The sequence below is a fragment of the Camellia sinensis genome, chromosome 12 (genome assembly GCF_055761805.1).
Source record: "Camellia sinensis isolate YWXY chromosome 12, ASM5576180v1, whole genome shotgun sequence".
NCBI classification, from domain to species: domain Eukaryota; kingdom Viridiplantae; phylum Streptophyta; class Magnoliopsida; order Ericales; family Theaceae; genus Camellia; species Camellia sinensis.
This window is the reverse complement of record NC_138972.1, coordinates 129,053,852-129,125,940: the sequence shown is the minus strand read 5'-3', so window position 1 is coordinate 129,125,940 and position 72,089 is coordinate 129,053,852. Positions and strand designations below refer to the sequence as shown.

The window sequence follows — 72,089 nt, the reverse complement described above, 5'->3', positions numbered from 1 at the left end:
CTTTCAACATTCTCACCGATTTCCAAACAAAATAAACGTTAACGTAATTACTTGTAAAGAGCAGAGCGTTAATAATAAGAATTATTAATGGTAGTAAACGTATAATTACAGTACTACTACTCACAGTGCTGTGGTGGAGTGGCAGACGCTCCCGGTATGTGCCCTACATACACACAACTCAAGTATTAGTTCATTTCCCTTTTTAACTCAGTTTTGGATTCGTTTCGTTCAAGTGAATTTATGAACACTTTAAAGGTATCAAATAATTATTTTAATAATATTCGAGGGTCGAACACGCAAAACAGAGCAGACAAACTTTTTCAGCTTGGGCCGCACGTGCGGCTGTGAGCCCCGCACGTGCGGCGGTTGGTCCCGCACGTGCGGCTGGGTAGCCCCGCACGTGCCTTGTTAGCAGTAGCTGAACCCCAAAATTTTTCCATTTCCCGCACGTGCGGCCATGACTCCCACACGTGCGGCAGCACCTCCTGCACGTGCGGCCATGACCCCTGTACATGCGGCGATTTCCCCTGTGAGAGCAGTCTGAATTTCAGGCAAAATCTCATTTTTGGTGAGTGTTTACAAGGCTCAAAACAAGTCTATAAATTGCTAAACCATGATCTAAAAATCATGTAAACAAACATTACCAACATACATCAATTTAACTACAAAATAGATCTTTAGTCCTTTGAGTTCACAACACAATTCAATTTACATATGTGACCAATTCCTTACAATTCAATTCAATTCATAGATTTCCACACACACACACACACACACATGATCCTCCAACATTTAGATGAGTTCAAAGATGCAAGGTAAGGAAATAAGATATAATTCCTCTCTACAAAGCTTAAACCTCCACACCACCACATTCTTGATTTCCAAGCATAACCCTAACTTCCATATTAATAAGAGAATTTCACAATCAATCCTCAAGAGGCTTAGCAAAAGTAAGGATTTCATACCTTGAGCTTAAAATCTCTATAGCTTCTTTAATTTACTCAATCTTCCTCTCTTGCTAGACTTCCCTTCTACCTCTCTAACTTTCCTCTTCCAATGCACTCAGGGGATATTTCTTGGGTTCTTTCATACCAATGATCAAAAGGCATATATATATACATAATATAAAACAAGTTGAATAGGACAAAACTCAATCAGTTTAGTCATCCCAAATCAAATTTTTACAAAAGTGCTCACTATGACGTAAAAATTATGCTGATCTCAAATATGAAATCAATTTCAAATTATCAAGCCTCTAAGGCTCTCAATTTCTAATTCAAACATTATGCTTGTGACTGATTTCTCTTATTAAACAGCTATGCATCCATAACCATAGGATTCGCGTATTTAAACTTAATTTCACATAGAATTTCACAGTGGCATTAAAATATACAGATTAAGGGACTGAAAGTGTACCAGAAACATATATGAGGGTCGGGTTATTACAATTGTTGTCTTATTCTCATTTCTATCCTTTGCTCTTTGTATTTGAGTCTTGGGTTATGTTGGGTAGATTTGAAATAGGTTGGTTGTGTTTAGAAACCTAGAGTTGATGCCCAGATTTTGGCATTCACGCTCGAGCGGGCCTTTTGACGCTCGAGCAGGCCCTTCGTTTTTGCTTCTCCGCTTGAGCGAGCGTTTTGACGCTCGAGCACGGTTTTTCATCTCTCAGCATTTTGCTCTGCAGATCAATCGATGCTCGAGCGGGAGTTTTGGCGCTCGAGCGGGCCCTTTTGAGAGATGAAAAACCGTGCTCGAGCGTTTTGGCGCTTGAGCGGGGATTCTAACGCTCGAGCGGGGACCATGGTCTGCAAAACTTCTGGAAGTGTGCAATCGACGCTCGAGCGGACCTGTTTTTATATTAATCCGTGAAATCACTTTTTGGATCAATTTTCAACCTCTTCTCTCTCTCTAACTTTTCAAAACCTCCAATGGAGAGCACCTCTCTCTAAAACTTCAACTTTTCTCTAGTCTTTGATCTAGTTTGAGTGATCTCCTACCTTTGAGCCTTTGTAAAAAGTGTTGAGCTTAGTGAGAGCTACATCTTGATCCGAAAATCTTGGGATTTGGAGCAACTTCGAAATTCTTCATCTCCTCCTTTGAGCTCCGAATTTGAGGTAGGGATAACTACTCATCTTTATGAGTTTTGACATAGATTTTGAACATTTTGTATAAATGGTTCGATTTGGATGTTAGGGTTTAAGATTTGGAATATTGAGAAAGAGGGGTTTTTTGTTATTTTAACCCATAAATGTGTATTTTGGGTCTTAAAATGAGATTAATGATGTTAGTTGTTAATATTTGGACCATGGGTCAATGTTAAGTAAAGAGGAAGGAAAGCCCTAATTTTGTTATAAATTAATTTATATAATTAATTTGGAAAAGTTATGAAAATAATGAAATTGGCTTATTATGAGATTTAATGGTGAAGTTGGGTTTATTAATCACTCACTTTTGAAATTGTTGATAAATTATCTGTCGATGCATTTATTATCTATTTAGAAATAATTGCTTTGGGCTATTGGTGGAGGATAATCTTGATTGTTGTAGACAATACATGATGATTAGGCAAATTGAAACTAATCACGTTGAATATGTCATTGAGTATGACGGTTGGAATAATACATCGAATCTGTGTATTGACTAATTGTGTATATGATAATTGTTTATATACATTGTATTGTGTGGGAGGAGATAGGGGATGTACTCCATGGTTTGGGAGGAGATAAGGAATGGACTCCTAAACCGGATATTGTTTGGGAGGAGATAGGGGATGGACTCCATTGACACAACAAATCTATGTATCTATTGTGAAGTATGGAAGTGTTTTAATATGTTAATGATACAGCAAATCTGTGTATCAATTGTGAAGTATAGAAGTGTCTAATATGAGTGTTATCTCATTTGAATTGTTGATAAATGGAAATATTGTTGATATGAGTTATAATCTCATTAAGTTGTTTGGCCAGGTTCTGAGCCATGTGTATGAATTGAAAATTGGTTAAGTAAAGGAAAATAAAATGGACATGGACATTTTGTCATGAAACTGGAATGTGATATATGTTGGTTTATATGAATTAAACATTTATCAAGTGCTAATATTTTAGTTATTGCTCATATTATGTTTAACATATCTCTACTGGGCGTTGGCTCACCCTATATGGGACATCATTTTCAGGTGCAGGTGACATGCCACCTCCAAGGACGTAGCTTGGGAGGCTTAGTGGCTGAGAGACCTTTTTGATTACTTTTTATATTACATGTATATCAAGCCAAGGGCTTATTTTGTGTAGAGTTAGTACTCTCCTTTTTGTAACCAAGTGTTGATTTGAAAAGTTGTAAACCCGTAGGGCATTTACTTTTGTTGTTAACATGTAATACATTCTGTAAGAATTCTCTGATTTATGAAATGTGATATCTCTTTTTTGTATCATGGATGTCTGTTTTTGGGTTTATTTTGAGGGCGTTACAACGGCTATAAGTTTCATTACATATACCAAAGCCTCTAATGTAAACAAGTTACAAAAAAGATAGGAAATATTCTTTGATCTATAATTACTCACATCTATTCTCTAGAAAATTCTCTGAGAAGTGTTCTTTAATTTTTGTTTACATCCTCTTTTATAAATTATATACTGAGACGTATAGTTTTAAGCCCATCTTTTTTGTGTGAGGTTTACAGAAAAACCAGAGTTTTATTTTTATATCTATCTTTGAGAGATAGTTCTTGTAGCTTTTTGTGAAAGCAAAAACACATTTTTTTCAACCTTGTAAGAATGTAGTACACTCAGTGTTCTTAACTTTAAAGTCTGTGTGAAATCTGTGGAGGATTGCTCCATCTGTGAAAAGGTTGCTAGCACCCTGTGAAGTTAGAGTATAGTGGAAAATCTCAAGTGAAGCTTGAGGAGTGGACATAGCCCGAGTTGAAACCGAACCACTATAAATTTGTTTGCCTCTCTCTCCCTTATCTCTTTATTTTATTTAAATTACCATAACTACATCTTACATTTTCACTGTGCTAAAATCATTAACTGACATAGTTATTAGAACACTTGTTTTAATTATTTTTATTTCATTAACTATATTTATCTATTGTGCTAATCATAATTTTTATTAGGGTATTATTATTTTTATTTGTAAAAACCTAATTTATCCCCACTCTTAGGTTGTCTTTTAGATAACGGTTTGATTTTTAAAAATTAAACTATTGCAAGGAAATTCCAATTTCTCTCAACACACATATACAGGGAGGGCAGCCTAAATGATGTATTCAATAATAAATTGTTATTTTTTATTGTCACATCAAAAGTACTATCATGTTTGTTTTATGTATATGTACATACTGTATATGTATTAAAAACAATTTGGTATGTACCATTTTATGGGTGCATACCTTAATATTAAATTTGTGATTTTATTATAAAATTTTGTGATATCAATCACAAAATACATAATTTAATTACAAATTGGCATAAAAAAATTTAAGTAACTAACTTACAAACTCTTGCAACATCAAATACAAAAGTATTTTTTAATTTTATTTTATTTTTAAATTTAAAATCCCTCCACATTGAATATTGAGTCAACTTAAAATTTAAAATACCGCTACATTGGACTTTCGATCAACTTGTTGGAACCATTCAACAACAAAAAAAAAACCAAAAACAAAAGAGAACAAGTCACATCAAAAAATTTGAAAGAAAACAAGAAAGAACAAGTCAAGTCTCTATTTCTGAAGCATGCATCTGAAAAAAAATAAAAATAAAAATTGGGCTGTGTTTGGATAGATTTCCAAGCTATAATTTCACCCCTACATTCTAATGCCATATTTGGATACATCTTTCAAATTATATTTTCACAACAAAAAGAAAACTCTATGTAAGGCGAGATTTTTTTTTTTTTGAAATTTGGCTTAACCTGTCGTCTGGTTGGTCAACCGGAACATGTCAATTTTTTTTTTTTTTTTTTTTTTTTTGTAATTGGCACTTGTTTTTTTAATTTTATTTTATGTTTTTAATAAAATAATATTTTCCGACTTTTTAAATTTTTTTTTTAGCTTTTAATAGATTTTTTAGTTGTGTGTTTGGTTATGAGTTGTAAGTTTTTGTATCAAATATCATATGTCATCTCAAAAATTCCCCACTAAATTCAAAACTCTTTTCAAAACTCATTCACAAAACAAAATTTTCATACTCAAATCATAATTCCAAAACTCACAAACTCAAAATACAGCTCTTTTCTCAAATCATATTTAGAAAACTCTACCAAACACTACCTTGGTTTTTTTTATATACTATTTTTGTCTCTGGACAAATGAGGCTTGAATAGCAACCTGAAATCCCCTCCCTGGAGGGATTTGTTAGTTCCGTGATATTTGTTTAAATTAAAATTAGCGGTAATTCATGGTATCCACGGAGAAATAGACTATATATATTTTGTGTGATAAATAAATTATTCTAGTTTTAAATTATGTTTTAATAGCGACAAGTCATGATATTAGGCCATACTGGTAGATATTAACCATAATTAATCCACAAAATTTCACAATAAAATTTGATATGCATAAAAAATTGTTAATTATATATATTGTTGGTGATAATAGTGTCACAATCACTTGATAACATAAATAACTTGTATCAAACTATAGTATCATGTAGGAGACAAAAAAAAACAAAAGCAAAAACAAAAACAAAAACAAAGTATTAAAAGAAATAAATTATATAAACTCAAAAAAGTTATCATAATTTAATTATAATTTCTAAGTAGTTTTTAAAAAAAATTAATTTAAGTTTGTTACCCTACTCATAAAAAAAAATCTCAAATAAATCATTAATTGATCCTGTTAAAAAAACAAAAAAACAAAAACAAAGTATTAAAATAGAGAAATTCTATAAATGCAGAAAAATTATCATAAATTTACTTAGACTTGTAAATCAGAGGTTTATATTATTATCATGGGAACAAATTATGAATAAATCTAAATTTTTAATTATAATTTATAAGTAGTTTTTAAAAAAATTTAATCTAACTTTGTTACCCTACTCATAAAAAAAAAAACTTCTCAAATAAATCATTAATTGATCATGTTAGCAACTCTCTATCTTTAATTTCCTCTATCAATGACACATGCTGTGATGACTCAAAAATATATATATATATATATATATATATAATAAAATAAATAAAAGAAGGGAATATATGCATGATGATGTTTGGATGGTGGAAATAAAATAAATTAAAGGAAGGGAATATATATTCTGATGATGGTTTTTGTGGTGGAAGATAGAATGATGATGTTTTTGTTTTTGTGTGGTGAAATACGAATATATGGGGAACATGCATGGTTAGCAGGGTAGTGGAGGTTTTCCTTTACAAAAAGAGAGAAGGGAGTGTTGTGTGTGGTTCAAACATAGGAGAAAATATATATATATATATATATATATATATGTGTGAGTGAATTTCTGACCACACTACCAAACTCAGTATTCAGCTGAAGAGTACTGACAAATAGATGGCACCTGACTGACCTGCAACAGAAAGAAGAGATTCTGGCGGTGGTTTATCCACCCGGGGGCACTCCGACGATCAAGTCAATTATCTCTCAAAGATAAATCAAGTGCTTAACTCACAGTTCAGAATATGAATTGCGTACCTTTGACCCATGGAGGTGCCTCTCTTTTATAGCCAACTCAATCCTAGTCCCAATAGAAGCATAGCTTCAATGGGCTTTAGCTCAGTGCCTATCTTGGACTCTCCAATAGATAAAGATAAACTCCTTAAGAGCTTTATCCTTATCCAGGCTGAAGTCCTTCCTTACTCTAGGACTCTTGTCAATTATCCGCTTATCCCGTATTCTGATATCTTCGGAGATAACCTCGGCCTAGCCGAGATCACATCGGCGTCATGACCAGGACGCGTGGCACCTCGGCTGACACGTCGGCGTCACCTTGGCCACGTGTTGGTACTTAGAAAATATATCCCACAACTGCCCCCTAGGTTCTATGACCTCGGCATTCTGAGGTGATGGAACCTATATCAGTACTTTCTTTCAGTACGTCGGCTTAAAATTTCTCAAACGAGATCGTCATACAAGCCGACATGTCTTTTTAAAGAACAAGAATTTCAAGAGCTCCTTCACGCGTATGAGCCGTCATGCACAATAACTCAACCGTTTAGGACACGCGTCTACTCTTTACTGGATCGTACCTGTTACGCGCTTGTGAGTCGAATTCTTCTCGCGTGCGCCGCCTAACGCATATGCTCTTTTAGGCACATTAATGGCCTATTTGCCGCCGTTTTTGCTTTTTAACAAAACTTCATTCCTCCCCCTGTCTTTTCATTTTTCACTTTTCACCATTGTTTCCGAAGGTTTTTTTCTCTCTAGTTTTTTTCCAAAGATCTGTCATTGTTCAAGCTTTCCTAGCTCTGTAACTTGTTGTATTCATCTTCTCCGGCGTGCTTTTCACCACTTTGTCGCTTCTACAACAGTTGTCTGACTTCTGCGATCCTCACACCGGTTTCACTTTGTCTGGTAAGCCACTGTTCCTCCTGGTTTTAGTTTCTGATAAAGCTTTTCCTTATTACCTGTTATTATTGTTGTTCTGCTCAAGTTTTTGATTCATAAATCACGTATTTGAGCACATTACGATTTTGCTTTTGCCCAATTTATGTCCTGAATTCACGCTGTTCATACATTTTGTTGATTTTTGCCACTATTCTTGGCCTGACATACCTGCGCGACCTTTTGTCTTGTGTTTCTTGATGATCCATCACTGTTCTTAACTCTGAATTACCACTTTTGTTTGTGTTTTCTGCATTTTCTCCAGATTTGTGCCTTTAATTTTCGTTCCCATAGATCTAGGTTTGGGATTTGTTTGTAGAACCCACAAATCCTTAGGAAAAACTAAAACGATTCCATAGATTTTGTGTATTTTTTAGCTTTAGCCAAGGTCCCTAAAACCCTCAAAAACACTTCCTTCTGAAACCTAACTCCTCCAGTTAAGTCGACATCATGGGTATGTGGAAGCATAGAGTAGATACCCCAACCAAACTAGAGTACTTTAGGCGAGAGTTTTCTATTCCTGCGGATGTCCACCTTAGGTTGGCAAGGAAGGAAGACTCTATTATGCCCGACGTAAACCTTATGCCTTTCCCAGTAGTGGCTTTTGTCGAATGTGGGCTTAGGTTTCCACTTGATCCCTTTTTCCGAGAAGTCCTTCACTACTACAAATTGAACCCAATGCAACTTGCCATCAACTCTTACCGAGTTATCAATGGCATAATTAGCTTAGCCAAAAATGAAAACGCTAGGGTCACCCTTGCCGATATTCAGTATTGTTATTCTATGTGTCGCCTGAAATCAGAAAAAGGCCATATCTACTACCTCAAGCCGAGGTCCACCGAGTACAAGCTCATTACTGACCTCCCAGACTCAAACAAGGGTACTGGAGACGATTACTTCATCGTCTCGGGCAACTGGGAGTTTCAGTCCAACGATGACCTCCACCTTTATCCCCTAAGTCGAACAGTTTTCGGGAAAGGAGATGGTAAGGGCCAAGTGTCATTTTTTACTCTTTTTTTCTAAAGTTCTCAATACTTTGTTCTAATGTCTGTGCTCTTCTTTTTGCAGTTCTTCCATAGCCACCAAAGGGTTTCCGCAAGTCTTTCTTCTCCAATAAGGATTTCAAAAGGCTACTTGACTTGCCTGTCCACAAACGGAAGGCCCCTTTGCTACTCAATTTTATTCCTACCTATAAGTCGACTCTTCCCGACGTCCCAAAGAGGAAGAAAAGCCTATCTCCCCCTTCTGCCACAATTCCACAAATCGCCTCCACATCTCGGCCAGATCAAGGATCGACCTCGGATCCAGTAGAGCAACCGTCAACCTCGGCTCCATATCTGATCCCTCCATCTCAACGCTATCGACAACGCCGAACTGCTTTTGCTGCTGAGATGGGCCGTCAGAAAGTAGTTGCTAAGGATCTTCTGGCCAATATTCCTGACTCAGTTGATGCTCAACCAACACCAACCCAGCTAAAGCCAAAACAAAAAAGGATAAAGAAGGCTCAGCCAAAGGTAACGGTGACTCAGGTTGATACTGAGGACACCTTGCCGATCTCCAAATTGGCTGAGAGTGACAAGTCCCATTCTACCGCCGAGAAGAGGCCCGCCGAGGCCCAACCATCCGAATCCACTAAGTCAAAGAAGCCGAGGTCCGAATCTGCAACAACTTTAGGCTCCATGAAGTTTGGTTCCCCTTGGGGCCCCCAAATTACACTGGAGGATAGGCCTGTCAGAGCTGGCGATAGTGCCGATTACGTTAATGTCGGCGTCGCTCTTAGTACCGCTTTGTGCCTCCCTGGAGATCTCGGCCGAAACACCAAGATGAGTGAGTGTGAAAACTTTGCTCTGATACTCCAGCGCTCTATTCAAGTAAGTCTTCACACTTGGTGTCTTTCTTTTCTTTTTTACACTTAGAAAATTTTTCTAATAACTTTTATTTTGTCTATTTTCTTCAGGCAATCCAGCACGCCCACTCTTTCTCAATGCAATCTTTTGAGACAAGGAAGGCGTTTGCTGACAAGACTAGGGAGGCTACTAGTCTGCAGAAGTCCAACAAAAACTTACAATAAAAAATGAAGACTCTGGCAGATCAGGCCGAGGCTGCTGTCAAAGCGAAAGACGTAGCGAGGAAAAGGCAGAGGCTGCTGATGCCATAAACAAGGTTCTTGAGGCCCAGAGAAAAGAGGCCGAGGAAAAGACGACTGAGGCCCAAAAGGAACTCCAAGACGCCTTGGCCACCAAAGATGCTGAGCTCAAGGCCGCCGATGAGAAGGGATACAATAAGGAGGTGGCCGATGTCATGGCGGATTATGAGAAACAGGTCAAGCAAGCATGCAACAAGGGGTTCACCCTTGGTTGGATGACTTTGCTGAAAAAGCTTGAAATCCCCGATGACTCCCCCCTCAGGAACACCGACATCCTTCCTCTGTCATTCCCCCCAACTCTACGCCAATCTGACGACGATTCTGAGTCTGAGGAGGAGGCTTTGGTGAGGAAGTCCAAGGAAGCTGCTGGGGCCAAGTCCCTACTCCAAATGAGCAAGTCTTGGACTTGACTTAGGATGAGGAGGGTGAAGAGGTTCCCAAAGATGCTACTCCTGAGAAGGCATCATCGGATGCGTTCATAGCCGACAAGACCCTCGCCAAGATGTCTTCTCAACAGTCTTCTGAACTCCAGGCCCAACCTCCTCAAGACGCAGAAGAGTCTTAGTTTCGATGTTTTTTCTTTTGCTCTTGTACATTGCACTTTGGTTTTCCTTTGAAATAATGTAAGCTCTTCACATAGCCGATGTGCCTTCTTATAAATACAACTTCTTTGTTTTGCTTGCATATTTGTCTTCCCTTTGCTGCTTTTGTATGATTCCATACTTTAGAATATTTTGCATATCTTCAATGCACACTCTAACTAGGTAATTTTCTCGAGGTGAGATACCTCGACTATACCCAACAACGGTTTACATCGGCAAGTACATAAGTACTCAGTTTAATACAACCTTGGCTTTAACTTGTAAATTTTTAACAAATTTCAACAAGTGTTAGACATGACCTTGGTTTAACTTTAACTTGTAAATTTTTCACAAATTTCGACAAGTGTTAAACATGATCTCGGTCTAACTTCAACTTGTAAATTTTTCACAAATTTCAACAAGTGTTAGACATAACCTTAGTTTAACTTCAACTTGTAAATTTTTCACAAATTTCAACAAGTGTTAGACATGACCTCGGTTTAACTTTAACTTGTAAATTTTTCACAAATTTCAACAAGTGTTAAACTTGATCTCGGTCTAACTTCAACTTGTAAATTTTTTAAAAATTTCAACAAGTGTTAAACTAATTTTAGCTTGTATATTCTATTTTTCCAGGAACTATTTTCCAACTCTTTGGCCCCCTAATGTGAACTTAAGTTCGCTTGGATTCTCATTATGCGTGTATTCCAGAAACCTTATCAAGTATAATCATAAGTGTAGAAAAATCAAGAAAAAACTTTATTTATTACTTTGGCAAACGACAAAAAACAGGAAAATCTAATGATAAAAAAATTTCAAATTGCAAGTATTCCAGAGTCCTGGTAATTCTTTGCCCTCATAATCTTCAAGCTGATATACCCCATTGCCCAACACCGAGATGATTCTATAGGGTCCCTCCCAATTTGGGCCAAGCTTGCCCTCTCTGGGATCCTTCTTGTTGCCGACGACCTTCCTCAAGACAAGGTCACCGATTTGAAACTCCCTTGGGTTGACCTTCTTATTATAGGCCCTGGCAAGCTGCTACTGGTAAGCTGCCAGTTGAATTGCAGCTCTCTCCCTTCTTTCTTCTAGTAGATCTATAGCTCAGGGCTAATAATACGTCATTGGTCCCATTTTCTACTCCCTGGGTTCTGATCCATGGGATGCCGCCTTCCAAAGGAACAACTGCTTCCGTGCCATAAGCCATGGCAAAAGGAGATTCCCCTGTTGATCTTCTCGGCGTAGTCCGATATGCCTAGAGTACGCTGGGTAACTCATCCATCCATTTTCCTTTTACTACCTGCAGCCTCTTCTTTATTTCATCCAAGATAACTTTGTTGGATGCTTCTGCTTGTCCATTGCTTTGAGGAAAGCTTGGGGTTGAAAAGTAATTCTTGATATTGAATTTTACACAGAAGCTTTTGATTAGCTTACTGTCAAATTGTGTGTCATTGTCGGCAATTATTGCTCTTGGAATCCTAAATCTGGTGATGATGTTTTTCCATATGAAATTCTTCACGTCCACGTCTCGGATCTTGGCAAGGGGTTCAGCTTTTATCCATTTGGTAAAGTAATCCGTTGCTACTAGCAGGTACTTTCTTTGCCCAGTTGCTTGGGGCAGTTTTCCAACAAGATCCATGCCCCATTGGGCAAACGCCCAAGAACTGGAGACTGGGTTCAGGTCTACTGTTGGTTAGTGTATCAGTGGTGCAAACCTTTGGCGCTTTTCATATTTCTTGACATAGGCTTCTGCATCTTTCTGCATGTAGGGCCACCAATACCCTTGGGTTATGGCCCTGTGGGCAAGTGATCTGCCCCCTGCATGGTTTCCACATATTGCTTCATGTATTTCGTATAAAAAATCTTCAACTTGTGAAGGATGTACACATCTCAAAAGGAGTCCAGTGAAGAATCTTCTATAGAGATGTCCCTCTACTGTGAGACTGAATCTTGGCGACTTCAATCTGATCTTTTGTGCCTCTTTATGATCATTTGGCAGTTTTCCTTCTTTCAGAAATGCTATTATTGCGTCCATCCAGCTTGGTCCCATGTCCACACACATTGCTTCACGCTCTGTGATCAGTGGTTCAATGCTCGAGACCAACAAGTAGTCGACCATTATCGTCCTTACTTTTCCAGGTTGTATTGCACTAGCCAGGTTAGCCAGTGCATCAGCGTGACTGTTATCATCTCAGCTAACCTGATACAGTCGGCAATTCTGAAACAAGGCCACCAACCTGTTGACCTCCTTTGCATAGGCCGACATCCTATCATCTCGGGCCGCAAACTCGCCCGTTGTCTGGTTAACTATAAGCTGAGAGTCGCAGAAGACTATCACCTCATCTGCTTCTACTATTGTTTCCAGTTTCAGTCCTGTAATCAGTGCTTCATACTCTACTTCATTGTTTGAGGCTTTGAACCCCAAACAAATGGACTGTTCCAATATCTGTCCATCTGGGGATACCAGTACTACCCCTGCCCTCACTCCTTGTCGGTTTGAACTCCCATCGACAAACAGTTGAAAGGAGTCACCAATGTAAATGCTGCAGGGTCTGTGTTTTTCTTTCTGCCTTTGTTCCGTTGCACTCGGTTGGGCTTCTCCTTGCTTGCTTTGACATTGTTTACCTTGGCTCAACGGAGCCCGATGTTCGATGGATTTTGGCGTGAACTCGGCCACGAAGTCAGCCAAAACTTGGCCTTTGATTGCTGTTCTGGGTCTGAACTCTAGGTCATACTAGCCCAAGGCCATTGCCCATCTGGCTATTCTTCCTGTTAGATCCCCTTGTTGTAATAGGGACTTCAAAGGGTGTTCAGTTAGCACCACGATTTTATGGGCTTGAAAGTAATGATTCAGCTTCTTTGAAGCCATTACTAAAGCCAGTGCCAACTTCTCCAGAGGTAAATACCTGGTTTCTGCATCAGCTAGGGTTTTGCTTACATAGTAAACAGCCCTTTGTTCCCCTTTTTCTTCACGAATTACCACTGCACTTACCGCATGTTCTGAAACTGCCAAGTACAGGAACAGATCCTCTCTAGGTTTTGGATTTGAAAGAACTGGAGCTGTGGTCAGATACTTCTTCAAGTCGGCCAAGGCGACTTCGTACTCCTCGGTCCATAAGAAGTTTGTAGTTTTCTTCACTAAGTTGAAAAAAGGCTTACACTTGTCTGAGCTTCTGCTTATGAACCTATTCAGGGCTGCAGCCCTTCCAATCAGCATTTGCATCTGTTTTGCCGACGTCTGGCTCTTCAACTCTAGGATGGCCTTGATCTGATCTGAGCTGGCATCAATGCCCCTTTTGGTCACCAGGTACCCCAAGAACTTACGAGATCCAACTCCAAATGCACACTTCGATGCATTGAGTCGGAGCCGATATGTTTTAAGGATATCAAAAACTACTTTTAGGTTGGCTAGATGACTTACAGGTTCCTTGGTCTTCACGACCATATCATCGATGTAAACTTCAACTTTTCGGCCAATCAGGTGTCTGAACATCTTGGTTACCAACCTTTGGTAGGTCGCTTCTGCGTTTTTTAACCCAAAAGGCATCACTCTATAGCAGTATAACCCTTTTGGGGTGATAAACGTAGTCTTCTCCTCATCTGGGGGGTATATGGTTATCTGATGGTACCCCCTGTAGGCATCTAGGAAGCTCATTCTTCCATGCCCTAAAGTGGCATCTACTAGTTGGTCAATCTTGGGTAAAGGAAAACTGTCTATGGGACAGGCCTTGTTTAGGCTGGTGAAGTCCACGCAGACCCTCCATTTACCATTCTTTTTCTTTACCACCACTGTGTTCGATAGCCATGTCGGGTAATCTACCTCTCGAATGGCCCTAGCCTCTACAAGTCTGTTTACTTCCTCTTCCACTGCCTCCATGTGCATCAATGTCGGCCTTCTTGCTCGTTGGATTACAGGTTTGGTTGTCCTATCGACGTTCAGTTTATGGCAAGTGACCTCGGGGTCAATGCCAGGCATTTCGTAAGGCGTCCAGGCAAACACCTCAATGTTTTCTCTCAAGAAAGCCTCCAACTCTTTTTCATCTTCTTCGGCTAAGCCCGAGCCGAGAAGGAAAAAGCGTTTTTTATCCCCCTCCTAGACGAGGATTTTCTTCAGTGCTTCTTCACTCTTCTCAGCTGGCTCATTGCCGACGTCCTCTAGGACCTCCACGTCCTCGTCTTCGATTTTCGCCATTTCTGGTTCTCGTATGCTACAGGTAGATTTCATTGCTGCCATAGAACAGTTCTTTGCTTGCAGCTGATCTCCTCTAACCTCTTCTATCCCATGCTCTGTTAGGAACCGTAATAGTTGATGCAATGTTGAGGGGACAGCCCTCATTGCATGTAACCATGGCCTTCCCAGGATAGCATTGTAAAGGGAAGGTGTGTCGATTACAGTGAACTCTGCCTTTATCTTCCTGGTGCCAGACTGCACCTCCAAGCTCGTTGTTCTCAGTGGCCACGTCGGCGTTCCATTGAACCCGACCATTGGGCAATTGGATTGCTCCATATCGTTTGGGTGAAGGCCAAGCTCCTTGTAGCATCTGACGTACATGATGTCACAAGAGCTGCCTTGGTCAATTAAGATGCGCTTCACTTGGCACTCCCCAACCTGGAGGGATACTACTAAGGCATCGTTATACGGGCGCTGCACCATCACAAGGTCGGCTTCAGTAAAGGACACTACTGGTCCCTGGCACTCCTCTGTCCGATGTCTCTTCTCCCCGACCTGGTACACATGCTGCAAGTGCTTTACCTTTTGAGTCTCCCCCCTAATTTTGTTTTCGTTGACCTTTGAGTGGATTACATTAATTACCCGAGGTCCTGCCTGAGGTTGCTGTGCTGGGGGACGTGGAGCTTCTGGTGCCTGAGGCAATCTTGTCTGTTTTGCCCTTTCTTGGCCTCATCTACAAGGTCCCTCAAATGGCCTTGTCTTACCCGGTCTTCCAAGTGTGCTTTCAAGGCTCTGCAACCCTGAGTCATATGCCCATCTTCATTATGGTAAGCACAATGCTTACCAAGGCTTCTTCCCATAAATTCTCCTAGCACCCTAGCTGGTGCTCTGAAATAGGGCTGGGATCGAATTTTGTCCAAGACTTTGTGGATTGGGATCCGGAACACAGTTGTGACTGTCTGTGCAGCCCTCAGTCCTACCTCTTGCTTGTTGGACGCGTTGTTACCTTGGCCTCGCTTCGGCGAGTCGTTACCTTTCTCTTGCTTTGTCTCCTTAGCTCCTGACGTGTCTTCCTCGGCTCTAACATGCTTCTCAATTCTGGCCATGAGCTCTTCCATGCTTTTTGGCAATGTCTTTGCCAAAGACTTTCGTAGTGGGCAGTCATTTTTTAGGCCGTTCTTGAAAGATACGACCGCCACCTCTTGGTTGCACTCGGGTATTCTGTTGAACATCTCATAGTACCTTTTTGCGTAGGCCCTAAGGCCTTCATCCTTACTGATTCTCAATGCCATCAATGCGTCTACCCTTAATGGTTGTAGCTTGTTTGTCACGAACCTGGCCACAAACATCTCGGCCAGGCCTTCCCAGGTCTTCACGCTTCCTTTTGGTAATTTGCGAAACCAATCCGATGCAATCTCCCCAAAGGATGAGGGGAACACTTTACAGAGCAACAACTCGTACCCACTATATAATGCCATTGAGTTTAGGTATAATCCAACGTGAAAGTTGGGGTCTGACTTACCATCGTATATTTGGAACCTCGGCATACTAAACCTCTTCGGAGCCTCAAATTTGTCTAACTCCACTGAGAATGGTGTTCTCGGCTTATCAGGGGAGGTTACCTTGATATCGACATTTTATTACTTCCTCTTGAGGTAATCTCTCAAGTCTTCTTTGGTCCGCTCAGGAGCTCGGCTATCTCCTGACTTTAGTCTTTTCGACGCACTACTCTCAGCTTCGTTGTGAGCCCTTTTCGACCTTTCTCTATTAGTTGTATCGAAGCACAGCGCCTGCCCTTGAACATGCCGATGTTCTTTGGGGTCTACCTCTTTGGTGCGATGTGTCCTTCGAGATCCTTCCCTCCTCGACTCTCCTCGCCCGACCTCCCTTGAAGGCCAGTGAGAGTGTCTTTCGCTCCTGGTGTGCTGGAGGGCAATAGGGATTGTTTTCTGCCCTCCCTTCTGGGCATTGGCCGCTGGAATCGGCGTGTCCTGCAGCGGGAACGATGGCTGCATGGCGTTGTTTTGCATCATAAAATTGACGACCGATTGCAGGTCTACCAATTTGTTTGTCATCTCTTTCACCTCTTCGTCCCTCCGCAGGCATCTATCCTTCCATACCTGGAGGTTATCCTCGTTGTAGTACCCACTTCGATCTGGTTTCTTTGGCACGTCGCCATCCTTGCCGACGTCTTTCTTGTCGTGATTCTGGTTCTGAGTCTCTTCCTTGAGACCATCTTCCTCCATATTAGGATCAATGTGCTTATCGTTCCCAGCAGGGGTTTCATCCCCAACCTTATCCTTCTGTCCGTCGCTGGCCATCTATTCTCATTTTTTTCCCACAGGCGACACCAAATTGTGTGAGTGAATTTTCGACCACACTGCCAAACTCAGTATTCAGCTGGAGAGTACTGACAGAATAGATGGCACCTGACTGACCTGTAACAGAAAGAAGAGATTCCGGCGGTGGTTCGTCCACCTGGGGGTACTCCGATGATCAAGTCAATTATCTCTCAAAGATAAATCAGGTGCTTAACTCACAGTTCATAATATGAATTGCGTACCTTTGACCCATGGGGGTGCCTCTCTTTTATAGCCAACTCAATCCTAATCCCAATAGAAGCATAGCTTCAATGGACTTTAGCTCAGTGCCTATCTGGGACTCTCCAATAGATAAAGATAAACTCCCTAAGAGCTTTATCCCTATCCAGGCTGAAGTCCTTCCTTACTCTAGGACTCTTGTCCCTTATCCGCTTATCCCGGATTCCGATATCTTCAGAGATAACCTCGGCCTAGCCGAGATCACATCGGCGTCATGACCAGGACACGTGGCACCTCGGCTGACACGTCGGCGTCACCTTGGCCACGTGTTGGTACTCAGAAAATATATCCTCACAATATATATATATATATATATATATATATATATATATTTATAAGGACACATATGCACACACAGGAGGCTTTACAATGCCTTAAAAGAGAGTTGTGTTCTTTCAATGGATATCCTGTTTGGCATCTACATTAACATTATCAGAATATAGTGGTCATCTCCCACAAGCAAAAAATATAGTTCTCTGGATGAGCCACTTCTCTCCTGTGGCATGGACATTGAAGAACGCCATTGTGGAATCCGAAGGTGACTTCTTAGTTAAGAGGTTCTTCGTCATTGCTTCGCATGAGAATAAGATCAAAGATGGCGAGTACGAGAGAGATCGCGGTGAGGAGAGCTGGGTTAGTGGGGGATGATGCGGGAGATCGGAAGGTGAAGGCGAAGGCTGAGAGGATGTTTGCGTTGATGGATGGATTTTCTGAAGAATGATCCAATTAGTCTTCAGAAGGACATTCTTGATCATGTTGAATACACGGTGACGAAGTCAAGGTTCAATCTTGATGACTTTGAGGACTGCTGTGAAATCTACTAACAAGCTTTGTGCTGTTATGCTAGAGACAGTGGGGCCTGAGCTGCATGTTATCATAAACGCTGAGAAAACTATTTCACTTCAGGAGGATGGTACAGTTGTTCTAACACCCTATCAAGGTCAGGAAGCTTCTTCTGACGTGTTGCCAATCAACTTTTCTGGACTGGCAAAGGCATGTTTTGGGGAAAAGCAAAATGATACTGAGACTGCTAGAAGGGATTCCCACAATGCAGAAGGGTGAAATTGGAATGCTCAAAATGAAACCTGAACTGCACTATGGTCATCAATGAAGATTTGAGAGTTGTGAAGAAGTTCCAGAATATATGATGAACATAACTCCATCCGATGACCTCATATCTCCAACCTCTGCTTCTATGGACTGGATCAACACTTACCTGTAGGGTGTTGGGCCCAATAATCTACAGTGCTGGCCTTCGCATACTGTTTATCAAGGTTGATTCGACAAACACAAAAATTCTTTATGGAGTCAAATGACCGTAATGATGCAAGAAATATGAGCTTCCAATTTGCTGGGAAAGCTGTTTATACGGCAGTATGGGTTACTGCTGTTTTGTTGTTTGTTGAATTGCTTGGTTTTTCTACCCAAAAGTGGCTTACTGCTGGGGGTCTTGGCACAGTATTGATCACCCTTGCTGGTCGTGAGATATTTACAAATTTTCTTTCAAGTGTAATGATCCATGGGACTTGATCATTTGTTGCAATGTTGGTTATAGTTGCTGGTAGTGGGGAAGGCCAATTCTTGGCCCACGTTGGTTTTTGGTTCATGTGTTTGGCCCACGTTATTTATGGGCAGTGTGTATATTGGGCTTGTGAGTTGTGGGCAGTGTGTTTTCAGCCCTTTTTGTGGGATGGTTGGTAAGGGCACTTGTAGTGAACTTCAGACTCATGTTCTTGAGACCAAAATGAAGAGCTTGGCGAGAGTAATATCTTGACTAGTGGAAATCGAATTTCGGCAACGTCGAATTTTAGAGGTTTCATCTCATTTCTTCTTCAAAACTTGAGGTAGGGATTTTCTATACTCTAATATGGTTTTTAGCTTAGTTATTTGCTATTGTGTATAGATGATGAGATTTGGTTGTGGTTTGGACAAATCTAAGATTTGGATTTGAAATTATAAAAGTGGGGTTTCTCGGTTTTGGACTCTATTGTGAATATGGGTTTTGAAATAGGGTTATTTGTGTATAATTGATGAAATTAAGCCTTGGGGTTGTTATTTGACAAAGAGGGAAAAATGCCCTAATTGGGATTAAATGAATTGTTTGTCAAAATAATGAAATTAATTATGGGAATATATAATTGGATTGGAAATGATGAAATTGGGTGGAAATATAATTGAATGGTGTAGTTGGATTAATAAATCACTCACCTATGGAAGATATAATAATTTATCTGTTGATAGATTTATTTACCTGTTTAGTGATAATTGTTTTGGGACTATCGGTGGAGGATAGTCATGATTGTTGTAGAACTGCATGATGATTAAGTAAATTGAAACTAATCAACTGAATTATGTCATTGAATATGACGGTTGGATTAACACATTGAATATGTGCTATAATTGATCATTGTATATGATAATGTGTTTAAATACATTGTATATGTATGTTTATTGGGAGGAGATAGAGGATGTACTCCATATGTGATTATGTTTATAAATACATTGTATATGTATGTTTATTGGGAGGAGATAGGGGATGTACTCCATATGTGATTTTGTTTATAAATACATTGTATATGTATGTTTGTTTGGGAGAAGAAAGGGGATGGACTCCATTTAAAGCAAGTTGGCCGGAGTGTCCTCGGTGAAATACCTGAATTTTTATATATAAATGGTTGCCGATTCCTTCGGACGAAATATCCGTAAAATGGCAAGTTTGAAGTGTTTGTGTGTGTTTTGCATAAATGGAAAAACTATTGAGTTGTAATCTCATATTGGTTGTTGAAAGATAAAGAATTTAACTCATGAATTGAGTAGTGTATATGAATTGGAAATGAATTGAAGCAAAACGGAATAAGATTGATCTTAGTGGCATATGAATATGCAGGCCTTGTGAATACTTCTATATCAATATTGTTTATGTACGTGGTATTTATACCTTTGCTAAACCTCATATATTGTGTTAGATTATTTCTACTGGGCAGTTGGCTCACCCTATACGGGAATATTATTTTCAAGTGCAGGTGAATTATTTCCTCCAAGACAATAGCATAGGTGGACTTTTGGGACGCAAGGGCTTCTTATTTATGCCTTATGTGTGTATGTTTGTTATTTGTAAAGCCGAGGGCTTAAGATGTAATGAGCGAGACTCAATTTGTGTAACCAAGCAGTGACTTGGAAATATGTAAGCCTACATGGCATTTAACTGTTTGTTAAACAGTAAACTCTGATGTATGAAAGTATGTTGTTTTTCATATTTAATCCGTATATGAGTTATTTTTATAGTATTATTTTGGGAGCGTTACACATGCATACAAATCCTTCTCCATAAACATTTTCTCCATAACTTGAATAATACTTGCATAGTTCCTACAACATTTAAAAAGCTTAAATCAATATAAGAATTTCATAAGATTATAAAATTATATAAGAAAATAGTTTTAATCCAATTTATTTATTAAAAAAATGATGAAAAATTATTTGAATTGTTCTTGAAGAAATATAATAAATGATATCTCTAATCATTATATACTAACAAAAAAATTATATATGTTACTCAATGAAAAAATGATTGAATGCAACTAAAGTCATGGACATTTAATTAAATCATATGGAGTCTAAATTGATAATATAATCTAGCAAATCAACAAATAATAACAGAGAAATATCAACAAATATGTAGTATTTTTCTACAATTTTTGTATTATGTTTATTAATTTCACATATCATACTAAAGTTTTACTCGTCTCGATCTTTCAATAAAAAAAGTACTGAGAAAACAAATTTGATAAGAAATTAGTTCTAAACTTTATTATTAAAAAAACAAAAACTTCAAAGAGATAATTTAGAGATGGGATTAAAGAAATACTATAATAAATGACAGCCTTATAAAAAAAAAAAAAAAAAGCACATAGCAATGATCTAATACAAATTATTTTTAACAACTAAGAGAAAGAACATCAAATTATTACCTTAGATAAATATAGTGACGAAAATTAATTTTGTGAGATTTTTGTGCAGCCTCCTCTCATGCAGCCTTCATTATTTATTTATTAATACTCTTCTCATTCAGAGCCAACTATTTTTTATTTTATATCCTTATCAGTTGGTAGATAATAACGAATAATAAAAATTAAGAAAGAAGGTTGAGAATTTAATAAGAGATAAAAGTTATAGATAAAGATATTTCATAAGATAAAAAATTCAAAATAAAAAAAAAAGATAATATGTGATAGAAGGAGAAAAAAATATAAGTAAATCAAAATAAAGATTTAGATAGATATGTTTTTGATAGAAACAGATTAACAAATCATATCTTTATTTAAATTTTATTGTTTTAATTATTTGTAAATCAATTATTTAATCTTTATCTTTATCTATGGACCACAAAATTAATTTTATGAATTATTTATCAATTTTTATATTTTTTTATCTATAAGTCATGAAATCAAAATTTTAAATTAATTATTTTAATTTTTATCTTTATCTATAGTCATGAAACAATTTTTCATAAATTATCTATAAATTTTTATATGTTATTTATCAATTTTTATAAGTTCATTTATGGGAAGAAATTTTAAATTATCTATAAGTTATGAAAATAATTTTTTTAAATTAATTATTTAATTTTTATCTTTATCTGTAGACCATAAAATTATTTTTCATAAATTATTTATCAATTTTTATATGTTTATCTATATGGAGGAATTTTGAAATTCAAATATTTATCCATAAACCATGAAATTAATTTTTATTTTAATTATTCAAACAAATAGAAAATGAAAGATAATAGAAAACATGAAAGACAATAAAAAGGGGTTGCCACGTAGAAAAGAGAGAATCTTAAAAGGAAAATGCTTGAGACCACTAATTAGTGGTAGCACTAATGATGTGGCAGTGATCCCACCCACTGCCACAGTGTTGCTATGCCTTGTTTTTTTTTTAAAGTGTGTGCCAACTCATTAGTGGTGCTTTAGAGCACCACTTTTAATGGTATATATCATTGCTCATTTTAAAATTATGAAAATTTAAGAACAAATATTTGGAGACTTTTGCCAATATAACTACATTTGGTTATATATATAATTAATATATTATATATATAGTGTTAGTATAGTATAGTTTGGTTATATATATAGGGTATGTTTGTTTGGACGGATTGGATAAGGGAGGATTGTAATTCATCGAACTATTAGTCCTGAGACACATTGTCCCTAAACTATTTGGTTGGACTGGATTTGTATCATATGTTTGTTTAGTTATGGGATTAGAAGTTTGGATTGGACTATTTTTAGTGAATCCAATGTTTGTTTGGAATATTATGGAAAAGGATAAATGCTCAAATGATTATTTTATCATTTTCAATTATTTACTAAGTAATAGCAATATTAAACATAGCTTTAATATTTTAATTATTTTTAGCTAGATTAAATAAAAAATTATTTTATTTTATTTTTTGCACAATTAAATAAATTTATTTTTAAAAAATTAAATAAATTAATTATAAATAAAAATATACGTTATTTTTTAATTAAAATTTTAAATAAATTTATTTTAAATAATAATAATAATAATTAAATAATGAAATAAAATAAAACATCTATTAAAATTTAAATAATGAAATTAAATAAAATATAAACAAAATTTTAAAATAAAACATCAATAAAATATCTATAAAAAATTAAATAAATAAAACAAAAATAAAAATTAAATAAAATTATTTTATTTTATTTTATTTTTAAATTGAGACATTTAAATTTTTTTGAATTTTACTAGATATAATACATAATTAAATACTAGAGGGCAAAAACGTAATTTCATTGGCTAATCTCATAGGATGAGTTATCCCATAGTTTCTATCCCACCCCCCATGGGATAGGATTATAGCAACCCTGGTTTTGACCCGTCTCTTGTGGTGTTCCGGACTCGGGTTTGTATGGTTTGGATGGTGGTTCATATCTTACTTCCCTTGTCTTCCCCTTAATGTTGGTTATTGGGTTGTAGTTGTGTGTTTGGAACAGGTTGGTTGTTTGTTTTTCCAAGCCTTTGTTGCCTAGAATTTGGCTTTTCCGCTTGAGCATGCATTCTTGCGCTCAAGCGAGCTTCATAAATTTCGCTCTACGCTCGAGTGGAAATTCGGGCGTTCGAGCGGGGAGTGTGTCTGCAAAAATACTGGAAGAGCGTATTTCACGCTCGAGCGTAGAGTTTCACACTCAAACAGGAGTCTGTGTCTTACACTCGAGTGGGGATTTCCACGCTCGAGCGGACCGCGCTTTATCAACTCGTGAAAGTGACATTTCAAATCACTTTTTGCAATCCTCTCTCTCTCTAAAAGTCTCCAAGATCCAGATCTAGAGCCTCTCTCTCTATAAACCATCTTCTCTTTTTGATTTCTCCAAATCCATTGGGATTTTGGCCATAGTTCCTTCATCAAAGTTGTGTAACTTCTCGAGGGCTTCGTTGTGTGGGGTGGAGATTGAGTTTCATCGTCGTTGATTTTGGGGGTTTCAACTCTTTTATTTTTCTCTCCTTGAGGTAGGGAATTTCTATACTCTAATATTATTTTTAGCTTAGTTATTTGCTATTGTATATAGATGATGAGATTTGGTTGTGGTTTGGACAAATCTAGGATTTGGGTATGAGATGAAAAGAAAGGTTTTTGATGAAATTGGCATAAGTGAGTTTGAGGTTTGGATATAAGGTTATATTGTGCCAAAATAGCTGTTTTTGGTGTTTGGGTTGATATTTGAAAAAATGGGGATTTTGCCCTAATTTAATTAAATCATTATTTTGCATAAATAATTGGAATTAACATTGAAAATGTGAAATTGGAAGGTTGTGGTTATAAATGGTGATATTGGATATGTAATATCTCCCCTATAGAAGTTTTGAATAAACTATCTATTTTGGTATTGAACATCCCTTTTGAAATAATTGCATTGGGCTATTAATGAAGGATAGCTATACTTGTTGTAGAAATTACATGAGGATTATGCGATTTAATACTAATCTATTGTTGGTGTCATTGAATATGACTATATTATAAACACATTGTATATGTATGTTTATTGGGAGGAGAAAGGGGATGTACTGCATATGTGATTATGTTTATAAATACATTACATATGTATATTTGTTTGGAAGGAGAAAGGGAATGGATTCCATTTAAAGCAAGATGGCCAGAGTGTCCTGGGTGAAAGGCCTGAAATTTCATATATAAATGGGTGTCGATTCATTCGGACGAAATATCCGTAAAATAGCAGGTTTGAAGTGTTTATGGGTGTTTTGCATAGTTGGAACACCATTAAGTTGTAGTATCATTTTGGTTATTGAAAGATAATGAATTTAACTCATGAATTGAGTAGCATATATAAACTGGAAATGAATTGAAGGAAAATGGAACAAGGTTAGGTCTTAGTGGCATATGAATATGCAGGCTTTGTGAATGTTTTAGTATCGGTATTGTTTATGCACGTAATATTTATACATTTGCTAAACCTCATATATTGTGTTATATTATCTCTACTAGGCTGTTGGCTCACTCTATATGGGAAAATCATTTTCAGGTGCATGTGAGATGTTTCCTCTAAGGCAATAACATGGATAGACTTTCGAGAAGCAAAAGCTTCTTATTTATGTTTTATATGTGTATGTTGTTATTTGTAAAAGCAAGAGCTTAAGATGTAATGAACGAGACTCAATTTGTGTAACCGAACAATGACTTGGAAAGATGTAAGCCTATATGGCATTGAACTAGTTGTTAAACAATGAACTTTGATATATGAAAGTATGTTGTTTCTCATATTTATTCCGCATATGAGTTATCTTTATTGTATTATTTTGAGGGCGTTACAGGATAGTCCCACAAATATGGGACTAATAGTTCAGGGGACTATTAGTCCGGAGCAAAACTTTTGAAACAAACAATGGACTATTAGTTCGGTGAAACTAATAGTCCAATCCCAATCCCTAATCCTTCAAAACAAACACACCGATGTAGTATAGATAGTTATAATTTTTGTGAGGCATACAGATATTTTTGTCTAACCATTCTTCCTCAAATAAAACACCTAAACAAACCAAACCGAATATCGTAAAATGTTTTTTTCTAGAATGAACCGGGAGTAATTATTTTGTATGAACGAGATATTTTTTTTTACAATGACTTTAATTCTATTTTTAGAAAATTCTATTTTTTTTTATTTTCAATGATTTTTTAAATATTTTAGTTTTTTTTTTAAATTTTTAAATACACTTAACATGAATACAGTTAAAAAGTATAATATTTATGAAAAAAATCTTTAAAAAATTCACTAAATACTAAAAATACAAAAAAAAAACAAATTCAGTACATTTTTCATATTTTTTTTTGTATTTATTATTTTTAAAAATATTTTACTATTTAGATATATTAAGTAAGGTACATCTAAAAAAGTAAAAAAATTACTTAAATTTTAAAAAATATTTACTAAAAACAAAAAACATAAAAAACAAAAAATTTAATTTTTAAAAAATTAAATTCAAAAAACTGAAACCAAACACACTTAATATTATTATACCTTAAATTTTTATTTTTATAAAATTAAATATCAACCATACAAAATACCATTTTAAGAAAAATTCTAAACAAACATGCTCTTAAATTAAGACCAAATCAATTAGAAAGTAGGCATTTGATTTGTTTTTTTAAAAAATTTATTTTATTATTTTATTTTTAGGGCAAATTACACTCTTTTCCCTCAACTATTACCGTTTTTTACTTTAATCCTCAAACCAAAAATTGAGACAATTTATTTATTTCATCTTTGGAAAATTTTCAATCTAACTCTTGTGGCCTCGTTTGGAAAGGTTATTTTAATTTTTGATTATTTTAGTAGGTTTAAATATTTGTATTTAGGAAGAAGGTTAGATTTTTTTGTAATTGGACATGATGTTTGTGAGAGAAAAAGTAAAAATGATTATAGATTTGACGTGATATTTTGTCTTATTGACTATTTTAGCTTATTTTATTTTTTTTTATAAATTTTTTTAAAAAAACCAATTTTTGACTTCCCAAACACCCCTTATGTCTCCATTCTGTTAACAAAACATATTTTTTGTTAACAGCATGGAGACATAAGGGTTAGAATGAAAATTTTCGAAAGATGAATGAGACAAATTATATCAATCTTTAGGTTGAGGGGTAGAATGACAAATAGTCATAATTGAGGGGGTAAAGTCTAATTTGCCCTTATATTCATGGGAATATAGGCTGAAATACCAAATGCTAAAATGGCACAAAACAGCAAATATTTTTCCGGGAAAAAAAAACTCTTCAGTTTCCCGCTCTTCCACTGAGTCTTCTGACCCAATTCTCTTCCTCCTCATCCCATATATAAATTCCTTATATCTATCTGCAATCACTACTAGTCCAGAGGAAAAAAGCAAAAAAAAGCTTCGATCAATTGCGATTGGAAGTGGGTGCTGCGAAATGGGGATGCCATCGGCGCCACTTCCTCCGCACCTGTACCAACCACCACCACCACCGCCGCCGCCGCCGCCGCCGCCGCCACCGCCTGAAGAAGTCAACGAGGTTTTCATTTTATCATCCATTATCAATTTTTGTTGATATTTCAATTCTGTTTGGATATAGATTAGTGTGATCGTGAACAAACCCTTGTTTTTTTTAGCTAATTTATTTACAGGATTTTTGGGTATTTGTTCTTATTTTTTTATCGTATACATGTTTCCTTCTTACCTAAAGAAAAATGGGAATACAGAAAGCCTAGTTACCCAGAAAATATTTTCAGATTTTTTGCCGCATTATCTCAGTTCACACTCTTTTTAATCAACTTCTGAATAAAACGATATAGTTTGGCAGTTAGCTTCCCAAGGATGATTTGGCTATGTCTTTGGTTCGGAAGCTAGGGCTTCTAAACCATTGGTTTTTGCTTGGATGTTTATTTCTGAACCATGTAGTTTTGTTAGGAAATCAACTTTTGAATGGAAAATAGTGTGTGAACTGAGATAAATTTGCGTGGGAAGTAGAATTCCCATGGAATGGTTTACAGTGTGTTTGGTTGAGGGATTTGGAAAGGGATTTGACACAAGACAGGGAAAAAGTGTTTGAAACTAGGTGAATGTAAGTATATTTTATTTATATTTTATCTACATTTTCTCTTTCCATTTTCAAATTTCCCAACCAAACACAATATTAGGGTTTCCAAATCATTGTTTTTGTTTGGATGTTTATTTCCGAGCCATGAAGTTTTGTTAGGAAATCGACTTTCAAATGGAAAAAAGCCTGTGAACTGAGACAAAATTGTGTGGGAAGTAGAAGCACCATGGGATGGTTTAGGTTTCCAGAACATTGTTTTTTGTTTGGATGTTTATTTCTGAACCATGTAGTTTTATTAGGAAATTGACTTTTGAATGGAAAGTAGCGTGTTAACTGAGACAGAATTGTGTGGGAAGTAGAAGCCCCAATGGAATGTCATTTATTAGCCTTCCTATGGAAACATTCATTATAATGGAAAATGGTGATTCCATGTGCAATGCATTTTTCACAATTTTTTTCAGTGAAAGCAAACTTGAGAGTAGACATTCTTATGAATGATTATTCCGTTCCGTGTTTCCAATGAAAAACACTCCTTGAAATTCCACATTGTGGAACTTGTACTGAGTTTGTAGTGCAGTGGAGTCTTTGCGTGCAATGCTTGTTGTAATTTTACAATTGGCCTCAAAGTCAACACCGATGTCAAGGAAAGGGGAATGAAGCCAATCAAAGGCTTGTACTGAATTACTGAAATTAGGGTTTGTTAGAATCAAGTAAAACAGTGGTTCATGGTATCTCCCTTCGGCTTATTATGAACTTTAAATTGTGCATTTATGACTCGATCAGTAAAAGAAACACCAATTATTAAATGCTTGCCATCTTATGTAGACTTTATCTTACCATAATTCTATCCTGTAATGGACTGCAATTATTCTTTAATTTATCCTCTTAACCTTATATTGAGTATTTGGACGGAAAGGAACAAAAGATCCTTGTAAGGATTTTAAGGTTCCTGTATGTCAACTGTAGTATTTGATATGTACCTGTCTATTTTTCCGATGAATGTAATAAATACTTGACATGATCCTTATTTTCTTTCAAGAAAATGAAGTGTGCAGATTCTTTTGTTGGGCCTGTTTAGCAAAGCTTATTGAGGTTTATTAGAGCCTTTTAAAAAAAAAAAAAGAGTTGGAAAATCTATGCCATAATGTTGGGTATAGCTTTTGTTTACAACCTAAGAAGCACATACACTCAACACGACAATACATGACAAGCTGATATGACGATTTTTAAAAAATGTAGGGCATGATATATGGGGGACACACGCCAAATATATAGTTTTGTGCATTTAATGTCATATATATAAATCTTAGTTGTAGGAATTGTGCTAACAAGTGACGAATCTTCGTAAGAAATGCGATTCCGCGTTTTTTAGAAAGAAACGTATAGGAATCACGTTTCTGTAGAGAGAGAAACGCGATCTTGTCCAAGATGGGATCGTTGGTGAAGAAGAACAAAAATCCTAGCTTGTTGGTCAACAAAGAGAGAGAGGAGAAAGAAGGTGAAGAAGAACCTAAAGGTTGTGTCTGGGTATGTTCTTTGCTTCGTTTTTCTTCTTCTTTCATCACTTCGAAGGTCGTCTCTCTCTCTCTCTCTCTCTCTGTTTTTCGTCTCTATCGCAGTTCGTCTCTCTCTCTCTGTGTTTTTCGTTTGTCGCAGTTCGTCTCTCTCTCTCTCTAGCAGATCGTCTTTCTCTCTCTCTCTTGCAGATCGTCTCTCTCGCAGATCGTCTCCTTGCTGATCATCATCGTCTCCTCTGCCTTCTCTCACTCGCGCTCTCTCTCTCTCAGGCCTTCTGTTCTGTCACGATATATACCTAATATATAAGTAAAATATATATATATATATATATATATATATATAAGATAAAACATATAAAATCTTTAAATAAATATATATATTTAAAAACTAAAAAAATAAAAAACATTAACACATTATTATTTAATGTACATCATATATATACATATAAATATATAATAAAAAAATAAAAATATTAATATTTATAATCTTTGTAATATATTTACATAAAAAAAACATTAATACATACAAATATAATATATATATGAGTATATATTATACATATTAATAAAAAACACACACACATATATGTAAAATAAAATAAAAATAAATTAACAATAACACATTATTTAAAAAATATAATAAATAAATAAAATAATTAATGTGTATTAAAATAAAAATATTTATAAAAAAACTTCTAATGTGTATTAAAAAAATATATATATATATATTATAGCTTCCCGAGGCGCTCCCAACCTAAGAAACTTCTTTCGGCTCATGCTTCCTCGTTCCCGCTTCGTGCAACTAAGATATAAATATTTTATTCAAAGATAATGAAAATTCAACATAACTATGTAGGCATCTCCATCTCGAGAAAAATTCAACATAAATATTTTAATTGTTGTCAGATTATTTACCTTGAGATTTTATTTTACTTCCTTTTTTCTCTGATGTTTCTCTTTTTATGTCGCATGTACATGGGTTGCACCTCAAAGATGGGGTGCATTATGGATTTCTTAAAAGCTATATTCTCTAGAAAGGAATTTCTATTTCAAGACCTTGTTGCAAGATCCACACGTGCAACTGTTTTTCTATTTTGATTTGTTTGTGATTCTGTGATTATTTTCTCTCTTAAAAGTCCTAATTACGCAAAAATGCTTAAGTATTAATTCCTTTTCCTATGTCGAAACCTCTTAGGTAGCCGTTGAAGTGGAGCGAGAAGAAGGTGAAGGTGGCACGGCCGTAGAAACATTTACTGACTATGTGAGTTTTATGTCTCTTTTAGAATGTCTTAATAGATCTACCTTGGGTATTAGTTTCGGCCTTGATTGTTGGTTTGAACTGATGGAAACTATTGCAGATGAAATTCTTTTAATTTTTCCTTTTCTAATTTGTGTCCAGCGCCCTCCCAAACTTTCTATTGGTCCTTCCCATCCTGATCCTGTTGTGGAGACATCTTCTTTATCCGCAGTGCAGCCACCTGAACCAACTTATGATCTTATGATCAAAGATGACCTAGAAAGTTCAGAAGCGTTGTCATGCTTGCAGATTGAGACATTGGTTTATGCTTGTCAGGTTGTTTTTACAACTGGACTTTGGATACTAATTTTGTACATCATCATTTGTGATATAGTGTAGTGGTTTCCATGACAGAGACATGTCCAGCACCTTCCAGATGGTGCCAGGGCAGGTTTTTTTATTGGAGATGGAGCTGGTGTGGGCAAAGGACGAACAATTGCAGGGTTGATCTTCGAGAACTGGCACCATGGGAGGAGGAAAGCATTGTAAGATTTTGGGTTGATGTAATCTTCTCATGCATACAGATCTGACCATGGTCACATTCTTGATTTAATTGCACTTTATGAAGGTCTAGTAACTGCATTATAGATGTCCGATGTTTTTTAACTCATGTTTTGTATTGCTTTTACTGCCTTCCAATGATATTACACAGGTGGATTTCTGTTGGTTCTGACTTGAAATTTGATGCAAGAAGAGACTTGGATGATGTGGGTGCAATGTGTATTGAAGGTTGATGTTAATATATTTTGGTTATTATCTCGTCGTATATTGAAATTTATTATATGTAAGCACAGTATTGTCATTGCATGTTCGTTCTTTCCTTTCTTGTTTCACTTGAAAAGATTATTTACTGTTGCTGTATGTTTCTGTTCCTTTAGCAATTCTTTGTATAAAAAGACATGAAAAGAAAAATGCGCACAAAGTATGTCCTTGATTTTGTTTGGTGTGGACTAATCTTGTTGATACTTTAAATTATGAAGCTAAGATGGTTTGTACCATTGAGAGCATACACATTAAAAGGTTCGACCATATGCACAGATAGAAATGGAAGAGGCAAATAGGGAGGTGAAAGAAAAGGTATCTAGAATGCACATAAAAGTTGTAGATGAAGCCAAGTGCAAGTGCATGATATCTACTCTTGTTTCTCTTATTTGTGAAATTTGAGGATTTGATGAATTCTTTGTATTGTGTTATGCTTGATATGTAAGACTTACTGAAATGCTTGTCTAATTCGTGATGGTTCCTTAAGTTTTAATTTTTCTCTGGCTGAGCCTAATGGTTCAGATTGAAGGGCATTTTTAGTTGAATTTATATTTTTTTCATTTGCAGTCCATGCTTTGAATAAGCTGCCTTATTCCAAGCTCAATTCCAAGGCATGTGGTGTTAGGGAGGGAGTCATTTTCTTGACATACAGCTGCCTCATAGCATCTTCTGAGAATGGTCGGTCTCGTTTGAAACAGCTTGTGCAATGGTGTGGATCAAAATATGACGGCCTTGTCATATTTGATGAGGTATATTTTTGGGTCTCCTATGTAATAGATGAGATGATGTATAAGCCTATCTTAGTTTCATTCCCAGAAAGCTTCACATGGTTGATGCAAGAATAGATTGCAATTTCTTCTCTTTCATTGCTAATGTTCAGTGGCCTTATTGTAGTGTCATAAAGCCAAAAATTTGATTCCTGAGTCTGGAGGGCAACCAACACAGACAGGCAAAGCAGTTCTTGAGATTCAGGTGCTTCAAACTGATTTATTGTTACATATAATGCTTCCTAAAATGTTTGTACTTTCTTGTTACTTTGATGTAACTTTGACTATAGTTCTTGATGTTTATTACTTTCTACCTAAAATATTTGTTTCTGAAAAAACTTGAAAAATATTACACTGAACGTGCAACATACTAGCCAAGCATAAACATTGACTTGGACTTAAACAACTACTCTGAACATTCTCTCAAATCCAGAAAGGCTTCTTGATCGTTATTGGGTCGGAAAACCTTATTTTTGGTTTTTAATGGAGATGCTTCTTCTGAAACCATGCAATACGTACTGCATTATATTATTGTTTTGAGAATGAGTCAAATTTCTTAAGGATGCACAGAAAGAGTGTAAAATATTCCAAAAGAGCCAAAAAGATAAAAAAAGAAAAAGAAAAAGAAAAGAAGAAGGTACATAGTACTACTACATGAGTAAGATAGGCAGCATCGTGTCACCTTAAAAATATTTGATTTTTTTCTGGAACAATTTGATTCATGAGGTTTGATAGTAACCTGGCATGGATTATCCTTCAAACTACCAAAGTTATGGTTTTGTATCGTCAGATTGGGTAGGAGGTAATAAGCGGCTACTGGTTCAGTGGTAAACATTCAGCCCAACAAACGGGTTCTAGTTTGTGGGCAATCCCTGTGTGAATAATGCTGAATGTTGTGTCTTTACCCAATCAACCTTGCCTTTAACCTTCAATTAATGGGGGCTAAAAGAAGTATGTTTATGTGTGCTAGAGATTTAGTTGGATCTGTGCAAATCTTGCATGGGCTGAAAAATGCATAACTTGGCCCTCAAGTGTTGACAATCAGGTTGAGAACATGTGCTTGAAAGTTATTCTTTTTGTAGCTGCATCTCCAAAGCCAATCTGATTCTGTTTTGGATATACCAAACTAGTAATTAAGTATATAAAAAGTCAGTCAAGGTCGGCGTGAGAGCCCATGTTGAGAGGTTTAGAGATGATCTTTCAATGGGCTGGCTCAAGTTCAGTTTGTTCTGTTTTTGTTCAATTGACCATTGAGAAATGCAAATGCAAACCTGTTAATATTTAATGGATTGGCAAGGCTACAGGATTCTGCAGGTTTAGTTCCTGTTATTCAGAGTCGGTTATATCATGTATAAACTGTTGTTTTGGGGGTAGAAAACACTTCTTTTTTCATTTGCTCGTGACCCCTAAATACCAAGTCTATTAGTCCTTTTTATGCCATTACTTGACTCAACAAAGTCTTGTCCCAACTATTTACCATCACTTGCGTGCATTATGTAGTCATTCTGCTCTTTTAGGTGATACTTAATCTATTTTTTATTACTATTTCAATCCATGATAAATTTGGTCTTCTCTACCTTCTAGCATAATGTTAAAATCCACCTACTCTCCACCTACTTCACCCACTTAAACCTACTCCACTAAACCTAACTCACTACACCACTACCACCTCACCTACTCCACTAAACCTAACCCACTACACCACTACCACCTCCACTTCACCTGCTCCTTACCTACTACACACTCACCCTCTTCTATATATAGGAATCATGAATCATTGTAATATAAATCAATAAACATCAATCAATAATACATAAATTTTTACATGGTATCAGAGCAAGGTTAAGACCTTAGTATTTCTCGCTTCACCGGCGGGCGGCAACCTCGCCTTGGCCGCCCGCCGGACCTCAACCTATTCCGCTTATTTTCTACACATACCTTGACTTCTTCAACATTTTCTTACACCCCTCCTCCGCTATGTCGGCGGCGGCACCCGCATCATCGTCTAGCTTCTATCGCCGTTCACCTTGCCTCTCACATATCCGTGGTTGTACTCTTACTCGTCGTCGTCGTTGGCGTTTCTGGCGCTACTTTTCTGCTCGTCACTACTGTTTTTTTTCCCGATTTGCTCTCTCTCTCTTAGCCATGGATTTGGGTGTGGGGTGTAGAGCTGTGGCTCTGTTGTTGGTAGCCATGTTTGCTGGCTTGAAGGTTTCAATGGCAGCAGTGTACAAGGTTGGGGACTCCGCTGGTTGAACCATCATTGGGAATATTGATTACAAGGCCTGGGCTGCTTCCAAGACGTTTCATGTTGGAGATGTCATCATTTTCGAATACAATTTTCAATGTCACGTGTTGCAAGTGCCCCACAAAGAATACCAAGCCTGCAGAAGTGTAAGACAGTAACATGCATCTTCACATACAGCTTGGGTAATGTGTAACTATCAAAAGCACAAGTTTCTTGGACATCCCTCTCTCTCTCTCTCCATGGACCCAACATCATCATCATGCACCCACTTTATCTCCCTCTCTCTCATCTTTTCCCACTTTCAAACCCACTTTAATCATATCTCTCCTTTCTCTTAATTTATTCCATCCACAAATATTTTTCTCTATTTTCTTTATCCATTATTTTCTTTTATTTTATTTTTCTTATTAAACAAAACAACACCACAAAATAACACCAACAACATTCCACAACCTTGTCATTTTATTCATATCAGGGGATCAACCCCGATCACACTTGTACATCAAAAAAAAAAAAAAAAAAAAAAAAATCCACACAAACAAAAACAAAACTACCACACCCACAGTGGGATTTTTCTTCTCTACTCAGCCGCTGGTCTTTTCTTCTTGCCTCCGTCCTGGGTGGTCCTTGCCGGTGTTGCCTCCGTGCTTCCTAGACCACCAAGCAAGTTGCCTCCTCCCTGCTCCTCCACTACAGCATACGGTGGACCTCCAAATCGGAACATCACGGTGGCCTTCCGCTTCAGCTCCTTATTTTCCGCCTTTAGCACACTTAACTCTGCTCGCGCATCCTTATACATGCGTTGGAGCAGAGCCAGTTGGGCGTTTAACTGCTGCACCTCATTTGTCCTACTCTGCAGCCGGTTCGACAAATTTGTAACCGCAGTCATGGTTTCCACACATGACTTCAATGTATACTGATTGGCCTCCACATCCGACTGCACTGCCATTCTTTGCTCCACCGACCGCATCGGAAAGTTCAACGGAGCAAAACCAGAGGTGTTTGGTTGAGGTTCACGGGTCTCCGCACCAGTTATCTCTCTTGTTGACTCGTTGAGGTCAGGAAAGAGAGTGAGTAGACCACGGGATGAAGAGGCCATATTCTGGGTAGCTGAACGGGAAGAAGAGGCCATGTTTTTTGGGTTGCTGAATGTTTCAGCGAAATAGCAATTTCAGACTGATAATGTTCGGAAGGGGAGTGTTTCAAGATTTGCAGCTCTTAGAGGCAATCTCTCAGAAAAACGAATATCTCTCTCAGAAAATGAAGAGTTTTTCAGAAGTTTTTTCCCAGGTTTTTTTGTCTTCGCTTCTGCCTCAAGCACAGCCTCCGCATTGGTTTATATCGACACTGACGACGCGGCCGACACGCCAGTCTGTCGCTCACATGTCTCGCCGCGTCTCCGGCTCACCTTTTGATGGCTCGACGCTTTCTGTCGGGCACGACTTTTGATGAAGTGGGCGCGCCTTTTGAGGGCGCAACTTTTGATGGCACGTCTTTTTATGGATTGGGCACGCCTTTTGATGGCACGCCTTTTTATGGATTGGGCACGCCTTTTGATGGCACGCTTTTTGAAAGATTGGGCACACCTTTTGAGAGTGCGACTTTTTAGGGGTCCGACAAGACTCTGTAAACTGTCCCGACATTGATTCCGGTTAGCTCCTTCATGGGTCCGACAAGACTCTGTAAACTGTCCCGACATTGATTCCGGTTAGCTCCTTTATGGGTCCGACAAGACTCTGTAAACTGTCCCGACATTGATTCCGGTTAGTTTCTACAAGGGTCCAGCAAGACTCCGTAAACTGTCACAACAACTGTCACAACAGTGTCTGTTACAACGGTCCGACATGACCCCGTAAACTGTCTTCTACATCGGTCCGACATGACCCCATAAACTGTCTTCTACATCGGTCTGACACGACCACACAGTGTCTGCTACAACGGTCCGACATGACCCCATAAACTGTCTTCTACATCGGTCTGACACCGCCATCCAGTGTCCTCTACACCGTTATGACACCACCATATAGTGTCCTCTACATGGTTATGACACCCCCATACAGTGTCCTCTACAACGTTATGACACCACCATCCAGTGTCTTCACCAATGGTCTGACACGACCATACAGTGTCTCTTATCCTCTTTTATTTTTATGTATTTTCTTGTTTTGTTACTCTCTCCAAACTCAAGTTGGTTAGTTCCTATCCCCCTTGAGTTTGCGGGGGCTGTTAAAATCCACCTACTCTCCACCTACTTCACCCACTTAAACCTACTCCACTAAACCTAACTCACTACACCACTACCACCTCACCTACTCCACTAAACCTAACCCACTACACCACTACCACCTCCACTTCACCTGCTCCTTACCTACTACACACTCACCCTCTTCTATATATAGGAATCATGAATCATTGTAATATAAATCAATAAACATCAATCAATAATACATAAATTTTTACACATAATTATTCTCAAGATCCATAAGTACAAGAGGTCTGACAAAGGTTTTATGTGGTGTAATCCTTTTCATTTGTTCGGCACTGTGTTAATGATAAATGATGAGACACCAAGTATGGCAAATGTGGGTTGGGGTTATGTTTGTTACTTAGTAGTTAAGAAATTTTTCTGAAACTCTAAATGGGTAGGCCATTACCATGCAAAATTGCATGGCATTGGTAAATTGGAAGGGTTCTAACAGTTATTTACAAATTCTAAAAACAGGCTCAGCTTCCTGAAGCTCGTGTTATTTATTGCTCAGCAACTGGTGCATCGGAGACACGCAATATGGGTTATATGGTTCGTCTTGGTCTTTGGGGAGCTGGAACGTGTTTCCTTGACTTTCGTCACTTTTTAGGTTTGATTAAAGTTACCTGGAACTATCTATCTTTTGAATGTCTGCTAGCTTTGAATGCTTTTCTCAATATTTATTGCTTCTGCATATTTCTAGTGTAATGGGAGTAGCTTATAGGTTATTTCGTGACAAACTATTTGTGGATGTAATTTTAATGAAACATGATTGGATCTCAAACTGTACAATCAGTAGCATTCATGTATGCAAAATCTTGATTACAATAATGGATTTAGGCCAATTAACGTTGGTCCATTACTTCAATTTGTTATATCATCATTTAAGCTCGAGAACATTAATTTCATTTCTCCCAAAGTTGTGCTCAAGGACTCCTAATGCTTCGTAGGTGGTATAGAGCTTGTGCAATTCAATAAGCGAAGGGGAAATTTATGAAGACTTATGTGTTTACACATTGATATACTTGTTATGTCAAGATAAATAATTTGTGACAATCCTTTTGATATTTCAACAAACGTTAGAACCATAAGAGTAACCAATGCATGTCACCAATTTTTTGTTCTTATGCCATTTGGATTGTGGCTGTCATCTTTCCGTAGCTGTTTTCTATGTATGATTAAGAATGAAGGAAAAAGAAGAATGACGTGAAACAAATAGAGAAGGAAAATAAAAAGGTGAGAGATGAAAGGCTACTGGAGTAAAAGAGAGATTATTAGGGTTCTTCCGCTTGTAACCTTTATTTATACTTGAATCAATAATGCCACAAATATTCCCTTTCAATAAAAATTACAGACACTCCGACATAATGCACTTGCAATTGCTGCACAGGTTTGAGGGAAAAGGTTACATGTTTCTTTTTTTTTTAATTTTATTTCTCGTGTTTTCTCGTTCTCGTTCTTTTTCATTTACTATTTTGTTAACCCTGAAGGCATAATCTAAAAAGCATGGGCAAAGACAAAGACACATCAAGATGTCAATTTTTTTTTAAAAATGTAGGACATGACACTTGAGGAACACACGGAAAATATATGATTTTATATATTTATTATGTGTTTTATGTATGAATATTTCATTCAAAATTAATAAAACATAAAACATTACACAAAATTCTAAAGTTTAACGGAAGATTGATTAGCAGGTATAAAAATTTACATTGTTTTTCTTTTATTATTAGATCGACTTAGAAAATATGAGGAAGAAGAACTCCGAAAATATGAGGAAGAAGGAATATATTTATGTTATATTCAAAACTTCTTATTTTACAAGACCAAATGACACTCCTTATATAGGAGATATTACAAACATCATTATAACCCATTATATGCCACTTACATATTATATATTACCACTATCTACCACTATCATATTATATACATGCCACTATCATATTCTATACATGCCACTATCTGCCACCAACACCACTATCATATTATATACATGCCACTATCTTATTATATACATTAACACAAATTTCCAGTACTCCCCCTCAAGCTGGTTTGAAGATATCTTCCATAGCCAGCTTGCTAGTCAGCTTATCAAATTGCTTCTTGTGTAGTCCCTTCGTTAGCACATCAGCTAATTGTTCACCTGTTGGAAGGTAGGTTATACAGATTATGCCAGCATTGATTTTTTCCTTGATGAAATGTTTATCCACTTCTATATGTTTTGTGCTATCATGTAGAACTGGATTATGAGCTATAGATATAGCTGCTTTGTTGTCACAATAGACCTTCATTGGTGTCGGGTGAGAGCTTTAATTCTTCAAGAATTCTTTTAATCCACATTACTTCACAGATTCCATGGGCAACAGTTCTGAACTCTGCTTCTGCACTACTTCTAGCTACCACATTCTATTTTTTACTCCGCCATGTAACTAGGTTCCCACCTACAAAGGAGCAGTATCCGGATGTTGATCTCCTGTCTGTAACACTTCCTGCCCAGTCTGCATCTGTGTATACTTCAACTTGAAGATGTCCATGTTTCTTGAACAGTAAGCCTCTCCCTGGAGTTCCTTTCAAATATCTTAAGATCTTATAAATGGCCTCAAAGTGCTCTGCCCCTGGTGAGTGCATGAACTGACTTACCATGCTGACTGCAAAGGCAATATCAGGCCGCGTATGAGACAAGTAAATCAATTTCCTTACAAGTCGCTGATATTGTTCCCTCTCTTTGACTTCTTCAGCCTTAGCAGCTTGTAACTTCAAGTTAGGCTCGATCGGAGTCTCCACCATCTTACAACCAAGCATACCTGTTTCTCCAAGGAGATCAAGAACATATTTTCTCTGATTAACGAATATACCTTCCTTGGATCTTGCAAATTTCATTCCGAGGAAATACTTGAGGGCTCCCAGATCCTTAATGTGAAATTCTTTTGCGAGTTTCTCTTTGAGGGCTGCTAACTCTGCTTCATCATTACCAGTTAAAATGATGTCATCAACATAAACAATCAAAATTGTAATTTTACTGTCTTTTGAATGTTTATAAAATATTGTGTGATCTGCTTGACTCTGCAAGAAGTCACAACTGATAACTGCCTTCCCAAAGCGTTCAAACCACGCTCTTGGTGATTGTTTGAGTCCGTATAATGACTTGTTCAATCTGCATACTCTGTCGCTTCCAAGTCTCTGCTCAAATCCCGGCGATAGGCTCATGAACACCTCCTCTTCAAGATCACCATTGAGAAATGCATTTTTAATGTCAAGTTGATGTAGAGGCCAATCTGAATTTACTGCAAGAGATAACAGTACTCTGATGGAATTTATTTTAGCAACAGGAGCAAACGTCTCCTGATAGTCGATCCCATAAGTTTGAGTGAAGCCTTTAGCCACCAGTCTCGCCTTGTATCTCTCAACGCTTCCATCTGCGTTATATTTTATCGTAAACACCCATTTACACCTAATTGTTTTCTTGTCTTTGGGTAGATCAACTATCTCCCAAGTACCACTTCTCCTTAAAGCATTCATCTCCTCCATGACTGCTAATTTCCAATTCGGATCATCCAATGCTTCCTGTATATTCCTTGGAACAAACAAGTGTGAAATCCTAGATGTGAAAGCTCTATGGTTTTTAGACAGTCTTTGATAGGAGAGGTAATTTGCAATAGGATGTTTAATGCAATTTCGGACACCTTTCCTAATTGCTATAGGAACATTAAGGTCGGAAATAGAAGGAATAGGATTACCTAAAATTTCGATGCCAGAACTCGGGTGGACATTCGGGTCATTAGGATGGACATTCGGGTCATTATTCCTCAGATGAAATCGCTTCCTAGTATAAACCTGAAGCTCAGGATTTAGATCATTTTGTAGTACTTCTCCCCCTAAACAAGAATCTTCTTGACTAGGCACCATAGAACTTGGTTCTCCTAAGTGATCATTATCAGACACATGTGGTTTTTGTGTAGGATAAATGACATTGGGGAGCGGGATAGAAATATCCCAAAAACGGTCTTCTACTCCACTTGTCTCCCCCTGAAGAGAAGTGTTGGGGAAATAGGATTTTGTTTCCATAAATGACACATCCATACTCACATGAAATTTCTTGGTTTGAGGATCGAAACACTTATACCCCTTTTTGTTTGAGGAATAACCCAAAAAAACACATTTTATAGCACGGGGGTCAAGTTTTGAACGAAATTGACTGGGAACATGAACATAGGCAGTACATCCAAAAACTTTGGCGGGTAAATCAGAAAACAACCTCGTGTCAGGAAAAAAAGTTTTGAGACAATCAAAAGGTGTTTTGTATGTTAACACCTTTGTAGGCATCCTGTTTATCAAATAAGAGGCTGTTAAAATTGCTTCACCCCATAAATATTTAGGAACATGCATGTAAAACATTATAGCACGTGCTACTTCAAGTAGATGTTTATTTTTTCGTTCTGCAATGCTATTTTGTTGAGGGGTATCCCGACATGTAGATTGATGAAAAATTCCATTTTTTTCCAAAAACTCACCCAACTGCTCATTGAAATATTCTGTTCCATTATCAGAATGTAAAATATCAATTTTGGTTTGAAATTGGTTTTCAATCATATTGTAAAAATTTGTGAATAAATTTTTCACGTCAGATTTTTTATTCATCAAATAAATCCAACATAAGCGGGTATGGTCATCAATAAATGTAACAAACCATCTTTTACCAGAAAGAGTAGTGATTTTAGAAGGGCCCCAAACATCACTATGAATCAAATAAAAAGGTTTGGAAGCCTGGTAAGGTTTTGGCAAATAAGTAGAGCGATGAAATTTTGCAAAAATGCAACTTTCACAATGAAAAGAAGAACAATCAATCCCTTTAAATAATTCTGGAAATAAATGTTTCAGATAAAGAAAACTAGGATGCCCTAACCTATAGTGCCATAGCATTATTTTTTCTCTAACAGAGATTGAACTAGTACTATTAAAGCTCTGAGCTTTTTTATTACTAACAGGTACTTTATCAAAGTAGTAAAGACCTTCAAGCATCCTAGCACGCCCAATCATCATTCCCGAGTTCTGGTCCTGAAATTCACAATGGGATTCAAAAAATGTAACACGACAATTAGAATCCTTAGATAGTTTACTGACAGACAAAAGGTTACAGGCTAAGTTGGGGACGTGAAGAACAGCATTGAGATTAATTTTCTCAGTTAGTTTAATAAATCCTTTTCCTGCAATAGGTGAAAAACTACCATCGGCTATTCTGATTTTGTTATGACCAGAACAAAGGAAATAGGTACTAAATAAATGGGAAAAACTAGTCATGTGATCGGAGGCACCGGAATCTATGATCCACGGAGAGAAGTTTAGGCAAGAGAAGGCTTTAGGATTTCTACCTGTTTGTGCCAACAAAACACTAGGAGTACCGGATGAGGAGTTGGATTTTATCAGCTTTAAGAGTTGATCAATCTGCTCTTTGTTGAAGGGACCTGAATTGGCTTCATTAGCCGTAGGAAAGCCACGATTCTTCTCTCCTTGTTTGCTGCTTTTCCAGTTGACAGGTTTGCCATGGATCTTCTAATACGTTTCGCGTGTATGGCGAGGCTTGTTGCAAAAATTACACCAGACCCGTGGCTTATCATCAAACCTGTGCTGGTAATTTGCAGCCTTGTTGGCCGCAGCATCGCTAATTAAAGCAGAAATTTCAATTGATTCACCAGTACCTTTTTTCTTAAGCATGATGCTCCTTCGGCTCTCTTCCCTTCTGACTTCGGCAAATACTTCGCCAATGGATGGGAGAGGAGGTCTGCCAATAATTCTTCCTCGTACTTCATCGAACTCAATGTTGAGGTCGGCAAGAAACTTGTAAATACGGCTGTCTTCCACAGTTTTCTTGTGGTGGTTGCAGTCGTCAACCGATTTCCATTCGTATGTGTTGAAGATCTCAAGATCCTGCCACAACCTTTTCAACGAATTGAAATATTTGGTGACGGAATCATGTCCTTGCCGAATCTCTCCCAACTTCAAAGTTAATTCGAAAACTTGAGATTGATTTCCTAGGTCAGAATACATCTGACTAACATTATCCCACAACTCTTGTGCAGTAGTATAGCACATGTAATTAGAGCTTATATCCTCCTCCATGGAATTGACCAACCATGTCATAACCATGGAGTTTTCAGCGTCCCAACTGTCGAACAGCGGATCATTAACAGCAGGAGCCTTCTTGTCACCAGTGATGTAACCGATCTTTCCTTGCCCACGGATATACATCCGGACAGATTGTGACCAACGGAGAAAATTATCACCATTTAGGCGGATGATGGTGATTTGGACAGAGTGAGAGTTGGACGTTTTCACCGGAATGGCAGCGGCAGGGGTTGAAGTGGTTTCGGACGTGACTTCCGACATGGCTATGACGGTTTTAGGGCTGCTGTGTTTTTTGTTGCTTTGATACCAACTTAGAAAATATGAGGAAGAAGAACTCCGAAAATATGAGGAAGAAGGAATATATTTCTGTTATATTCAAAACTTCTTATTTTACAAGACCAAATGACACTCCTTATATAGGAGATATTACAAATATCATTATAACCCATTATATGCCACTTACATATTATATATTACCACTATCTACCACTATCATATTATATACATGCAACTATCTGCCACCAACACCACTATCATATTCTATACATGTCACTATCTGCCACCAACACCACTATCATATTATATACATGCCACCTATGAAGCACGGATACGGACATGGACACGGACACGGATATGGACACGGGACACGGCAATTTTCAAAAAATGGGGACACGGACACGGCGGGGGACACGGCGAATTTTTTATTTATTTTTTAATTTTTATATGTTATGTAGATTCATATTACATTTATCCTAAATTAAAATTAACAAACACTAACATAGTAACATTAATTCAATAAATATAAGAGAGGTAAAAGATTTAACATCCAATAATAAATATAAGGGGAAAACATTCAACATCCAATAATGTTCTTCACATAAGCACATTGAAAAGTATAGTTCCCTCCTCTTGCACCAGATTTTTCTAATCTAGTCACATATTTCCACAGTGACTTATCATCTTCAGCATCAAATGCAGATTGTGTGTTACTGGCAGAATTTGAGCTAGACATTTTTCTTATAAATTATCACCATTATAAATTAACATTAACATTAGAATGATTTTAAAAAAAAAAATGAGAACCATTATAAATTAACATCAACCTTAACATTATATATAAATTATAACCATTATATATATAAACCTATAATTTTTTTAGATATATATACATATATATTAACATATAATTACAAACCAAAAAAAAAAAAACAGTTTTATATATACATATATATTAACATATAATTACAAACAAAATGAAATAAAATAAAATAAAATAAAATCTTACATGTATATTTATATATATAAACGTATTAAAAAATAAAAATAAAAATCTAAATCTAACTCAGTCAAGAGAGCAAAGAGAGAGAGAGAGAGAGAGAGAGAGAGCGAGTGTGAGAGAGAGAGGGGCTTACCTTCGAAGTCGTCTAGATCGAAGGTCTGAGACAGAGACTGAGACGAGTGGTCTGAGACAGAGATTGAGGCGACGAGTGGATCGATTGAGACAGAGACTAAGACGAGTGGATCGGAGGGCTTCGATCGACTTCAACAAAGAGACAGGGTCTTCGACTGAGAGAGAGAGGTCTTCACAAGGTCTGACTGACTTCCTTCACTCTTTCTTTGTTCGATTTAGGGCTTTTACACATGTTTTTTTTTTATAAATTTTTTTAAATATTACACTTTGACCCCAAATAAATATAATAAATTTAAAACTGAGCCCCGCTGTGTTCCATGGCATGTCCCAAAATGGACATGCGTGTCCCTGCCGTGTCCCCGCCGTGTCCCCTTCCAAAAAAATCATTAAATTAAAGGGACACGTACGTGTCCCCGGCATGTCCGCGTGTCGGACACTGCCACGGCACTGATTTTGAAGTGTCCATGCTTCATAGCATGCCACTATCTTATTATATACATTAACACAAATTTCCAGCAGATCGGATTTTTTTTTGAAAACCTTGTAATGTGTTTTATGTATTTTCTAAGCTATGGACACATGTATTGTTTGAAAGGTGTCCAAGTGTACTTTTTTCAAAAAAATAGGATAGGTTTTGTTAGAATTTCCCATCTTTACCTTCACCTACTCCACTACACACTCCACTTCACCTACCTCCACTTCACCACACACTCCACTTCACCTAACCCACTATCACCTCCACTACACCTACTACCACATTTCCTTCTATATATAGATTGTATAGGAATTGTAATTTATCAATCTTGTAATACAACAATAGACATCAATCAATAATACAGTATTTTTAACTTGGTATCAGAGCAAGGTTAAATTCTTGGTATTCTTCGCCTTCCGGCGGGCGGCAACTTTGCCTTGACCGCCCGCCGGACCTCAACCAATTTGAGACCTCCAGCAGCTCCCAAACCCCTCTCCTCAATTCCCATACTCATTCCATCTCAATCCCAGTCCCAATCTCTCTGTCATCTCACTATCTTCTCTGGAAGAAAGAATTTAGGGTTGCGTGCTCAAAATCTTCATCTCAAAATCGTAGCATCTATGGAGTCAGAGAAAGAATTTCAGGAATTAAATAGGAATCTTTATCCCGATATAGAGCCGTACAGTTCTGGGTTTTTGAAGGTTTCAGACATTCACACAATCTATTGGGAGCAGTCTGGAAATCCAAATGGGCATCCAGTTGTTTTTCTCCATGGGGGCCCTGGAGGTGGAACATCTCCCAGTAACAGGAAATTCTTTGATCCAGACTTTTACCGGATCATTCTATTTGATCAGCGAGGTGCAGGTAAGAGCACACCGCATGCTTGCTTGGAGGAGAACACAACATGGGATCTTGTTGAAGACATAGAAAAGCTAAGAAAACACCTGGAAATTCCGGAATGGCAGGTGTTTGGTGGGTCATGGGGAAGTACACTTGCTCTTGCATACAGCCAATCACACCCTCTTGCATACAGCCAATCACACCCAGACAAGGTTACTGGCATCATTCTTAGAGGGATCTTTTTGATGCGGAAGAAGGAACTTGATTGGTTTTATGAGGGTGGTGCTGCAGCTATATACCCTGATGCTTGGGAGTCATTTAGAGATCTTATTCCAGAAAATGAAAGGGAAAGTTTCATCGATGCCTACTGGAAGAGATTAAACTCTGTTGACCCTGAGTGATCATCCAATGAGATAGGACTATTGCTGAGTCCCACGTCGTCGATTGAGCAGTACTTTGAGGAGCGCACCATCGTCTCGAAGCTTCGAGGGCAGCCATGGATCCATAACAACCCGGTTCTCAAGTACGCCTCCAATGGATCCACTTATCTCTACCCTGTGTTCGTGATCGATCCGCATTATATCGAGCCTGATCCGATCGCTTTTTCTCTCTGGTCGCGCCTACTGCCATAGCCAGGAAAGATTCCCATCCAACACACACCACAGACTCATTAGACCCACTGATTATCTCTCTGGTCTCTTTCTCTCCACTAGACCCACTTTCATCATATCATATCCATGATTCCCCTTATTTTAAAACCCAACCTCCCTCTACACAGACAAAAGCAGAACCCACCATTCATTCATCCCTTTTGTCCCTTCTTTCTTTTTATTTTACTACCCACTCTTCTTTTTATTTTATATATATATATGTTTATTATACTATATTACTTACACCTCCACTATATTAACTTTTGCCCCGACTAAATCAACTTTTCTCTAATATTCCTCTCTTTCATGGATACATACCAAAAAAAAAAAAAAAAAAAAAAAAAAAAATTTACAAATTTTCACAACAACCCATATTTTATTCATCTCAGGGATCAACCCCGATCACAATTTTACACAAAAAAAAAAAAAAAAAAAAAAAAAAAAAAAAAACACCACAAAACACAAACAAACAAAAACCCAACAACCACACCCACAGTGGGATTTTTCTTTTCACCTATTCCGCCGGTCTTTTCTTCTTGCCTCCGTCCTGAGCGGCCCTTGACGGTGTTGCCTCCGTATTTCCCACTCCACTGGGCACGATCACTACTCCCTGTTCCTCCACTGCAACATATGGCGGCCCTCCAAATCGGAACATCACGGTGGCCTTTCGCTTCAGCTCCTTATTTTCTGCCCTTAGCACGCTTATCTCTGCTCGCGCATCCTTATACATGCGTTGGAGCAGAGCCAGCTGGGAATTTAAATGCTGCACCTCATTTGTCCTACTCTGCAGCCGGTTTGACAAATTTGTAACCGCAGTCATGGTTTCCACACATGACTTCAATGTATACTGATTGGCCTCCACATCCGTTTGCACTGCCATTCTTTGCTCCACAGACCGCATCGGAAAGTTCAACGGAGCAAACTCCGGGGCGCTTGGTTGAGGTTCCAGTGCCACCGCACTAGTTATCTCTCTTGTTGACTCGTTGAGGTCGGAAAAGAGAGTGAGCAGACTACGGGAAGACGAAGCCATTTTTTTCTGGGTTACAGAGTGTTTACCGAGTCTTTCAGAATGCAAATTTTCAGAGGTTTCTCTCAGTTTCTTGTCTCAGCCTCTGCCTCGGCCTCAGCCTTCGTCTTGGTTAAATAGCCAAGGCAGCCACGCGTATCGCGCGCCCCTTGACGCCAGACGACAAACGGGCACGCCAGCCAAGACACTCACGTGCCTCGCCATCATGTCTGGCACACCTTTTGATGAATTGGGCACGCCTTTTGATGGCACGCCTTTTTATGGATTGGGCACGCCTTTTGATGGCACGCCTTTTGAAAAATTGAGCGCACCTTTTGCGGATGCGATTTTTTATGGGTTCGACAAGACTCTGTAAACTGTCCCGACATTGATTCCGGTTAGCTCCTTTATGGGTCCGACAAGACTCTGTAAACTGTCACAACATTGTCTTCTACAACGGTCCGACATGACCCCATAAACTGTCTTCTACAACGGTCCGACATGACCCCATAAACTGTCTTCTACAACGGTCCGACATGACCCCATAAACTGTCTTCTACATCGGTCTGACACCACCATACAGTGTCCTCTCCAACGTTATGACACCCCATACAGTGTCTTCACCAACGGTCTGACACGACCATACAGTGTCTCCTATCCTTTTTTATTTTTATGTATTTTCTTGTTTTGTTACTCTCTCCAAACTCAAGTTGGTTAGTTTCTCTCCTCCTTGAGTTTGCGGGGGGCTGTTAGAATTTCCCATCTTTACCTTCACCTACTCCACTACACACTCCACTTCACCTACCTCCACTTCACCACACACTCCACTTCACCTAACCCACTATCACCTCCACTACACCTACTACCACATTTCCTTCTATATATAGATTGTATAGGAATTGTAATTTATCAATCTTGTAATACAACAATAGACATCAATCAATAATACAGTATTTTTAACTGGTTTGGACATGTCTCCATCACGTTTTGGACGTGTCATGAAGTGTTTGACGAGTGTTGGTGTTTGACACATGTTGGATATGGACATGTCACTTTCTTAGAAGTATTCGTGCTTCTCAGTATCTTATGATCTTTGATTTGGTTTGCTTGATCATGCAGTCTTGTCCTCTTTGTGTGCCTGTGTGGGTGCATCTGTCCGTGGAAGTTTTGGTAAATTATGTAAAATTTGTGGGACTTAATTGCAGGTGCTATAGGGAAAGGCGGTGTTGGAGCTCTAGAGCTTGTTGCCATGGACATGAAAGCAAGGTTATAATATAGCATTTTCATTTTGGAGCAATGTGTTATAAGTTACTATGTCAATTTAAGCACAGCTGTTTTTCCTCAGAGGGATGTATGTATGCCGTACGCTGAGCTACAAAGGGGCAGAGTTTGAAACTGTTGAAGTACCATTAGATGCCAAAATGATGGTATATTTTAATTTTCTTCTTTTGTTAATCAAGAGCAAGAAATTGAGTATTAAGTAAAATGTTTCCCTTTCTGTCAATTCTACTTTTGTCAACTATATGTGTTTTTGTTTCTTAATGTGAATCACCATGTGATATCTATGCTTATTAACTCTTTGAGTAGTTTCCTTACTGTTTAACACCTTTTAAGTATATCAGGGATACTGTTTTTGTGGTTAAAATTTGGCCCCAACAACCGCGAGGTTTTGAGTTTGAATATGACGAATTTTGTATAAATAGAGCCAAAATTTGGGTCTGTACACTGTCCACCCGTTGTGCACCTCCATTATTGGGGACTAAACTGAGCAAGTCCTTTAAAGTTATACGGAAAATGCTAATGCCTAGTCTTTCAGATATTGTGCAAGTGAAGTCAAAGAAATTTCTTATGTGCCTTCAAGTTTTCAGTTGGCATATTGAGAGATCATCATTGCTTTCATTAATTGTAGCAAGGACTGGTGGCAATCCTGAATGTTACTTCAATCTCAACTTGTTTATTGCTACCTAAAATGCTTTTACTAGCAATGCAAAAAAGAAGGAAAAAAAAATGGACTGATCATTTCCTAAATCAGATGTTATGAAAAAACTGGAGTACAGGTTTCACTCAACCTGTATGAAATGAATCCAGTAAAGAACACCAAACGGGAAATAAAAGAATCAACACAAGTTACTGTAACTCTGGATTTTTATTTTTTATTTCTTTTGAAGATGTCAATCAAAATAGGTGGAATGTTGGTACAGATCCTTGCATTTTTTCTTTTATTTTCTCTGTTATTATTCTTCATGTAGTGAGTGGTCTTTTCATCCTATCTTGCTTCTGTGTAAATATGTTGCGACAGTAGCACTATGTATTAAGTTTACTTAAAATATGATTAGTTAACTTGGTGAATTTTTTTCAGTTGGAGAAGAATTTTTTGTGCTTATTCTTCCTGCTGTGTATAAACTCGATTTGGTCTCTTGACATGTTTTCAGGATATGTATAATAAAGCAGCAGAATTTTGGGCTGAGTTGAGAGTGGAATTGCTATCAGCAAGTGAATTTCTCATTGACAAGAAACCCAATCCTCTTTGGAGATTATACTGGGCAAGCCATCAGGTTTGTAGTCTGCAAAGTTCATTGTGATTCATTGTTTGATACGGTATCTCAGTTTTAATTTCTTGATTCTCTTATTTAGTTGTTTTTTAATGTGTTTTTCTGTGTGCTATTGTAGCGTTTCTTTAAACACATGTGTATGTCAGCTAAGGTGTCTGCAATTGTAAGACTTGCTAAACAAGCATTGATGGAGAACAAGTGTGTGGTTATTGGCATACAGAGTACTGGAGAGGCACGAACTGAGGAAGCTGTGGCAAAATATGTGAGTCTGTTTCAATTGCATTCTGGTTATGCACTTTTTGTCTTTGTTTGAAAATAACTATGTATGCCTTTTTCATCAAAATTCATGTGATGTGTATTGTTTAATGCCGATTTGTTTTCATGCAACGTTCTTTGATATAGGGTCTTGACCTTGATGGCTTTATTTCGGGACCTCGGGAGCTATTGTTAAAATTTGTTGAAGAATATTTTCCTTTGCCTGTAAAGCCTCAACCACCCCTAGGTATTTTATGGTTTATACATTTTCTGTCTTTTTCTGCTGCCAATTTTGTTTCACTTGTTATTTTAATTCTTGTAGAGGAAAGTGAAAGTATAAAGAAGCTTCATCGAAAAAGACACTCAGAAACACCTGATGTTTCAGTTAATGAGAGAGTTAGGAAAGTTGCAAAATGCAAAGTATCGAGTGATGTTGAAAGTGACGAAGAATCTGAATGTAAGTTTCTTGAAACCTGGATGTGGCAGATCCTGTGCATATTCCTATTGACCGTGTCTCCTTCATAGTATCACTGATTTGGAAAATAGATATCCTTCCCTTTCATTCAGTTCCACTTTTCTATCTTTATTACCTTTGACCATGTCTTATTTAACGTTTTTTGATATTGTTATGTATTTTTTTTGTTGGAATTCCATTGGATATTACATGCTCATCAAAATCTTTGTATCCTTCTTGGGTGCATCATGACATGTCATATGCACCTGAAGCTTCATTTTTGGTCATCACTCCTATGTTTATCTCCTTATTAAAGTTAGCACTTTAAAGACGTATCCTTGTGGAACACCAATGCTCGTCGGACACTTTCCAACATGTGAGACACTTATTTTAAAAATATTTTTTAAACACGAACTCGCTTTAGACACTTAGGGGACATGTATCCATGGTTTAGACACATGAAACTAATTATAAGTTTGAACAAACTAACTTAGGATACTAATAAAAGAAAAACAATGTTGTTTTATAGAAATTAGTGTTATGTTGCCCTTTTATTTTATTTTATTATTTTCAATGACAAAATAAAACCATATATAATGTAACATATAATAAATGAATTAAACTACATATTTTTTGTGTCCCTTAGGTCTCATGTCTTGCATTTTATGAAAATATCCATGTTGGCGTGTCACATGTTGTATCCCGTCTGTGTCTTTGTCTGTGTCCTTGCTTCTTAGCTCTACTGGTAATCATTTTTTTACTAGTTTCAGTTTCATCAATGCAGCAGCTTCTGACGCTGTATCTACTGAATGGGAAGCTGAGAGTGATGATGAAACTGAGGAAGAATCTGAATGTAAGTTTCTTAAAACCAGAATGTGGCAGATCCTGTGCAGTTTCTTATTGGCCATTCTCCCTTTGTCGTATCATTTACTTGAATATTAGATATACTTTCCTTTCATCACCTTTGTAGTATCATTCAGCTCCACTTTTCTATCTTCATCACCTTCTTCCAGGTCTTATTTAACATTTATCCTATTGTCTTGTAATTTTTCTTTTGAATTCCACTGCATGTTTTATGCTTTCCAAATTATTTTGAAGCCTTCTTTGGGTGCATTAGTATTTGGCATTAGCACAAAATGCATCTGAAGCTTCATTTGTTGTTTTCTCTCATATCCTTGTTTAGTTGGTAAAAAAATATAACTATAAAGATGTGATGCCTGGGTTACAAATTGTTCTTTTTCTTACTGGTTTTCTGTTCATCAATTCAGCTGATTTTGAAGCGGAATCCTCTGATGAGTTTCAGATCCGTGACACTTACAATCCGGAAGAGGTATGTTTCTTTTATTATTGTTTGCATGGCTAAGTTTTTTGTAGATGTTTTATGTTTTGTATCCATTTTTTGTTGGAAAGAGAGAAAGTGCTCCAATCAATGTTCCTTTTGTGGCCAGGTTGTCCATCCTACATGTTTAGTCCCACCTGTTATAGATTCAGTATCTGGGGATTTGTCGTGTCATTCAGTCAACGGAGAAAAAGATCTCCAAGCGAGAAATGCCTCTTTTGCAGAACTATTAAAGAGGTATTCATATATGCAGAAGTGGTTCATAATTTTTTCCTTTAATTCATTTATCAATGTTATTTTTGGTTGCTTGCCATGCAGTTTTGTTGCAATTTTTATTTAACCAGTGTTTGTTGGTAGTATCACATTCTGTATATATGTTCTTAGGTATGAAGGTGCTGTGGAGCGTCAATCAAAAATTTTGGACGCAATTCGTTCTTTGGAGCTTCCAAACAATCCATTGGATGATATTATTGATCAGGTAGTTGCAACATGACATTCTTTCACCCTGTCTGTCTGTCTCTCTCTCTCTCTCTCTCTATATATATATATATATATATATATTTGGCATGCATCTTAGTTTTTTCCTCTTAATGACTTCCAATGTTTGTGCAGCTTGGAGGACCTGATAAAGTTGCAGAAATCACTGGGAGGCGAGGCATGCTTGTTCGGACCTCTGATGTGAAAGGTGTCACATATCAGTCACGCAGCACGTGAGTTTTCACATGCTTTCATTCAATATTTAATTCTATCTTGTGGCGGCTGAATCACCTTCAATGGTTGCTTTAGAAAGGATGTACCCATGGAAATGGTCAATATGCATGAGAAGCAGCTCTTCATGGATGGTAAGAAGCTGGTTGCAATCATTTCTGAAGCTGGATCAGCTGGTGTTTCTTTGCAGGCAGACAGAAGGGCAGTAAATCAGGTAGATTTAGCTTTGTGATATTTTTTACATCTTCATGGCATGGTTCATAAGTGTCTACAGTAATTTAGTTCTCTGCATATGATCGCACATTAAGAACTGAATTCCTAATTAACAGTGAACTCTTCGCATCATATGCTATGGTTCATGAACTACTTTTGAGTTGGCTCTTTTACTTATGATGTGCCCTTTGGCTCTTTTTTTTGTTCTTTTTTCTTTTCATTTCTTTCTTGCAGAAAAGAAGAGTTCATTTAACACTAGAACTACCGTGGAGTGCTGACCGTGCAATTCAACAATTTGGAAGAACTCACCGGTCAAATCAAGCTTCTGCACCTCAGTATAGGTAGAGATTGCATTCTATTTCTAATCTGAGTTGTAATAACATTATTTATGGATAGGATATGAGTGGAGAGTGAGAGCGAGAGAGCAGGATAGGGGTGATTCTAAAAGTCAAGAATGTCTTTAGAGCTTCATTATAAATAATTGGTACAGTTATTTGATTGACATATCTTTTATAAATGGATTATGGATAAGTAAAATAAAAGGATAATATATGAATAGATAAGCTGTCTACTACCAAGTCAACCTGAACTGGGTAATAACCTTTTTGCCAGTGGTGTAGATCTGCTGGTGCTGGAGTGTATCTCGAAAATAAGTGACAGCTGTTCAGACCTCGATTATTTGTTCGAGTGCTATGATGCTTTTGCTGCACTTGGCACGTAAAAAGTTTCACTTTGGCATCTCAAAAATGTCAAATATGACGGAAGGATGGGTAGCTGATCTCTAATAGTTGGACAAGGATGTCTATGTTGTGTATCATACACTCCACAAAACATTGTATTATATATTCTATTGTTTTGATTCACTTTTGTATTGACATTTAAAAGTTTTGACATCAGTGAGTTTATTGACCATTTTGGCATTTGAAAGTTTTGACATCAGTGAATTTATGTGGCTTATTACAAGCGAAGTGTGGCATAAGACAATATATATACCTCTTAATAGATGCCATGATCCAATTCTTTTGACTTGTTTCACGTGTTGGATCAGATTATTGTAGGTTTTTATTTGCCTTTTCTTTCATCAAGTGGCTTTTGTATGTCTTTGCAGGCTAATGTTTACAAATCTTGGTGGTGAATGCCGATTTGCATCCATTGTTGCGAAAAGATTAGAGTCTCTTGGAGCCTTAACGCAGGGAGACCGTCGGTGAGCTGGATTTATATTTGGTCTGGGGATATTGAGTTCATTGGTACAGAATTATTATTATTAAACCTGTATAGTATCAGTTGTAATGCTGTTGAGTGTTTTGCAGGGCTGGACTATCTCTGAGTGCTTATAACTATGATAGTGCCTATGGAAAGAAGGCCCTGATGATCATGTACAGAGGAATCATGGAGCAGGTTTTTATTTGTAACATTATTTTCATTATCCCGTCATATCCACTAATGTTTTTCAATCTCTCTCTCTCTCCCCTTTTTTACTTCCCGAAATTGGATGATATTTGATATTGCTATTTTTTTTGTTTTCCAGGAACCTCTGCCAGTTGTGCCACCAGGGTGTTCTTCTGAAAAACCAGATGCAATCCAATGTTTTATTGTAAAGGCGAAAGCTGCTCTTGTTTCTGTTGGAATAATCAGAGAGACAAATCCAGGTATATTTTTGTATGTATTGTCTTGTTACACCTGAATTAGATAATGTGTTATTTGTTCAATTTTCATTTCTTTTTTTCTTTCTTGTTAGCTTTAAAATATTACCAAAATCTATTCCCTATCTTCAGCTCTTAATTAAATTTTATTTAAAGGATTCTCTGTCATTCTAAGTGCAGAATCTTTTAACTATCATTCGATGATGTTTGATGATTACATTCCTGTTTATTATCATCTCTAGGTAATGGGAAGGACTCTGGAATATTTTCTGGCAAAATAAAAGATTCAGATCTGAATGATGTTGGACGCTTCCTTAATCGGCTCTTAGGGCTGCCACCTGATATTCAAAACGGGTCTGTGGTTTGTCTTCTAGTGCTTGTGACTATTCCATTTATGCGTGTGATGGGGAACGTAATGGTATTGAAGTAAAAGATTTAATGATTTATTTTGGCATTGTATATGTATTGAATTTTATAATTTTATTAGGTTTTATTTTCTTCTTGGGATTTAATTATTGTATTGATTTATTTTTAGTTAACTTTTCTTTAGGGTTACATATATGGCTTATATGTAATGGTTTTAAGTGACTATGGTTTTGGATATTAATTATTCAGATATTGATCTGATTTGATATTCTTTCTTCTTCTTGGTGCTACATCAGCATGCTTATAACAGTTGATATCACCATGTAAATACAGGCTCTTTGAGTTATTTGTCAGCATCCTTGATCTTGTCGTTGAGAAAGCACGCATTGATGGGTATTTTGACTTGGGGATTGTTGATATGAAAGCTAGCACTATTGAATTACAGGGAACTCCAAAGGTTATGCTTCTGTCGTTGCCCTTACTGGCTTCACTTTGGAAATGTTATATTAACTTCAATCTTCTTCCAGGCTGTTCATGTTGACCGTATGTCTGGGGCATCCACTTTACTGTTTACCTTCATCCTGGATCGTGGAATCCCATGGAAGGTTTTTTCTTATTTCTTTTCCTTTTCCTTTATGTGATTATATATAAATCAAGCCAAACCAAGTCTTGCGTCCCAATCTGATGGGGACATAACTACAAAAGTTTTATATCTGGTTCTTTGTATGCAGTCTGCATCTGCATTGCTGGAGGAGAAGCAAAAGGATGGCTCTTATTCAACTAATAATGGATTTTATGAATCTAAGAAAGAATGGATGGGAAGGCGACACTTCCTTTTAGCAGTTGAAGGGTATGACAATTGTGTACTTTGTAACCCTTTTTTCTTTTAAATGTTATAGTTATCAAAACTGTCTATGTAGATTAATGAAGAAAGTTATATGAGCTAGATTATATAATAATAAATATTTATTTAAAAAGGAAAAAAAGAAAAAGAAAAAGATCTTATTAGTTTCTTGGACTACATTGAACACATTTGAAAGCATTACACAATCTTTTCATATGTATTCTGCCATGAATGTCCTTTAAATAAAAAAGCTTCCGAATTTCGTAATTTCTTTTCTAATGTGTTTCAGTACTGCTGCTGGATTTTACAAGTTATTCCGGCCTGCTATTGGGGAGTCACTTAGGTATGAAAAATATTTGTTGATCAGTTCCAGCCTGCTGTTCGGTTTTCTTGCCCTTATTTTTTCTTGGATCAGTTCTGTAGTATTCATTGCCACATGTACTCTATTCCTCTCTACCATTTTCCAGGGAGATGTCTTTAGTTGAACTGAAAAACAAGTACAGAAAGATTTCATCTTTAGAGAAGGCTTGTAGTGGTTGGGAAGATGAGTACAAAGTTTCATCCAAACAGGTAAATCCTTGGTGATTGCTCTTTTTTTTTTTTTTTTTTTGGTTAAAGCAGCAATGCAACCCCTATTGGTAATAATTAGAGAGGCCCATGATGCTCATATACTTTGCAACACTGACTCTGCATGGAGAGATAGACCAACAGATTATACAGACATTATTTGGCAGAACACAATAACATAACTAAATGATTGAACGGAAGAAAGTGATTAAGTCTTGACTGAACCTCCAGAAATGGAAATGTCTTTGGTATCGTAATATAGAATAAATCTGAAAGTCAGATGGCAATGAGTGGAGAGGTCCACAAAGCTCATATACTAGTTTGGGAGGTTCCACGTTTCTGATGTGACCAACCTCTTCTTCCTTCAAAAATTTCTCACAATAAAATGTTTGGGTGGGTAGGTTTCTTGTTCAGTTATATTTGGTAGGACCTGTGCACAGTATATCAGGTAGGGGATAATAATTTGTTGCTTATAACCAAATAAAGCCAAACCAAAGAAAGGTGATCCTTGTCCCAATTGTTTACAAACGTCTATATCATTTTTTTGCTTGGAAGAATAATGAAAGGTAATATGATTCTACATTAACAGTCTTTGTTAAGCATAAATCAAAGTCGGCTGATTGTTTTTTCGTGTTGGCTAATTTTTCCAGATTAGTTACTGACTGGTGAGTCTTACATGTTTGTTATTTGTGCAACCATTCTTTGCTGCCTCTTGATGAATCTTTATGTATTAAAAAACTTACAGACGATGCTCTGATGGATCATGTTCGTGCTAACTTCTAATGATTTCATAGCTTGCATTTTCTTCGACTTTTGTTAGATTGAACATAGAAAAAAGAAAAAAAGATAAAACACGAAGGTATAACGTGGTTTGGTCTTATGACCTGTGTCCACACAAAATCCCATAGAGCTACGTGTTTATTATATTTACTTGATATGTTGATACATTAATCATGCATATATTATAGGTAGATGATACATTACACATGCTGAAATATAAATTTAGTAAACAACCACGATCATGAGATTTATTTATGATTGCACCAATCCTGGGATTTGATAACTATAATCCTACCAATTATGCTTTTACCAATAATGAGATTTGTTTGTGTTGACTCATTAATCATGGGATCTTCAACTTATTTATCCCAAAAAAAAAAAAAAAAAAAATCATGGGATCTTCAACTTGGCACGTCGAAAGGTTGACATGAAATGGCCAGCTTGAACCAAAAGAATTGGGGTGGTTGCTGGCATTGTGGCGTTGAAGTTGCTGGGACCTGCGACGTTCTTGTAGTTTGCACAGAATGACCATGGTGTATGTGGGTCAGGACTGCGGTATTGTTGATTGCTGCTGGCTTTGTACATTTGTTGAAGTTTCACATAATGACATTTTTCAAAAATTGTCAAGAATTCAACATTGTTGAAAGTTTTCAGGACTACAATTGCCTTGACAAATCTCTCCTTGAATGAAAAATGAAGGGAACATGTGTATGGTGTAGTAAGGAAATTTGTACAAACTTTTTAACAAAGTGTGTTCTAAGAGTTTCAAAATCTAGATATGAATTTATCAAAATTTTGAAAATTTGAGAATTAAGTTTTCCAAGTGCCAGAAACATTTTGGATTATTTGGTAATATCTATATATATATTTTAAATATTAAGTCTGATATGGAATTTCAGTCATTCATCATTAATTAAGCTATGGGTTACCAAGTTTAAAAATAAAATCCTTTTGGGTGAATCATTAAATGACAAATTGAAAACCTATAAATGTTAATTTGAAAATGATACCAATGGGTCATCGGTTGACCAACCAGATTTATATAAACTAATGACAAATTGAAATAAGTTATGCATAAGCTATACTTTTTAAGGAAAAAATTTATACAAATATATGTGTGCACATATCTGCACTTTTGACTTGGCAAGTGTTGAAGACAATTAGAATAATGTATTCATTATGCTATCGAGCAAGGTAAAAGTTGAGTTGATACTTTTCTACTGCAATAAGACATTAGATATTTTTTGGCATCAATTTTCTTGTTGGTTAGAATTTGTTTGAAAGCTTCAGCCGCAAGTTTTTTAGCTGAATTTGTCTTGCATGTTAAAATTTTCCAAGGATTAAATTTGGGTAGGTATGCCTTATTGCCAATGCTATCTTAGCTTACTTGTTCCAGTGGCTTACAGTTGCCTTGACCTGCAGTGTATGCATGGCCCTAATTGCAAGGTTGGTAAATTCTGTATGATTGGAAGAAGACTGCGGGAGGAAAATGTGTTAGGCGGCCTTATCCTTCCTGTTTGGGGATCGATTGAGAAGGCCATCTCTAAGCAGGTAACTTAACCCTTTTGCTTCTTTCTTTGATTTTGTGATTTTTGCTGACATTTTATATTTAAATGAGATCCTTATTGCCATTGGTAGTCCCCTTCAAAGCCATGGAAGACTTGTAATCAAGGTCTATATTTTTTAATTTTTATGTTTGTGTATGTCAGTTTTCAGTGAAATCTCAATATTAGGGTGAAGCAACCAACTCTTGCACTTGCTTCGTGAGAACGTTTCTGCGTTGTTTACAAGTTCTAACGAAGATTATCATATCCATCTTGATTTTTCCTGATTTCTTCCATATTCTCTGCTATCTCTTCAACTCTTGAGGTGTCCTCTTAGCTTTTTTGTCAATCATGTCATTACTTGTTCTATCCTGCCGATGTTCAATATAAACTGTGAAATAATAAAATTATTTGTTTTAGTTTGGGGATGGGGAATGGATGTTTTGGAAAAACAGTGGTGATTTTTGGTGCACTTGGCTTCATTGTGGGAGTACAATCTTGTTCCTTTTTGGTTGTGGAGGGTAGGTGTCTGAGGAATGTAATTATAAAAGATTAGATGCAAAGAACACTATTGGTCACTTTTGTTCACTTTTTTCCATGGTGGTTTTGTACTTAGTTTTACTTCATAATTTCAGAATAACAGTTGTTATTGTCGCCTGTGTGCAAGTCTAGCTCACCACTGTTGTGAAATCATCTTAATGACTAGATCTTTTAGACAAATCTCCTTCCTATTTAATGATGTCGGTTTTGCTGCTTAATTTCGGATTAGCAGTTGTCATTTGGCACCTGCATGTGACTGGCACACCATTGCTATTGTGATATTACATTAATGTGTTGTTTTTTACACAAACAACCTCCTATTTGACCGTTTTCAAAACTATGGAGGTTATTTGGGTAGTTTTAGCACTGTCTATATTTGTGCATTTATATATATATGGTTTTCCATTTCCATGCCTCTTTCACAATGTGATTATTTTCAAGATGTTTATCTATAATAATTGAAATCTCTACATACCATATTTATCTGTACAGGCCTGCCAAAGCCATAAACAACTCCGTGTAGTGCGTATTGAGACTACTACGGACAATCAACGAATTGTTGGCCTCCTTGTCCCAAATGCAGCAGTTGCATCCGTGCTTCAAGGTGACTTTCTTTCTCTCTTTCATGCATGCACGGCCAATTAGCGATAACATTGTATCATTATTCATGGTCTCCACAAAAAAAAAAAAAACATTTGTGTACTTTTCTAGTATTGTGCCTTTATGCTAGTTGTTTGACAGAAGTTTAAGTTACTAAGTGATTTTAGCACTAAATCATGAGTACTACAGATTAGAATAACATTCGAGGACAATATTTGTCTATTGAATTTTAATATCAAACCATGCTTAACTTGTCTCATCAAATTTCATGTAGACCATTTTAAAGCAATTTTACCTTTTCGAATGAATCCCATTATGCATTATATTAAAAATATGTGTCATTTTAATTTTCTGGACTTGTACGCCTCTGACACTGGAGGATAAATCTTTGTGCTCTTACCTATAGTCTATGATATTATCTTTGGAAAGGAATAGAAAGAAAGAAAAGAGTATCAGTTACTTAAGTTTGTTTGGATAAAGCATACCATAGACGAATTGAATGAATTTTTTGTTGGGAAATTAAACTACTATTGAGTTTTGCACTTATTACACTTAGTCACTTTGGCTATAGAAATTGTAGTCAAGCTATGGGTAGGGATGGCAATATGGACCCCTTCTTTCTCTGCCCTTGATAGGGGACAGGGATGAATTTGGGAAACTTGGTTGAGGTTGGAGTTGGGATCAAGGGTCCATTTTATTTTTTATTGTATGTTTAATCTTAATAGTTATTATTACGAAAATACCATTTGGTCCATTTTAATATATAACTCTTTTCGTAGTGGGCAAAGTTCTCCCTCACCTCACCCTATTGCCGTTCGATGGAAATACTAAAATGATCATGTTATCTTTGGTGAAAATCATGCTAAGGCAACCCAAACATGAACATCCCCAAGAAATATCTCTTTGTTCCCAATATAACAATATAACAACCTGCTAACTCCAATATAACAACCTGCTCCTCTATTTGCCCTTACCCAGCAGAATAATTCCCACTTCATTGCCCTTCCTAGCAATTGGTGATCAAAGTTAATAGTATGTTACCCAGAAAACTTCAAGGGGTTGTGTGTAATGTAAGGTGTTATAATAAGTACAAAAGGGTAATTTATATAGTTTATCCAATTTATTATATTGATATTTGTTGTTGAGATCAGGCGATGTCATGTTCTATACAAACAAGATGAAAAAAAACCATTAGTGTCGTTTGATGAATATGTCTCATACTCCTAATGATTGATTATTTTTAAATTTTCTGCTACAAGATTCTTACCTGGAGAAATTGAAATTAATGGTGACAGATTTGGCATGGGTTCAAGATATCGATGATTGAGATGGAACAAGGGCGGGGGTGGAGGATATTTTTGGATATTTTTGGCTATGGTTGATGGCATTGTATGAAATGCTGACGATGTTTTCCGAGCTCTTGTCCATATGCTTTTTGCTTGACTATTGTTCGATCACAGTACAATGTCGTCCAAATGTATATCTCAAACACAATATTTTTGGCTATGGTTGATGGCATTGTATGAAATGGAGACGATGATTTCCGAGCTCTTGTTCATGTGCTTTTTGCTCGACTAGTATTCTCGAACACAGTTTAATGTCGTCCAAAATGTATAACTCAAACACAATATATATATACAGTGTACATGGTTTTCCAGGATATGTAATAGCTGTTGCAAATGCAATATAGTGCTTTTGGTTCAAAGCTTGTTGTCTATACGGTCTGCTTCGCTAGAATTCCTTACTGATGAGAGATTGTTTATGGAATTGAAACATGGTATCACACAAACACACCCCATTTGATAGCATGAAACATACCTGTATGTATTGAAATTATAATCCACACTTTCAGGTTTTGCTTTTTGAACCAACACATGGAATATCTATTTTAAGTTGGTATAAACCAATAATAATTTGAAACACTATATATTACTTGTTACGTAATTGTTTATCTATTCGTTAGTTTACCCATATGTTCATGTATTATTTATTTGTTCACTTGTTACTTATTTTTTGTTCATTTATCAGTTTAAATTATTACCATAATTAGTCGACCGTTATGACCTATTTCATATGACTTTTTGGATCAATTTTTTAACGACTTTATCAGCAGTTGATAATCTAACAATAATTGATAAAAATAGAAAAAATAAATCTTTAAAATACTATATTTTTTTTGATTAATCACGTCTTTAATCAAAATAAAATAATAATGTCATACATCCTATTAGAAATATATTTATCAAAGATTTTAATAGAAAAATTTCCTATTAAAAAAAATGAGGGGGCGGTGGACGTGGAGGGTGACGTCGATGAATTGACGTGAGCTCTTACGTTGTTGGATGTGGGTTTGGTTGTGTCTTTGTTTGTGTGTGAGATAACGCGGAAAATCGAGTCAGATAGATGTCGGACCACCGAGGGTACATTAGTAATTTTCTTATTTCTGGGATTTTTTCATCATACCGAAGTGGGGTTGAGCTGGCCAACTGGGAATACGGACACGCGTCGATCTGGGAGCCTTGTGGTCCCCACTGCTAGCTGGAACCCTCTCCCCCCTTTCTCTCTCTCTCCTCGTAAATTTTGATTCTTTTTCTTTTAGCAAAACGTGCGTTTTGTTGATAGTGACTCGTTTGGTGTTTGATGAAATGACCCAGGAGGGAAAAATTAGTCTGCCTTGTTGGGTCTACGGGGATACCTCGCGAATTTCATTTTAATAATTTGAATTATTTAATATATAAAATTTAAGTATTATATATTTATAAAAAAATATTTTATCATATATCGATAATTACGTAATTAAATAAGTTTTGTATTAAAAAAATAGACGGTAAAAAAATAAATAGTTAATAGAAATCTAATATAATAAAATAGCTATCAATATTCGATCAAGGTAATTTTTTACAATCTTATAGTTACTTGAAGAGTTTTACACATTGAACGGTTCGGATTATCGAAACGAAACCCATGGTGAGCCTCCACGAACCCAACAGTACTCTTCAATCCGATCTGAGATTGAAGGGAAGCCAGTCTCAAGAAAAATTATTAATTGGTTCAAAGGCGTCAATACCTTTTATTAATTATAATTTATCATGTTTCTTTATATTTTTCAACCACCTAACACAAATTTGTAAACTCCATCCCTTCACTAATCATAATACTGTTGAGACATCATACGAGAGTAATGCTACGTATCATAAAAAAATTATCATAAAAATGATCATGAAAGATTGTTCACAAATTTGTGTTAGGTGGTTGAAAAATATAACTTCTCCCATGAAGAGCACAACTACATCGGCGTCTACCAAGATATTAATAAAATAAAAATAAAAATAAAAATAAAAAATCTTATATTAATTATCAAAATTTTGTAAATTTTTTTTATAGAAATTTTTGGTAGAAAGTCATCAATCTCAAATTTCATTGTCTTAGAGAAAAATTAAAATGTTTTTAAGAACAAAAGTCAAAATATGATAAAAATACCCTTAACGTCTAACATTCTCTTCCATCACCTTACATTATTTAATTACCACAACTATCACCGACTATTGTCGACCACTATTGACCATGGTTGATCAGTGATAACTTTTCAGCGATCACTGTTAGCTGACTTCATTTTTTTTGTAACGCCCTCAAAAAAATACATAAAATCCATCAATTTATACATGCAATGGTATAAGAGAAATCAGCACCTTTCCATTCATCAGAGTAGTTTTTACAACAGTATTACATGTTAACAACAAAAGTAAATGCCCTACGGGCTTACAGCTTTCCAAGTCAACACTTGGTTACAAAAGAAGAGTACTAACTCTATACAAAATAAGCCATTGGCTTGATATACATGTAATACAAACAAAATAATCAAAAATAGTCTTTAACTCCCATAACCATCCAAGCTATGTCCTTGGAGGTGGCATGCTACCTGCATCTGAAAATAATGTCCCATAAAGGGTGAGCCAACGCCCAGTAGAGGTATGCTAAACACAATATGAGCAGTAACTAAGACATTAGTAATTGATAAATATTTGACTCTCATAAACCAATTCATACACCATTTCCATTACATGACCACTATGTCTATATTTCATTTCATTTTCCATTTCTTATTCAATTCTCAGTTCACAACCATGGCTCAGAACCTGGCCAAACATTCTAAATGAGATAATAATTTATATTAAACGTTTCCTATTTCACAATAGACAAGCATACTAGCTGTATCACCATCTCAACAGATAAGCATATGAGCTATATTAACACTTCAACAGATGAGCATATGAGCTGTATCACCGGAGTCCATCCCCTATCTTCTCCTAAACATTAACCGGTTTAGAGGTCCATCCCCTATCTTCCCCTAAACTGTGGAGTACATCCCTTATCTTCTCCCACACAACATAATGTATATAAATAGTTATCATATACATCATCAAACAATACATAAAAGTTAATGTATTCTTTCAACTATCATATACGATGACACATTCCATTGATTAGTTTTAGTTTGCCTAATCATCATGCATTGTCTACAACAATTACGACTACCCTTCACCGGTAGCCCAAGGCAATTATTTCTAAACAGATAATAAATGCGTCAAGAGATAATTTATCCATATTTCCAAAAGTGAGCGATTAATAAATCTAACTTTACTAATCCATCTCATAATGAGCCAATTTCATTATTTTCAACTCAATTCCATATTTTCTCAACACTTGTCATTAATTACACTAGTGACCCAAAAATACCCAAACATGGCATTTTTCTCTTGATTCCCAATATTGACTCCAAGAGTCCATATATTACCAACAACATCAATATACTCATTTTGAAACCCAAATAAACAAAACCCTATTTTCAAAATTATACATTTGAAACCCTAGTTTCCAAAACCCAAAACCATTTATACAAAAACTCAATATTTAGGTCAAAACTCATAAAAGTGAGTAGGAATCCCTACCTTAAATTCGGAGCCCAAGGAAAGGAGATGAAGAAAACCAAAATGCTCCAAACTCCAAGATCCACGGATCAAAACGATGCCCTCGACGATCAACACAACTTTTACAAAGGCCAAAGGAAAGGGAAACACTCTAACTAGATCAAACTCTAGAGAGAAGGGAGTTTCTAGAGAGAGAGGCTCTCAAAATTGGTTTTGGGAAAGGAAGAGAGAGAGAGAGTAAAAGTAAAAAGTGATTCAAAAATGCCTAACTGCCTTCTGATATACGACATTCCCACTCGAGCGGAGAACAGGACGCTCGAGCGTCAAGCACAAAAATCTGGACACGCTTGAGCTCAAGAAGGCCCGTTCGAGCGCCAAGACACAAGAATAAAGTACATCCGCTCGAGTGCGAAAACCAGTCCGCTCGAGTGTAGATTTCCCCCTCCCAGAACTTACATAAAAAATGTATTACCCGCTTGAGCTCCAACAAGCCCGCTCGAGCGCAGGAAATCCGCTCGAGCGTAGAAATCACACCTGCAGAAGTTTTGCAGAGCACCAAAAATACTGGGAGTGTGCAATCTCACTGAGCGATAGACGACCCGCTCGAGCGGAACGACCAAAAACCTGGCAACAAGATTTTAGACCAAGGCTCAACCCACCTGCTCGAAATATGCCCAACACATCCTAAAACTCAAACAAATGGAATCAAATGATGACAATAAGATAGATACAACTACCAACTCCACGGAACCAAAGTCCGGAATACAACAGATATCGAAAGGGAAAACTGGGATCACTATATTTTTGGTGACCATAATCAAGTCGGGATTTTTGAATGATCATTTTCTCATAATTTTCCTTATCATCCTCCAACAACTCATCTTCTCCAAAAATCTACTTTGGCCGCTATTTTCAGCAACTATTCTCAAACTATCAACTAATAATGACTGACGTTGCTACCGCTACCACTTACCAAATAACTATGCCATTATTTTTCTTTCAAAGAATAATATGACAATTTTTTCAAATTTATATATTTTTATTCGAAAATAAGAAATTATTATAAGAGCATCTTCAATGTTTTACTTTTTTTTCATCAAATTTAAGTAAACGTTTCATTTGATGTTGCGCATTCCAACGTAGCATTTTTTAATTTTATCAAACCACTGGTTGACTGGGAGGACGACTAAGGGGATGTCTGGCCGGTCGATTAATCAGTGTAATTTTTTCATAATTTTTTGCAAAAGAGGCGGTTGAGTGTCTGCAACTTCAACGCTATGAGCAGTAAATTGATAAAAGCCACAAGCTATCCCCAATTTGATGGAAGATTTAAGATATCCTAGATTTAATATTTGTTTGGTGAAAGGGTTAGAGTAGCGAAAAGCTTCTCTTTTGGTGCAGCATTGGAGATTGTTTAACTATGTCATTTTTGTATATCAAAACTAAATTTTAATTATTAATTATCACGACAATAGTTTTAATGGGATTAAAGAGAATATATATATATATATATATATATTATTTTAATATGATGTAGGAAGAATGATATCATATTATTGGAAAACTTTTGCAATACTAAAATAGAAGCTCATAAATTAAAAATAGGGAATTTTTTTTTAAGGTCCCTGGTATTAAGAATTTTCATAATGTCTAAGGTCCCTCAACATTGATCAGAGAATTTCTCTGGACGAATTTTCTCTGGACTTCACAGAGAAATTCTGGTTCATAGAGATTTTCTCTGGTCGAATTTTCTCTAGATTTCACAGAGAAATTCTGGTTCACAAGGCTTCATTATTATTGAGAATTTCTCTAGACTATAAATTTAAATTGTTGAGAATTTCTCTGGACTATAAATCTGTAATTTATTGCAAGGTACGTTCACAAAGCTTCAAAATTTCTTTGTTTTGTTCTTACTTGATCCAGAGAAAATTCAAAGCACTCTAGAGAAATTCAAAATTTCTTTACTTTGTTCTTATCTGATCTAGAAAAAATTTAAACCACTCTAGAGAAATTCTTTGATAACCTTCATCATCATCATCATCATCATCTTCTTTCTACATCAAATAAGCAGCTGTAGCAGCACCATGAAAGTCATAGAAGCAACAACACTTTGATAGCATCAACACAAATGCACAACAAGACAAATGATTAACTGGAGGTAGCATGAGGCAATAACAGTATCCACTCCACTCATCAATGGCTCGATTTGACCCTTTTAGAATAAGCTGGACAACAAGCAGATACAACAACTGCAAACTAGCCATCTATAATCTCACTTAAGTCAACAACAACTCAAAGAAAAGAGAAAAAAACACAGCTACAACTCTAGAGAAATTCTGGGAATCCAAATTTCTCTGGACTGGACTTCTCAAAGAAATTCAACAGACTTGATCATCTTCAAACAATCTCTCCACGAGCACTTTTCTTCCAAGCTCTTCAACACAGCGCGCATTAAGCTATATAAACCATAAATGATCAAAGAGTTCTAAGAAGCTCACAAGAAAAATAGGCAAAAAATAACTTGTTCAATATAAAAACATATAAAAAACAAAACATAAAAGTCCAGAAAATTTTGTAATAATTATAATTTTCTCTGGATTGTAATAACAAGTTTTTAATTTTCTCTAGACTCAAATAAAAGTCTAGAGAAATTCACTTTCAATATCAAAAACTGTAACGCCCCAAATTTTCATATCCAAATGACAATACAATAATCATAGCCCTTTTTAAGGAAAACCAATCATACAATCCCACACTTGAATTTCATAACGTAAATAGTTCCTCATGCGATAATACATTAATCTGACAACAAGTAAATGAACAAATAAATACTCCAAAGGGTTTACAAGTTTCCAAGGCTTAAGCCTGGTTACATATAACGGTTAGTCAAACCCACACATACAATGCCCTTAGCTTACAATCAGAGTCACAGCCATTGAGAACATTGTGCTCTCAGCAAACACTTCCACACCTTCAATTAGACGGAATAACCACGTCTTTTCCTGCACAAAATTCTCGTAGGGTGAGCATAAAGCCCAGTAGAAAATCCTTAACAAAGCATATACATTTTATACAAGTCTCAAGAGATGAATGCACATGCTATGCCATGCCCTTTTGAAAATAAAACACGTCTTCATCTTTTGGAAACCATCATGCTCAATGATGTCATGCAATATCAACTGTTCAACATTTATCAATTTTATTCAAGGGGCGGTAAATACAACTCTGGTAATCCCTTGGTATGTGTCTGCAAGTAGACTATATAAGTACTATCAATTTGTCATTTTTACCAGTATTAACTAGAAGGCTCGACACCTATAATCTGTTATTTTTACCAGTATTAACTGGAAGGCTCAACACCTGTAATTTGTAATTTTTACCAGTATTAACTGGTAGGCTCGACACCTATCCGCGCGGTTTTCTAGTCTTTCACCAAGGACACATAGGCCAACTTAATCAAATCCATCCACACTACCTTTCAAGTCTTACCACCATATTTACCCCAAAACCAATTTATGAAAACTTGTTTCTCAACATTCTTTTTTCAATGCAAAGTTTTCAAATCAAGTTTCAAAGCTCTTCTTTATCAAATGAATTGATATGCCAATTCAATGATTAATAATACAATGCAATACTTCTTCCACTTTCAATACTCCCACACAATTTTCTCATTTCAATATAATTTCTCAAGATGAATATAAATACTTTTATTTCAATTTATCCATGGGATAACATAATTCCCACATTTCAAACATTTCCAACAACTTAGTCATTTCAAGACTATATCAACACTTTTAAACAACAACTTCCAAAACTTCAACAATTCTCTTATTCCATGAAAACCATCATTTATGTATAATAAATAAATAATTTTCAAACATCATTTATTTTGGCACACAAAATAAATATAACAACATATTCTAAAGATTTTCAATATATTTCTTAAAAATCCCCAATTTCTAGGTTTTCTCGTCAAAAACTACTCATCTTCAAATATTTGAGAGGATCTCACCAAAAACATCTTTTCTTCATCAACATAGTTCAAAAACTCTCAATTTCTATTTTTAAAGGAAAAGAAAGTAAACCCACTTTCAAAATCACTCATCTTCTTGAATCAACAATCAATTTTCAAAATTAATCAAAGGATGATTTCGAAAATCATTTAGATCTTACAAAAACATATATATAACTCAAAGAAAATTCCCACCTCGAGCTTAGAAGAGAAGATGAGAAAAAAAAGGTTGAAACTTTAAAGATGACGAAACTAACTTCTATTTGGATCAAAACGAAGCTCTTGGCAAGCTCCACACTAAATCTCAAAGGAGCAAGGCAAGGAGATGCTTCCAAGAGAGTAGATCTAAAGATCTTTGAGCAAAAACTGATTTTGCAAAGGATGGAAGAGTCTCACGGCTTGGAGAAGAAAAAAAGAGAAGAAAAAGTAAAGAAGAGGTTAAGTGATGACCTATTTATAGTGCTAGGTCTAAGTAAAATGAAGTCCCAAAGTATCAAGTCAAAATCCCCAAAAAGTAAGACCCAAATCGGACTGAAATCTGGAAAAAAAGTTCGCAGGTGTCGACCCCTGCAACATAAGTGCCAACCCTTATGAAGAAAAGCTGGAACACTTATGTTTGATAACAACATAGGTGTCGACCCTTCCCAGACTGGTGTCGACACCAAAATTTAGCAAGCAATTTCAGGACAAGGGTCGACCCTTCCCAGACTAGTGTCGACCCTTGTGGCTAACAACAAAAGGAAGGTGTCGACACCACCAAGATCGATGTCGACCCTAGAACAAGATTTTTAAGTTCCCAAATAACTTTTCAACATAAACAAGCGTGAACGAGCAATACCAATAAGTTTAAATCGATTTGTACTATTCCAAAACTAAGATACAACAACACTAATAATTCTCAAAATAAAATAAAGGATTCAAATACACTTCCCAAATGCTTTGAAGGACACAAGTGCTATAAAAACACATTAACATCAAAACTCAAAAATGTTCCTTCTCTTCACTTTACCAAGAAAAAGAGAGAGAAAGTGAGAGAAAATCCATGGGCATTGAGTTCTACGATTCCATCATCATCATCTTATTATTCTTCTTCTTTTGTAATGTTTGTAGGACTAAAATCAAACTCAACTAGAGATTCAGTTTCAGCAAATATTGACCATATGCCTTAAGTTCATCATATTGATCATGAAAGTTTTCATCATACAGACTGCAACATTCATCTAAGAAGAAAACACAATTCTCCCCTTTGCATTTATTGAAATCTGTAACAGAAAAAGAATAGGAGCAATCCGTACCCACCAATAATACTCTCTCCCCCAAATCTGTCACTTTAGCCCATTTGTGCTCTTCTTCATTCAGCTTATAAACCTTGAAACGAACAGAGAAATTCTGGGAAGGTCAGAGAAATTCTCTGGATTCTAGTCTAGAGATTTTCTCTAAATTTTCTCTGAATTTATGAATCACAAAATATAAGATATTAGGACAACAAAAAAAAGAAAAGAAAAGTAAATAGGTATTTAACCATTTAAAAAATCAAATCACCACTGTCACTAAATATATGATATACCCAGAGTTGATGAAAATCAAATAGGTATTTAACCATGCTAAAAAAATTCAAAAATTGAAATTTAAACAAAACACTTTACCAGTAAGATTAGTCTCAACTTCATCTCATTTGTCGCCGTCCCAAAATTGCAATTGTCTTCTCCATTCACCAATTTCTGCAAAAAAAAACTTGGCGGCATCAAACTTAAAACCTATATCAAATTCTTCAAATATAAAGAAGAAAAGAAAAGAAGGTAAATACTTCAAAATTCAATCAACTATACATATATACAGATATATACAAAATTGCAAGTTGCTTGTCTTAGACCTTCGGGATCGGAATTGGAGTCGCCATCGTCGGTGTCATCGGCATTGTAATCGAACTCCTTAGCACTGATGTTGAGCCATTTGCACATTACGATCTTGGGCCAGAAGAGCTGTAGGCAGGTGCAACCAAAACAACATATTTCAGCCCACCTTCTCTACAATTCCTCTTAAGTCATTGCAAAGAAAGAAAAACAGCAGCCCTAGAAATTCGAAGAATTTTAGAGAGAGAAAGCATATACATACATATACAGAAAGAGAGAAATGAGGTTTGATTTGATAGAGTTAAATTTCTCTGTGATATATGAGTGTGTGGTTGAAAGACTTTAGACATTATAAAATAATATTGTGAATTTCTTCCATTAGTAAAAATGGGAGAAGGACTTTAAACTAATTTTTCCTTAAAAATATCACCATTTCTACATCCCCTCGAAATAATATTTCTCAAAATTTAAATATAAAAACCTCATTGTTTTAGATAGTGAAACTAGCATAATCATCCGTGCTATGCATGAGTATAAATAAATAATCAAAAATTAATTTTTAAAATTAAATAATAATCTAAAAAATTTATCTAGAATATTTAGTAAAAATGATTTAGAATCAATTAAATTTTATTTATTTTTATCATAGTTACATATAAGAGAATTTTTTATAATTCTTATATCATTAACTGTGTGCTTTTAATTCTTAATAACAAATACATGTCATAATTTAATTGGTATAAATTAAAAAATAAATCAAAAAAATTATATTTATGATAAAATATAATTACATTTCGTCTTATGAGTTTCGTAAATTTAATTTATCATATGATAGTGGTAAATTACATTTGTCAATATATTATTTTTTTCATGTTTGTAAAGTATAAAAATTTGTCTAGCATCAAAATTATAATTTGTCTTATGTTATAAGATTTACGTAAAAATGAATTATAATTCACTTGTGATATTAAATTTGGGCTTAACATTAGATTTAGGCCAACTTGTCTTTCACCAAATCATTAAAAATTGTCTTATTCTATTCCCAACTTATATGAATCATTTGACCTATCTATTTCGTAAATTAGTAAATAGATATTGTAAATATTTTTTATAATAAAAATAAGAACTATGGACATTTTATGCATACTTATTAAAAAAATTGAACTTTTTTTAAAAAAAAAACTATATATTATGTTTAAAATAATTAAATGAATAGTTATATATATATATATATATGTATGACAAAAATATCTAAAATAGAGCCACCATAAATTGTAGGTCATATTCTAGTCCTAATAAGTTTAAATTTTATCATAATTCAACAGTTCGTGACTGATATGAGTTAATTTAAGGGTTTTAATATTAGATTGAACACTAAAAAATAGCTAAGAAGATTTAGTTCCAGTAGATTTTTTGATCAATAATTATTGATTTAAGCCTAATCTTTGGAGAATCGACTAGTTCATATCCAATTCATGAGTTTGTAGACCCACCTATTTATTTAATTTTTGATTAGTAAATTTATTTTTTTAAAAAAATTATAACAAAAATAGAAAATATGTACATATTTGTCTGGTATAATTATTAACAATTTTAAAATTAATTAAGAAGTTATGTAGTTATTCTTAAAAGAATAAATTATATTGGTAATCCTTATATTTTAACTCTTGTGTTATTTTTGTCCTTGCAATTTTAGTTTACTCGATTTTGATCCTGAATATATAATTTTGTCTTAATTTGGTCCAATTGTTATAATTGTTAGTGTTTTTTCTTATTAAAAATACACAAATGAGTAGCATCTGTTATAATAATTTTATAGACAAAATTATAAATTTGTTCAACTCAGTAAGTTGATCTCAATCAACTCAATAATTATTTTCTTTTAAAAACCTTAACCGACATTATCAATTGGACCAAATTGATACAAAATCTAAAATTAATGGTCAAAATCAAGCTAATTGAAATTACAGAGACCCAATTAACACAAGAGACAAAATGCAGGGACTATCGATATAATTTACCCTTCTTAAAATATGTCTAATATTGATTGTATCAATATTAAGATATGTTTATATCTAAAAAATTATTTAAAACTAGATCAAGTTAGAACCTGAATAAAAAATTGATGGGTTATTAAAAATATTTAATAATTATAAATTTAAATTTGATCAATTTTTCAATTAATTTTTTTCATAATAGAATTAGGTTGTTTGATAATTATAATTTATAGTTTCAATTTTTTTTTTGTATTTTTTTAAAAATATTTTAAAATTATATATAATTATAATTTCTTTTGAACTTTCCTTTTCAATCTCAAATTAGTTATAACTTGAATTATATATAATTTATTTTGACTTTTCATTTACAAAAACTAACAATGAACATAAAT

At 36.1% G+C, this 72,089-nt stretch overlaps 1 protein-coding gene and 1 pseudogene across 4 annotated transcripts; both read left to right on the top strand.

Moving 5' to 3' along the window:
* Positions 1-26,329: 26,329 nt before the first annotated feature.
* Positions 26,330-60,612, top strand: LOC114267783 (protein FORGETTER 1). 3 transcript variants are annotated; one of them, XM_082899837.1, is made up of 33 exons: positions 26,330-26,630; positions 29,868-29,933; positions 30,072-30,245; positions 30,324-30,454; positions 30,622-30,698; positions 31,299-31,480; positions 31,626-31,703; positions 36,469-36,601; positions 47,708-47,768; positions 47,848-47,929; positions 48,935-49,057; positions 49,173-49,316; positions 49,457-49,556; positions 49,632-49,766; positions 50,551-50,616; positions 51,032-51,093; positions 51,212-51,339; positions 51,487-51,580; positions 51,715-51,812; positions 51,889-52,024; positions 52,258-52,364; positions 53,132-53,227; positions 53,334-53,421; positions 53,552-53,672; positions 53,909-54,020; positions 54,366-54,489; positions 54,560-54,637; positions 54,764-54,882; positions 55,166-55,219; positions 55,344-55,446; positions 57,646-57,774; positions 58,800-58,911; positions 60,203-60,612. In XM_082899837.1, exons 1-33 carry the CDS (start codon positions 26,529-26,531, stop codon positions 60,232-60,234), a joined length of 3,447 nt encoding a protein of 1,148 aa, XP_082755963.1. In that variant the 5' UTR covers positions 26,330-26,528; the 3' UTR covers positions 60,235-60,612. The 3 variants fall into 3 exon arrangements, with proteins under 3 accessions (XP_082755963.1, XP_082755962.1, XP_082755964.1); XM_082899836.1 differs by having other exon boundaries at positions 50,548-50,616; XM_082899838.1 differs by lacking the exons at positions 58,800-58,911; positions 60,203-60,612 and adding an exon at positions 57,933-58,087 and having other exon boundaries at positions 50,548-50,616.
* LOC145804776 (proline iminopeptidase pseudogene) lies at positions 44,156-45,937 on the top strand (annotated as a pseudogene). The gene has a single exon (XR_014347165.1). The product of XR_014347165.1 is annotated as a proline iminopeptidase pseudogene (transcript).
* Positions 60,613-72,089: the final 11,477 nt, after the last annotated feature.

Excerpts from the sequence above, each read along its gene's own strand:
- LOC114267783 (XM_082899836.1), top strand. The coding sequence starts at position 26,529 with ATGGGGATGCCATCGGCGCCACTTCCTCCGCACCTGTACCAACCACCA. Across the intron at positions 29,934-30,071 it reads TAGAAACATTTACTGACTAT|CGCCCTCCCAAACTTTCTAT; the intron begins GTGAGTTTTATG and ends ATTTGTGTCCAG. Across the intron at positions 36,602-47,707 it reads TGACTTTCGTCACTTTTTAG|GTGCTATAGGGAAAGGCGGT; the intron begins GTTTGATTAAAG and ends ACTTAATTGCAG.